This window comes from Dromiciops gliroides, chromosome 1 (assembly GCF_019393635.1).
Source record: "Dromiciops gliroides isolate mDroGli1 chromosome 1, mDroGli1.pri, whole genome shotgun sequence".
Classification (NCBI taxonomy): Eukaryota; Metazoa; Chordata; class Mammalia; order Microbiotheria; family Microbiotheriidae; genus Dromiciops; species Dromiciops gliroides.
Genome location: NC_057861.1, coordinates 240393053 through 240465141, shown reverse-complemented (window position 1 = coordinate 240465141; position 72089 = coordinate 240393053).

The window sequence follows — 72089 nt, the reverse complement described above, 5'->3', positions numbered from 1 at the left end:
CCAATGCCCCACAGCTTAGGGCTCTCATGGATCATCTTGGGAGCCTCCCAAGTAATACCACTCTCTTTGATTGCCATCACCAAGAGTTTCTTTAGGAACTGGAAAAGTTCCTGAAGAAAGCTGTTGCCTAGATTTAGAGAGATGTGAACAAAATACCCTTCCAGAGCTGGTAACAAGCCGTCAAGGTGGCTATACATTTAATTATAAATCAAGCTTAAATTCTAATTAACGGGGGCAACTAGGTGGCACAGTGGATAAAGCCACGACCCTGGATTCAGGAGGACCTGAGTTCAATCTGACCTCAGACACTTGATACTTACTAGCTGTGTGACCCTCATTGCCCTGCCAAAAAACAAAAACAAAATTTTAATTAAAGCCAAATAAATAATTTGCTGCATTTTGAGCATGACATGTATGTATGTACACACATATGTATACATATATGTTTATACACATATATACACACAGAATTGTTAGCTATTTATTTCTTAAACAATTGCTGCTTTTCAAATCACAAGCACAGAATTACTAGATTCTTGCTTTCAACTAGCATCCTAAAATCTTCCATACTCAACCCCACCATGGATTTGAAATCCCCTCAGAAGGAAATGAATTTGGGGTTGCTAGACAAATAATATCTTTTTTTTTTTTTGGTAAGGCAATTGGGGTTAAGTGACTTGCCCAAGGTCACACAGCCAGTAAGTGCTAAGTGTCTGAGGCTGGATTTGAACTCAGGTACTCCTGAATCCAGGGCCGGTGCTTTATCCACTGTGCCACCTAGCTGCCCCCAACAAATAATATCTTGACATTATTATGAAGCCCTCTTTTATAACATAGATATCCATACAGAAATCTAGACTTTTGTTACTCTTGAGGGCTCATGCTATTCTGGAAACAATACACTCTTGGGGATGCTCAACAGGCAACTCTTTTTCTCATCAGATGAATATAGAAAAATCTTACAATTGGGGGCAGCTAGGTGGTATAGTGGACACTTGACACCTTACTAGCTGTGTGACCCTGGGCAAGTCACTTAACCCTCATTGCCCAGCAGAAAAAAAAAGAAAGAAAGAAAGAAAAAGAAAAATCTTACAATAATAGCAAAGGACAAGGTCCAGATATCTTGCTTCCTCTTGTGATTATAGGTTCTTGTTGCTGCTTACCTCAGGACCAGGTGCCATATACAAGGTCTTCTTTCTCCCAGAGGCACACTTCTCAGGACATTCTCTTTCTCTGAATAGAAGGTTGTATTCTTGAAATCCAGTACTTGAAGTTACTTGAAATGTAACCCCAAAAGATGATGCTGCCCAAGAAACATCTCCTTTCCCCCCTTTCTCTAGCTGGAAGGCTAGATTCTGTAGGCTCTCTTGAATTTTCTGGATGGGGATCTCTCTAAGTCAGAAGCCATCATTTTACATCAAAATAATTGTACATCAAAATGAGTACATAACCATATTGTTTAGTTATAAACATTTTCCATGTGCTCTCATGACTTTAGTAAGCATATTTCAAGTACTTAATATGTGCAAAGAACTGTCCTAGACTCTGGGGATATGAACACAAAAATGAAACAGTCCCTGCCCTCAGAATACTTCCATTCTAAGCAAAGTCTCATAAATCATCTGCCACCCTATGTATACTAGATTTAGGAATAATTTTCCCCTTTCTTTTCCCAGATTTTGAGGAGCAAGAGATCACTGCCACCAAATACATACATACATACATATATATATGTATATATATATATGTACACTTAATAATTATACCATTTATACTTATATGTAAATTAGCAGTAAGGTTTCAGACTATTTCTCTGACCTCAGTAGAACATAGTACCTTAACAGCTCTCCTCAAGGGGAATTGTATGCCTGAAAGTAAATGTATAAATTTGATACATTTTCTAGAAATAGAATTCTACAATCATAATCCATTCAATTCAAAAAACTTCTGAACTGAACTTTCATCTATTTGAGCCATACGAATGAACCTAAACGTCCAGGCAGACATTTGGCCAAAGGGAATCCCATATCGAGGAGACCACCTGGATTCTACAGAGATGGCTCAGAAATTCTTCCTTTCTCAAAAGAAGACAGAACACTACTTCTTTGCCCACAGGCCAATCCTACCTCTCTAGGTATAACTGCTCTTCATGTGGGGATCTTATCTAGAAAAACACATTTTCGTAAGAATTAAAAACTTAACCTTGTCCTTTATTACTTTTTACTTCTTAGAAACAGAGCAATGACAGCTTTGGACAAATGAGGAAATGAGGTAAAAAGTGAAAAAAAATAGAACAATAGAGAATGAAAAATAGATTTTTAAAAATAGCCTTAATGATAGATTCAGAAGACAGGATAAGAGGTTGGAAAATAGTCAGCCAACTTAGCTTTATTTTGGCATCTCCATGGATGACATTGGTCCTGTGGACATCCCAATTAGGATTCTATATGGGCAAAAACCAATGTGACCTTATGGTTTTGTTTTAGCAGGAAAGTTCACTGTTGCAGAATATCAGTCTTAAAAATAGATTCAGCTTCACATGAATTTCTGCAATAAGGATTCTAAGTCACATATAATTGAAGAATTATGTTTTTAGTGAATCTGACCATTGAAGCCTTCAGTCTTGTAGATCAATGCCAAAATATCCAATATTTACAAAGGAGATGATTTGGATGTAGGGAAATACTGATATCTGGTGGAACTAGATGTTATATGGGGTTCTAGTCTGCCAGTCAGAGAGTGAAATAGAGCCAGCCTTTTGGGTAGAACATAATTTTACATTATGATTTAAATGCTCTTATATAGGGCTCTTTCTTGTAGAATATCTCATCCACATTACCTGAAAATTTTGAGACCAGGTTGCCAAGTTTTCTAAAGCTTTTTGCCACTTAGACACAAATGTGAAATAATAAGCAAATGTCTCCAGGAACCCTAGTAGATTATAAACACCTTGAGGCCAGAGGCTGTGTCTTATTGATATTTGTATCTCTGGCATCTAGCACAACATCATACATATATTAGGAGCTCAACAAATGCCCATTCAAAAAATTTCAACTTCATTTTTACTTGTCAGTTTTGGGGGTGCCCAGAGGCTGCAACTATTACCATGTCAACTCTCATTTTGGATGGGAAGTAGCAAAAAAAATGGCAGGTGTTAGCTGACTATCAGCCCACAGACCCACTGTATACAGATATTACTGTTTTGCCACTACTCTGCTCTCACACAACAAGCTTTTGGATTTGCCTCATTGGCACATCTTTGGCTTCTTCACTGCTACTATCTCTCATCTCTGTGCTGGGCTGCTGCCATTGGACTTGGCCTACAGGAGAACATAGTACTTTTCCTTTCCCACTTGTTCTCTTCCCTGAAAATAGAACACTTTCTTCCTTTAGGTGTTCTTAAGGGTTTGATAATAAACATTATAGTGAGGTAAAATAACAAACAAGGTCAAACTTTCAACTTTATAGAAGCTTTGTGACTTAATTGTGCTATTATATGCCAACTACTGTGAAGCAGTCCTACTCTGTGTGATCATGGGCAAGTCAGTTAACCACTGTCTTCCCAGTTTTTTTCTTTTTCTTTTCTTTTCTTTTCTTTTTTTTTTTTTGTGGGGCAATAAGGGTTCAGTGACTTGCCTAAGGTCACACAGTTAGTAAGTGTCAAGTGTCTGAGGTCGAATTTGAACTCAGGTCCTCCTGAATTCAGGACAGGTGCTTTATCCTCCTCAATGTTTTCATATGTAAAATGGGGATAATGAAATCATTTACCTCTCAGTGTTGTACAGATAAAATGAGATAGTCTCTGAAAAAGGCTTTATGAACCTTAAAGTGCTATATAAATGCTATTGTTCCTCCTCCTCTTCTTCTTCCTTCCTCCTCTTCCTCATACTCCTCTTTTTCAAGCTCCTGAAAGAGTTTTTTAAAAAGAGCTTTTTAAACTTCTGAAAGAATTCAGAAAGGTGAAAGGTGCTAAAAAAAAAGTCTTGTTTAAACCATCTATGAATGAATGCTACCTTAACTAAAAGTATATCAAATTCTTGTCTAATGAACAATGACTCAAAAATCTACTGGAAGATCTGATTCATATCAATATTGATACTCTTGCTATAAACAAAACAAAGATATTAAAAAAATGGAAGCGTGGTGTTCTAGATTTGAGGTACTAAATCCAAAGGCTGGAAAGGTGATCACTCTCGCTTGTTCCTCAATATTTAGCATTAATGTTTTATAAAAGGATAGTTATATGGAAAACATTACCATTATACCACAAAAAAATTGAAAAAAATCTAATGCCCATTTCATATATTCCGGTGAGGTTTACTGGAAGATATGACATAGCTGGTCAGGTGTTAGAAAGACAGTGGAAGGTACAAACAGAAATGTTGCTAGGGGATCTTCAAGGGCATCCAGGTAAAGGGAACAGTCATCAAGAAAAAAAAGGGGAAGGGAAAAAGCATTTATATAGTACTATTTGTGTTTCACAAATATTATCTCATTTGATCCTCACAACAAACTTGCGAGGTAAGTACTGTTAGCATCTCCATCTTATAGTTAAGGAAACTGAGGCAAACAAAAGTTAAGTAACTTGCCCATATTCACAAAGTCAGACAGGTTCACAAAGAGTGACATGGTCAGACCTGCACTTTAGCATGACCATTTTGGCAGCTATATGGGAGGATAAATTAGAAAGTAAAGATACTGGAATCAGGCAGAACAATTAGAAGGTTATTATAATTGGAAGTCATGTGCAAAGGGTTAATAACTGAACCCATTGGAGCAGAAGGGATCACTCAAAGGAGAGAGTGCACAATGGAAATAGAAGTGGACCCATGCTACTCATGCTAAAGGTTCAGGAGATAGATGTTGATCTAGCAATGAAAATGCAAATGTCCTCTTCTGAAAATTGGTTGTCGTGCAACTGAAATTTTAAATATATGTAATTTTTACACTGGTTCTCTATGTTAGGATACCATGACAAGACAGGTCATCTTAACATACCCAAGAGAATAGTCTCAGAAGGTGTTGTTAAGGAAAATTCCTGACTGAGACACAGTTATCTTCATTTAACTCTAGGATATTTTTGGTGGCCAAGAGCTCAGGCAATTGATAGCACAGTACAATATAGCACATGAGACTACTCCATGGATACACACAACATGGAGTTAACATGGACAAATAGGAAAGTTGTCCAGAAACCATACAATATTGTTGCACTCTTCTGCCACAAAGATATTTCAACTGGTCCTTGTGCCTTCCTTTGATCCACACACATTGTTCTTCAACTATAGTATCAGGAAACAAATTATATACTTATATATTGGACTAGAGGACCAGGTTACTTTTGCTTTTACTTACAGAAAGCCTCAGAGTGAAAGAGTTCTGTCTGTGTTAGGGTTATTGGTTCCAATTCTTGCCTTCATATTCCTTGGATTAACTATTTTATCTCCCTTATTGTGGCAACACTTGTAATGTTTTTTTAGGCATGAGAAACTTTTCTCCCCTTCTTTGGTATTTGGAATGCAATTAAGATAAGTTCTTCCCAGGTGGGTGGTACCTTGACTATGACTTCTGGGTTTCAGTTTACCTTAATTATAGCCTAAGGAAAAGAAATGAAGAGGAAATAACCTTATAAAGCAATGGCTTGAAATAGTTCCTTGTTCAATCAAGACATTATATTGTGATGTTATGAGCTAATGTTAATTCAGTCCATTGAACTGCCCCTTTTTTTTTTCTGGGAATGATTGGTAATTTGTCATTCATGTTAATTTCTTTTCTCTTCCTGGAGTGACCATTGTCTACCATCTCAAGATTTTTCAATATCTCTGTTCTTCCTGAGGTTGAAGGAGAGGGAAAGGAAAAGAAATGACACTGAACCAATATCAGGTTTTCTTTTTTTTGTTTGTTTTTTTGTTTTTTTTAGTGAGGCAATTGGGGTTAAGTGACTTGCCCAGGGTCACACAGCTAGTAAGTGTTAAGTGTCTGAGGCCGGATTTGAACTCAGGTACTCCTGAATCCAGGGCCGGTGCTCTATCCACTGCGCCATCTAGCTGCCCCAGGTTTTCTTAATAGATCCAGTGAAAAAGAGGTTGAAACTATTAGTTTAGATCAGGTTTTGGAATTATTTGTGTATTTCAATTATCCATGTTCTCTCCATTCCCTATTATCTCAGTCAAGTGCTGCCTATTTTACATTACATTATTGACATATCCTCCCAGCTAACATATGGCTCCCTGTTTGGTGCAAAGCAGCCAATTCTTGGTTATTCAGACAACTGAATAACCAGAAATCATCTTTCAATTATTCAAGGGTTTCTTATCTAACTTGGGGATTATATAGACCCTTTCCTGCTCTTTTTTACTTTTCTGTGTGTGTGTGTGTGTGTGTGTGTGTGTGTGTGTTTTCTTCTGTCCTTTTGTGGGCCTTCTGATATTTTCATTGCTTATTAGCACCTCCATCAAAGAGTAGAAGGGTAAAATAAAATTCAAACCAGGCCATTTTTCTCCCTGCTAGTAGTTTTGTTAAATAACTTGGTAGCAGGTAAGGGATTAGAAGTATTGAATCAATTTAGTATTTTATATGACTTGGTGAATGTAATTTTCCCAACTTGTCCTTCATCCCTATTTACACCAATAACTGACTATGGAAAAATGACACTGGTTTAGAGGCATTTACCTAGTGTCACATTTGAACTTCCAGGTAGTTGCATATATCAATATAAATTATTTGAAAAATGGTTGAATGTACATTTTACTGATCTACCAAGAGTCTCCCTCCAAAAAATATTCCAATAATGTGTCTGAGCAATTTTGTATGTTGTGAAAGTCAAGAATTAACACTTAACTAGATGAATTTAAGTTTCATATTCTTCCTTTTCCTTAGCTCATCTTCTTCTTAAGGTACTAAAAAATGCATAGTAATAGAGATCACAAGGAAAATCTTATGATTATCCATTAAACCAAATAATCAAGAATCATATTTTTCCTTCCTTATTCTTCAGGCCACTGGGAGAATCATGATTTTTTTTTCTTCTTGTTAGCTCAGGAAGGAAATGATTCTTTTAAATCATTACTTTAAAACCTTGCAGATATGGTGAGGGTACCTTTCTAAGACAAGTGTACTTACTCCAGTGTCATACAAAATTAGATGCTTCAGTGCTTTTTAAGGATGATGATATAAAGAAAAATAACAAGAAAAGGAAAAAAAAACTTCTTGTGTTCTTTTTAATTACAACTTAGCAAAGGGATTTTATGTATCTGCTTATATTGCCATTTACATCTTTTAGAATGTAAGGCCAGAAACCATGTTGTTTTTTCTTTCCCTAAAAGTTATTAAAGTGACTTAATGATTTCATCTATATAGGTTGTTCAAAGGTGAATACTGTAAACCTATCAATGGCTTGGTATGCTATGGAACAATTATCCATGTTATTTAACAATTTCTCTGGGGGCAACTAGGTGGTGCAGTGGATAAAGCACCAGCCCTGGATTCAGGAGGACCCGAGTTCAAATCCAGCCTCAGACACTTGACACTTACTAGCTGTGTGACCCTGGGCAAGTCACTTAACCCTCATTGCCCTGCCCCCCCCCCAAATAATTCTCCAAAGAGGAACTACCTCACTCCCCAAAGGAAGGAGGTTTTCCTTTTGTCCTTCCTGGGGCAGGGGTCTTTTAATATTTTATGGATACCAATGTGGCATTTGGATTGTCCATCTGTTATTCTTTATTCTCCCTACACAATTACCCCACTTTCATTTCCTTTCACAAATGATGCTTTTTATTCCATTTTTTTTTGCATGCAAGTTACTGTTGGCAATGTGCTATAGTCTATTTATAGACACCATTTTCCCATTATATTGAGGTCATCTGCAATTTCAATTCTTTGTAGTTTGTGGTGCTTCATGATTCACAATCATATAATATCACTGGGGGAGTACTGATATTCAAAGGTTGGGCATTTTTATCAGGGAATAGCTTAGGGTCATTGATAGTACTCTAAGAAATTTCCCAAATACAGTCCCATCTACATTTCACTTTGGACACTTGAAATGTACATATGCTTTTAAAAACATATTTTCTTTCTCCTGAAATTCAATGCCCAACTCATTGACCATCTATGGTGCCTGTATGATATGTAGAATGATAAGCTAATGCAATGGGCTGCCCATTTAACTGCATGTGTGTCTGACCATTACTTAAATTTCCATTTTTCTTATGATGCAGGGGTTTCTAAAGATTTTTATCTTTAAAGAGTATTATCTTCTGTCACTACTCTTCTCTTTCCTATTATCTTCTAAGTAGAGATCCCCAAACTTCCAAGATTCACTGTGCTCTTCCTGACTCAGTGATTTTTTTTTAACAATGCCCCTAGTCCAAAAAGAAATACCTAACAGTTTTGTTTAAAAATTAGACAGGTCGGGGCAGCTAGGTGGCGCAGTGGATAGAGCACTGGCCCTGGAATCAGGAGCACCTGAGTTCAAATCTGGCATCAGACACTTAATACTTACTAGCTGTGTGACCCTGGGCAAGTCACTTAACCCCAATTGCCTCACTAAAAAAAAAAAAAAGCAGTTAAGTCCAAACAAATTAATAAATATTTAAGCTCTAACAACTTAGTAGCCAATTGAAAAGTAAAATTAATATTAAGTGAAAGAAAAAATAATATTTGTATTTCATACTTACATAACTAAATTACTTAATAATGGGATGCATGCTTGCCTATTGGACATTGCACAGATTATTCAACTTTAGAATCTGATTGGATACAGATACTCTTATTTCCTGTTCCACATCAATTTTCATGTGGTACTTGCTTTTTTTTTTTTTTTTTTGCAGGGCTATGGAGGTTAAGTGACTTGCCCAGGGTTACACAGTTAGTAAGTGTCAAGTGTCTGAGACTGGATTTGAACTCAGGTCCTCCTGAATCCAGGGCTGGTGCTTTATCCACTACGCCACCTAGCTGCCCTGTGGTACTTGGTTTTTATTTCAGTCACTGCTGAAAACCCAGTTTTGAAAAGGTATGACTTTAGATACCAATAAGCATATATATATATATATATATATATATAAAATTATCCTATACATACCTCTATGAATCAGTTCTTTCTCTGAATACAGATAGCATCTCTCTTCATATGTCTTTTATAATTAATTTGGGTATTTATGATAATAAAAATTAGTAATAAAAATAATTTATTTGCATTTCATAGGGGAAGGGGAGAAAAAGGGGAAAATAAATCCACATGATAATTTTGTTATATGTTTGAAAGGAATAGCAAGTTGTGCAAAGTAGATTTGCGATTTCATGCACAATCATCTTTTTTTGTATTATGCTATGGAAATGCTTGTGTTATTCCATAAATTAAAAGAAAATAAATTTTTAAAAAGTAAAAAATAGTCCATAAATTAAAAATAAAATAAATTTTATAAAAAATTAAAAAAGAGAAAATGTACGACTTTGCAAATGAGAATGTTTAAGAAGTTACTGGTGCAGCCAAATGTAAACAGAAACACATCTCCAACATTTGAAAACATAGAAAGGAATGTAGTGTGATCCAATGTTGAAACCCTGAACTACCTCAATTTAGTGAGGTGTCTGACAGATGCTGAATATTGATTTCTGTTTCCCTCAAAAATTTAAAATATCCCATGGTGCCCCCTGTGAGTTCCTTGCTGTGACCCAGGATGCCCTGGGGTACAATTTGGAGACTAAGTCTCTAAAGTAATTCAATGCTGTCTAGAGATCCCAAGAGCTATATAAGGTCTGAATATGCTCCAACAGTTTCCAAATCACCTCTTCTTATTTAGCTGGACTTATGGGTTAGCACTAATCATTGGACTCAAGCAGGATGACAATAACATATACCTCTAGCTCCTTTGAGGGAATTTGTCTATATACTTTAAAACATATTAAAATACTTAAATGGATCTATAATGACATTGACATGGATCCAGACTGCTATCCACCTATGCCATCATATATGCTCCTTCTCCATATCCTCCCAGAAGTTCACCATGGGTGTGTGTGGGTCAACCAATGTTCAGGGGGCCATCTGTGATTTTCCCTGACAACAATGCATATTTCCGTTTTATCTGCCTTATTACTGATTCTTTCAGTAAAATATATCAACACTTCGTTGAGATTTCATTAATCTAGGACAAAATGGACTAAGTCAATAACATGAAAAAAATATTTGAAGATGCCATAGAAAAAAATGCTGTGATAAATGACATCAATGAGCACTGGCTGATTTTCAAAGAAACATATTATAATAATGACAAACACCTCCTGGAGTGGACTATTTTCTAATGAGAGATTTTTATTCACATTTAATAAAACCAAAAAGCCCTGGTAATAATAGTAACATTTCATGCTTCTGTTGGAAGGCACTTAAGTAAACAGATTGCATTGTAAGGGTACTTATAATTTTTACACACTTAAAATGAGTCCTACCTTTATTTGGGGTTTTCTAAACTCATGCCTATCTTTATGCTCCCCAATTATTATGTCCAAAAAATGAAAAATCAGTATTTCCTCATGAGCTGCAATTACAAAGGAGTTTAGGTTTATACTTGATTAGAAGAAAGATGCATTTCCAAAAGAAAACAACATTTGCATATTTAAGCCTCTAAGGAGGGGGCATTTCTGGTGACTTGGAGAAAAGACTGGAAGTCAGGCATCAACATTTTAACTACTTTTGCCTCCTTTTATTTGTCTTTAAAATGGGAGCAATAATTGCTGAGGTATTGTGAAATCCATAGATAATAATGCAAAGTTTTATAATACTATAGGCTCCATTTCCCATGAGTAACTTGTGAGTTAATAATAATCACAACATATAGACTCATGTAAGAAAAACAGTATCGTTTGGACTTTGCACTATATGTTTTATTAAAACCGGACTTCATATCTCTATGGCAAGTGGATCCCTAAAGCCCATCCAGTCATAACATTAGTGGTTCTTTTGGAAAAAAAAATGAAGCTTAAAAGAAATCTAAAACACATGCCTCTTTAATCCAATGCCACTGTTGTGCAGGAGAATTTAGCTCTAAAAAGGAATGATGGGGGAGGGGGGTATACATAAAGACTTTTTTTAAAAAAAGAGAGATCCTATCCATCTTCCTCGGACTCAGAAATTACATCCTAAATAATTAAAATAACAATGCACCTGCATTTGAGACTCAAGCTGACCCGCTTAGGTAATGTGAATCTGGACAGCCCACAGGAGGGGTGGGGCCCTCAGGGAAACAAAGAAAGAATTAACCTTCCAAACTAAATAGTACAGAGTAGTATAGAATCATTTTAATTCTCTTTATTGCTATTGCTATTGCTATTGCTAATGCTACTTTTCTCCCTCTCCCTATTCCTCTCCCTCTTCCCTCCCCCTAAAAAGCCCCACCCAACAATTCATCTTGACACCATCTGGGATAAGATAAGACCCTGGTATGGTTGCTTGACCTCTGCAGTGTTAACTTGTCACAGAGTTAAAATTCAGTTCTTGTAACAGGAATTCTAATTTACTCCCCACATCACAGATGCAAATGTGTCAGATATTAAACCAGAGAGGATCACTCTGATGCCCTGCATTGCAGGCTTCCTTTGATGACTCCAGGGGATATAAAGGCATTTTGCTGTTTCCTTTTCTTCCTCTCTAGAGGCATCTGGCTTAGTCAGGTGGTTCACGTCCCACATGCTCCCATTTATTGTATGTTTTCTTTCTGCATTGTCTTTTTTTTCTTTCTTTCTATCTTTCTTGGCCTTCTCTAAGAATCTCTATCCAGAACTGAAATATTTATTTGTTCCTGGAATTTCCATCTGGTCTAAAGAGGATGAGAAGCAGTCTCATGTCAGTGACACTCTCTGATAATCATAAAGCCTTTTACTGCACACACCCACACGAGCACAAGCACATGCACACACACATACACACACATGTCTAGTACTATATCTCCCTTCATATACTGTGCGCTGTGGGAACCTCTCCCCACATGCTTCTTCCTGATGAATCTATCACTGATTAAAAAAAAAATCCTATTGCTATAGGAGTGGGATTTATTTAGCCATTTCCCAGTTATATATAGCTCACATTTACTTTTTTTTTTTCAGAAGACAGTATCCTTGCCTTTCAAAGGTGTTATGTGCACAGAAACACGGTCTGGCAAAGAAAGAAAGATACAAAGAAGGAAGGAAAGAAAGAAAGAAAGAAAGAAAGAAAGAAAGAAAGGAAGGAAGGAAGGAAGGAAGGAAGGAAGGAAGGAAGGAAGGAAGAAAGAAAGAAAGAAAGAAAGAAAGAAAGAAAGAAAGAAAGAAAGAAAGAAAGAAAGAAAGAAAGAAAGAAAGAAAGAAAGAAAGAAAGAAAGAAAGAAAGAAAAGAAAGAAAAAGAAAAGAAAAATACCTTTTCTTTTCATGAGTCTGCCAGTATAGCCTAATCCATAAGTGTTAAGCAAAGCAGAATTACAGGTGAGTCTAGGCAAGTTCTCACTAAAAAATCCTATTTTCCCCATCCTTCTTTAAGGATTGTCTGCTGAACTATTTGAAGAGTACATAATAAACACATTCTCTCTGTTGGTTGTAAAACACAATTAGACTGATAGAGGCAAGGTCATGCAGCCAGGTGTAGAGAGCCCTGCCTGGATAGAATTGTCTTGATACACATCTGTAGGCTTTCTATTCACTTTTGCAATTTGCATTCTAATTAACATCATCTCCACATTTACCATGCATCTGTGGGCTTTCTATCTGTCTCTGCATCTGTAACCCATGGTGACCAGGAGCAATATGGGAAGGGAGAACATGGCTAATCTCTAAAGAGGCTAGCAGCCGCTCCATTACTTGCATATGGAAGCAATAAGAAGTAGGAGGGAGACAGCAGGGTTACTAAGGAGGTCTTTTTTTCTCTCTCTCTCTCTCTCTCTTTCTAACCTTATTTCAACTATTCTTAAACTTCTAGAGCAGAGGTTCCCAATCTCTTTCAGTCTCTGTCCCCTTCAACTTTGAGGAAAACTTCCCATGCCTCTTCTTTAATCTAAAAGAAAATAAATTCCAGTGTTTACAATGCATATGTGCACAAGGAATATATAAAATGAAAGTTAATTCATTCTTCACAAAGAAAACTTTATTTGCCACGTAATAATTTTTAGTATTGTAAACTTGTTAAGTGTTTATCAGAACCTTGACTTGTAAGCAAGGTTCTCTTTGGAAACCTTTTTTCTGGAGCAGGGGTTCTCACCGTTTTTTGTGTCATGGACCCCGCCTTGGCTGTCTGGTAAAACCCAAATACCCCTTTTCAGAATAATGCTTTAAAATAAAGAAGAAAGTTTCAGTTAGAGTTTAGTGAAAAAAAAGATGCATTTTTTTCTCATCTAAGTTCATTGAGCTCCACAAATATATCTGTTGACTCCTTTGGATTTCCACGAACCCTAGGTGAAGAACCCTCGTTCTAGACGATATGGGTCAGAGCTCAATAGTTCTCTTAGTACCTGATCTAGTGCCCTGCAAAATTAGATACTTGAGTGTTTTTTTACGGATGATGCTATTAGGAAAGATAAGAAAAATATAAAATTTCTTGTGTGTTTTTGATTGCCACATAAGAAAAGAACTTTTTCTTTATCTACAACACTTGACATTAATAATTTTAGACTGTAAGGCCATAAACTGTGGAGGTTTCTTAAGCTGAGCCAAATATGTTGATCCCAATGGTCCCAATTCTTTGCTCACTCAAGGCTATATAAGGGTGTATTCATATATCTTTAGGAATTAAAAAAAATCTTTTCTTATTCATTTCAAGGTTAAAGAAGACTGTCAGGAGCATAGATGTGATGATTCTCCTATGTGATACTTGGTACATTCGCTAAGGAGAAAGTTAAAGAGTACTTTTCCCTCTATCAGAAACCAGTCAGAATACAGTCTATGGCCTCCTTGTACAACTAGACTATAAGTTCCTTGAGGATAGGGACCATGTCCAGTTTACCTTTGTATGTTCCCTGGTACAAAGAAGTATATCCCATAGGACACATGAGCTACTTCCCTTCTGTTCATTGACAGGCACGCTGGTGCCATGGAAAGCACTGATTCTCCTTCCTATCCAAGTATAAGGGGAAAAAAAGATTGATAAGGGAGAAATGCTGAGCGTTCTGAATCTCTTGGCCCTGTTACATACCTTGATAGTTAGTGAAAAGATGGGCCCAAGAAACATTTCTGAGGACTATGATTCAAGCTTGTGTATGAAAAAGGATTGAACCACTCAGGTGAAAGTGCTTACTCCTGTCCTCAAATATTCTGAAAGTAACTTTTCTTTCCCTACCCCCAACCCAATACAATGTAAGCTCTCTGAAAGTAAGGAGCTTTATCATTTTTATCTTTATATTGGGAATTTGACATTGTAAAATGCCTAGCAGAATGCCTTTACATACATATACTTCTGTCTGTCTATTTATCCATCCTATCACACAAACACAAAGACAGACAGACACACCTACACACATTTTAGAAGCTCCTGGATCTGTTTGTTATTCCATTGGCATGGTGGTGAGGAAACTCCCTCTAGCATCTTCTCTGACATGTTAGAGAGCTGCTTAGGGCAACTGAGACTTAAAGGGACTTTCCCAGGGTCACATACCCAGCATAGGTCAGAAAAGGGATTTGAACTCGGGTCTCCTTTCTCTGAGGCCCACTCACTCTTTTGTTTTGTTTTGTTTTTGAGGGGCAATGGGGGTTAAGTGATTTGCCCAGGGTCACACAGCTAGTAAGTGTCAAGTGTCTGAGGCCGGATTTGAACTCAGGTACTCCTGAATCCAGGGCTGGTGCTTTATCCACTGTGCCACCTAGCTGCCCCAGGAACTCATTTTTTGTTTTTGTTTTTGTTTTTGTTGTTTTGTTTTGCAGGCAATGGGGGTTAAGTGACTTGCCCAGGGTCACACAGCTAGTAAGTGTCAAGTGTCTGAGGCCGGATTTGAACTCAGGTACTCCTGAATCCAGGGCCGGTGCTTTATCCACTGCGCCACCTAGCCCCCCCCGGCCCACTCACTCTTATGCCTCACTGCCTCTCCTTTGCCTTTACATAGTATGTATTTAATAAATGCTTTAAGAATTCTCAATGAAATAATCTCATAAGAATAATTCTGCCTTACAGACGCACATACACAATGTGTTTAACCATTGGTACTTAACCATGTAGAAAAACTCGGGTGACAAGTATGGCTCCAAGCAAATATATCACAGAGGACCAATTACTCTTGATGAAAATGCAAGTTTAATACGTCTTCAGTCTCTCATTAATGTATTGACCACTTTTTTCCTCTCTGAAGTCTATGGACACTTGACTGGGCAAGATAGTTTTAAGTCAAGAGCAAATTTCAAATTGAGAGAGTACATATTAGAAGCAAAAATAGGCATATATATATATATATATATATATATATATGCACACATACTCCTATACATACATATATACATGTGTGTGTATATATATATATATATATATATATGGAGAGAGAGAGAGAGAGGAGAGAGGAGAGAGAGAGGAGAGAGGAGAGAGAGAGAGAGAGAGAGAGAGAGAGAGAGAGAGAGAGAGAGAGAGAGAGAGAGGAGAGAGGAGAGAGAGAGAGAGCATATAAAGGCAATGGCTTAAGGTACTTTGGAGGCAGATGTTGGAGCCAGCTTGTTCCTGTTAAATTTAAAATGTGAACACTTGCACCTCAGAAATCTGCAAATGTTACAAACCAGTTACTGATTAATTGTTTTATTATCTAAACTTAAGAAATTGATAGAAAAAAGTTAATTATGCAAATTAAACATAAGTGAATTCTGCATAAATCTCCTCCTCCCAGAGCCTATTGTTAAATATTTACTAGCATGCCCCTGTTTGGAGGTCTTATAATATGGATAGAGATGAACCCATGATTTCACTGGTATAGAGAAATCCTACCTGAGGAAAATATCAGTGCACATCTGTACTTGCTCTGCAATTTATAGTCTTAGAGAGATGCCCAGGGCACTAAGAGATGCCTAGACTCACTCAGTTAGTTTATATCAGAGGCCAGAACTGAGCCTCCAAAGCCAGCTCTCATACTGTCTTTTCTGTAAAAATCCCTTTGTTAAAAGACCCCAAGGGCAGCTTCTAGTTAGTTAGCTGTGTGGCCTTGAGCAATTCAATTCAACAAACATGTATTCAGTGACTCTTGAAAACACAGTCAAGAATTTGGCCTTTGAGACAGTTTTTTTTTTAAAGTGATACAGTTACTGTCCTCAAAGATCTTATATTCTGTAAGGGAGGATATGATAGGTACAAAAAAGTTTTATATATGTACAAATATAATTATGGCATACTGAGAAATATGAAGATCTAGCACAGAATCTAAGAATTTTAGGGTTGGAAGGCCCTTCAGTGGCCATTCAATTCAACACAGACCTCTTAGCATTTGTTAAGAACCTACTATGTGCCAGGCACTTTACTAATTGGGGGGCGGGGTGGCATAAAGAAACCCACACTCTATAGGACAAGTGGTTTTCTAGCCTTTGCTTGAAGACTTCTAGTGAAGGGAAACTCATGGCCACTCAAGGGAGTCTTTGGGAGAACTCTAATTTCTAGATTGTTAAGACTACATTTCTTTTTCCTCCATCTTGGAGCCGGGGAGGCCTCCTGGAAACAGGACTTCTAGAACAGCAAAATGTCTGGAAAACTGTGGTCCAAGGCCATTTTTGCTGGCTACAAGCGAGGCCTGAGAAACCAGAGGGAATATACAGCTCTTTTGAAAATTGAAGGAGTCTATGCTCAGGATGAAACTGAATTCTATTGGGGCAAGAGGTGTGCTTATGTATACATCGCAAAAAACAACACAGTGACTCTTGGTGGGAAACCCAACAGAACAAGAGTGATCTGGGGGAAAGTTACTTGGGCTGTTGGTAATAGTGGAATGGTTTGGGCAAAGTTCAGAAGCAATCTTCCTGCCAAGGCCATCAGACATAGGATCTGAGTGATGCTGTATCCCTCAAGGATCTAGAATATGAAAACTGATTGAATAAAATTATACATTTTTTTGCAAATGAAAAAAAAAAACCTACATTTGCCCTTGCATCTCTACCCCAACTGCTCCTACTTCTGTTCTCTGAGGCCAAATACAACAGAGAAATTCATTAGGAAAACCTGAGCAAAAAGGGAACACTGGGGAGTGTGTGTGTGGGGGGAGACAGATAGACACAGACACAGAGATATAAACACAGAGACACAGAGAGAGAAACAAAGAGAACCAGAGAGAGAGACAAAGACAGAGACAGAGAGAGAGACAAAGAGACAGACAGACAGACAGATATAGAGAGGCAGAGGCAGAGACAAAGAGACAGAGACAGAAACAGAGAGACACAGAGACAGAGACACAGAGAGAAATAAAGAGAAACAGAGAGAGACATAGACAAAGACAGAGAGATAGACAGAGAGAGACATAGAGGGAGACAAAGACAGAGAGAGACAGAGACAGAGGAGAGAGACAGACAAAGAGACAGAGATAGAGAGATACAAAGAGAAAGACAGAAAGACAGAGAAAGAGAGACAGAGTCAGACAGAGACAAAGAGAGACAGTAAGGCAGAGTCAGATAGACAAAGACAGAGAGAGACAAAAACAGAGAGAGAGAAAGAGAGAGCGCATTGAGTGGGAAAGAGGTGGGTCTTCAAGGAAGAGGTCAAATGTGAACTGAACCTTGAGACAAGAGAGGGGAGAAAGATACCTGTATGAATGTTCAGACTGAGCAATGGCATGTCAGGTTCAAAGAACAATTAGCATCAGTTCAGCTTAACCAGAAAACAGAGTATAGAAAGTCAATAAACATTAAGAAAGCACCAACTACATGCTTGGTACAAAGCTAAGCCCTAGGAAAACAAAGAAAGGCAAAAACCAGCTCCCAGTCTTAAGGAGATCACAGTTTAATGGGGGAGACAACATGGAAACAATTATATATAAACCCAATATACACTGGCTAAATTGTAGTCTTAGAGGAAAGGACTGAGGAATGCTTAGCTATATAGCTACTTTGGAGAAGTAGCATGGTGTTTTGGAAGAGGCAACATACTTGGAGTTGGGTTCAAATTCTATTTCTAACACTAGTTGTGTGACTATTGGGCAAATCATTCAACCTTTCTGAACCTGTTTCCTCATTTTCAAAATGAGGATAATACCTGTAATATATACTTCTCTGGGTTGTTGGGAGGCTTTTCAAACCTTAAAGTGCTTTATACATGTCAATTTTTATTAAATATGGATAATCACAATAGAATAAAAAGAATCTTAGCATTTCGGAGCTGGAAGAATACTTAAGTGATCATCTAGTTTGAACCTCTCATTTTTTCTGATAAGAAAGCTGGTACTTAGAGAGGTTAGATGACTCACCACTGGCCTGTTCTCTTGAATCCTGCTGGAGTGTTCTTTCTCCTACTTCAATATGTATTTTTTATATTAAATATACCATACCATATACCCCTTTCCCACTTTGGGCTATCCAATTGTTTGGATTTTCATTTTTTAAAAACAATTTGTTGTTTTAAAAAATTTTAAATTATAGTTGTTTAATTAAAAAAAATTTTTTTAAAGAATTTTAAACAAACAGTGATGTTCTTGGAAGGCCATGTGACTCAGTTCTCACTGCTGAATTGTTTTACAATCCAAGTGCCAGGGCTCTTCTGCTGACCTCTTATTTACCCCCTTTCTCTCTTTTTACAGCTCCCACCTCACATGTCTGTGCCTTCCTCCTTGCTTCAGAAATCCAATATACCACCCTTTATTTTCTAACTAGAAACTGTAGTGAAAATCATGTTTTCTCAAGTGAAATGAAGCAGCTGGCACCTTTAGGGCTCCCATATTATCATTATTATCATTTAACATTTATAAGCACTCACAGTATGCTAGAAACTATAACATACAGTATTAAGGAACTTGCCATCTAAATTAGACACAGATAGATACACATAAAAGAGAAAGTGGAGGCAGGGGGTGGGTGGAAAGAGGATGAAGAGAGAGGGGAGTCAGGGTTACTGCCACCACACTTCAAGCTCTTGCTGAGCCTGTGGTTGTCTAAAGACTCAGGAACATGTCCAATTTTTAACAAAACTATCTGAAATGGCCCCTGAAGGGATAGTCTGAATTAGCAGGTTTTAAATTTCCAGCCCAAGAATTCAGGAAAAAAAGACTATTTTGTGATCAGAACTGTTCTGACTTCTCTCCGTCCAGGATGTCATGATAGTCTGTCTCTTCCAGCCCTCCCACCTTGGGCTGTCATATTGAACTCAATGACTTCAAGCCCAGCAGTGGAGATGGGGGATAAAACTGTAGGGAAGCTAGCACACTATTACCTTGTAGATATGAGCTAGAATCATGAAACTGCTTCCTTAATAATTTTTTCTCTCTGGATTCATCTCATGACTATCTCCCATACCCCTTAAGTTCACATCACCATAGAGTTTCAGCATTAGAAGGGACCTCAGTGAACATCTGGTCTAATCCATACCTGAAAAATCAACACTTCTATACACAGAAGGTATCATTGTTCAGTGGAAAAGTCATTAGGTTTGGAGTCAGGGAACCTGGGTTCAAATCCATGCTTTGCTACATGCCAGCACTGTGCACTTAGGCAAGACAAAATCTCTCTAGATCTCAGCACATTTAAAAAAAAATGAAGGCATTAGATTGTACTAGGTGATCTCAAAGGTCCCTTCTAACTTTAAATCTATGAGCCTGTGGATCAACCAGCCTTTGTAGGAAGATCTCCATTGAGGGTGGGTGGGGAACCTACTTTTGGAACATTCTAATTGTTAGGAAATTTTCCCTTGAATCAAATCTAAATATATCTCTTTGCAACATCCACCTGTTATTCTCAATCTGCCTTCTAAAGTCAAGCAGAAGAAGTTTAATTGCTTTTACTTTAAAAAAAAATCCTCCATTTAAAAAACACACCATAATAGACAGCCTATTGAATACTTGATAATAACTGTCTCCCCAAGTCCTCTCTTCTTTAAGTTAAAACATCCCCAGTTCTTTCAGCCAATCCTCAGAAGACATACTTGTGAGGCCTTTCACCATCATTCTTGTTTTCTGCATAGTCTCCAGGATATCTATGTCTTTCTTAAACTTGGGCATCCAGAACTGAGCACATTGCAGGTGTGATCTGACCAGGACACAGTACAGATGGACTATCCTATCTAATCCTCCTCATTCCTGGATACTATGCCTCTCAATGTAATTTAAGATTACATTGTCTTTTATGGCTACCATTTCCCAAAACAGACTCACTCCAAATCTGATATCTTCTAAAAACATCAGATCATTTTCAAGTGACCTGCTCTCTAGCCATTTCTATCCTCCTTGGGCTTGTGAAGTGGATTTCAAAGCCTGATTTTAAGACTTTGCCCATCTCTACTAAATTTTATTTCATTAGACTTAGGCCAATACTCCAGCCTATCTAGATCTTTTTGGATCCTCCTATTCTGTCAGATATCCCTCCCACTTTTATGTCATTTGCAATTTTGATAAGCATATCATTTATCCTTTTATCTAAATCATTGATTTTGTTGTTGCTGTTGTTCAGTCGTTTCAGTCATGTCTGCCCCTTCCTGACCCCGTTTGGAGTTTTCTTGGCAAAGACACTGGCGCAGTCTGCCATTTCTTTCTGTAGATTATTTTATAGACAAGGAAACTGACAAACAGAGTTAAAGTGACTTGCCCAGAGTCAGAGACCTAATTGGAACTCAGGTCTTTCTGACTCCAAGTCCGGCACTCCCTCCACTGTGTACCAAGCTGTCCCTAAATCACTAATAAAAAGTTTAAAAATCCCAGGAGGGTCAAGTTCAGACTCCTGGGTAATTCCATTGAAGAATTCATTTCTGGTCGACATCAAGACATTACTGTCTACCTTGGGGTTTAGTCATACAACCATGAAAGGCTGTCTAATTGAACAATAATCTATATGACAGCCCCCTACTTTTCCATAACTAGAGCGCGAGATAACTGTAGACCAATGTGTTAAAGTAGAAATAAACACAGTACCTATAACATTCTCCTGATCTTTCAACTTAATAAGCCTGTTGAGATTAATTTGGTCTGATCTGTTCTGTCAACATTTTGTGATTGCCATTTCCTTTACTGGATATTCATTAGCCATCCTTTTAAGGCTGTATTCTAGATCATTGCCTGGAGTTGACATCAAGTTTACTTTCCTTTATTTGGTCAACTTTGTTCTCTTCCTTTTTTGTGAAAACTGAGATTGACACTTAACCTTTTCTAGTCTTATGCCCTCACCATCCTACAGTTTTCAGACTTCACTCTCTCCCCTTCTTTCAAAATTAGCATGACATTTACCCTATTTTAATCCTATGTTGCCTCAGACATTCTCCATAACCTTTGACAGTGGCTCAGTAATCACATCTACTAGTCCTTTTTCAGCACCCAAGGATATAGTATTTGGATCAAGTGACATGAACTCATCAAGGTCAGCTGTTGTATGAACTCTTTTGTTATCTCTTTAGTTACTTTGGCTTTCAACTTTCTATTCATCATTTTTTGTTATGTCCTTTCTAGTTCAAGGATCACTCTCCTTGTTGGAGAGAAGTCTAGTAAAAATTGAGTAGATTTCCTTTCTCTATCATCATCCCATGTACCCCAAGTAGGGTCCTATCCCTTCTTTAATCATCTCCTTTTCCCCAGAAGAGTTAAAAAAAATCCCTTTTGGTTGTCCTTAACTTCTTGACACTTCCTATTTCAGAGATACCCTATGAATGAATTTTTAAAAGCATTTATTAATTGTTTTGTACCTCCTCTTTAATTGTCTGAATCCTACCATAAGGCCTTATCCTCATAATAACCCTGGGAGGTAGGCATTATTATTATCCCCATTTTAAAGATGAGGAAACTGAGGCAGAAAGAGATTAAGTGACATGCCCAGGGTCATACAGATTCAAATTCGGGTATTCTTGCTTCCATACCCAGCTCTCTAGCCCTTGTATCAACTAGCACTGAATCCAACTATGATTCTCTCATTCAATAACCCCTTATTTTATAGGTTTGGAAACTGAAGCCCTAGTTTCTTCCTCTTTTCAGTGTTTTAGCTTTTTCATTCTTGCATCAAAATCTGAAATATTGTTAGAATGTTACTGACTTCAATTCAATTTAATTCAGTTCAGTTTAATTCGATTGAATCCAAACAACACTTGTTGAACATTGGCTCTTTGCAAGGCCTGTGCTAGGCACTGAAGCTTTAAGCTCTCCTAACTATCTGAACTGTGGGGGTCATCTTGCAGCTGAGTAGAATGTTGTGGTTAGCTCTCAGAAGCAGCTCCACAATAGCTCTCTGATAACTGCTGTATTCCTTCCCTGACTTAGCTGTAAAGACATGACTCATGGCCACTTACTGTGTGGAGGATATAAAACAACAATAATAACCCAGTGAATCTTCTGAAGGCGTTTTTGAAGCAGAGCCACCAGGCATATCCCACCAGGCAGAATAGGGTATAGGGAGAGCACTAGACAGTGAATCCAAAGAGCAGGACTAGTCAGGAAGACCAATTAGGAAGCTATTGGAATGGTTCTTGGCCCCTGATCTATATCCACTGTGATGATTGTGAGCAAATGAAGTCTTTTCCTCTGTAAAATAATGGGAACAGATTAGGTGACCTCTAAGGCTCCTCCTGGCTATGCAATTCTATGATTGTGGGCAACATTCTTCAGTTCAAGAGTTAAAGGCAGACTCAAATTGCAGGCATCAGGATTTCACTAAGAAGTTATGAAAACAGTACTGAAAACCAGGTCTGCTTAATTACAAAAGACGGCATCATGCAATCTGAATACTGATCTATAGCTCTGATACTACAAGGCTTTCTCCAGAAAAGCCTGAAGGGACACTGTCAAGTTTGACAGGCCCCAAATGCAACACCCACACACACCCCTACATAAAATATTACATTTGCTATTTTAAAATAGCCTCTTGATAGGTTTTTCTACTATCAGTCTTCTGAAATGATCTCAAGTGCTGAAAAACAGAAATCTTTTCAATTTCAGTCCCCTGCTAGCTTGTAAGAATGGATTTGGCAGACGGAATGGCAACGACCATGCTAACCAATACAGTGCCTCCCTGGTTGTTTTATTATCTCAGCCAGCTAAGGACTTAGGGATTTTTAAAAAAACATCATTATAGCCCTCATTTTAGAGGGCAACTAGTTTTTTGGGTTGTTTGGGGTTTTTTTTAATTATCAAGGGGACTTCTCAAATAACAACAACAAAAGTAATTTTGAGAGAAGGGCATGTTTTGGCCTGTCATCTTATAACTCTATCATTTAAGAAAAATGTTAATTTCTTAATGCATCAATCACAATGGTAAGCAAACTTTTCCTCAAAGACCACTATTGACTGCATCCTGGGTTATGTCCAAAATGGAAAATTTAGAAGAGGCTTTACCACATTAACAACTCACATTTTTGGTGACATTTTCTTAAATATTGAGAAAGCAGAAGTCTTAGTAAATCTGATGGCCTTCCTTTCATGTGGTAACCTGAGCTTTTGTCTTCAGATTTTTCCATTCTGTTTCTTTGGGTCTAATCCAAATTAATCTTCCTAAAACATTACTATAAAAGTATCTCACCCTAACTTTCATCCTGTTGCCCTTGCTAAAAAACAAACAAACAAACAAACACTTTTAATATCTCCTCATTGCCTACTGGATATAATCTAATTTCTTTGGCCCAAAATTCATCTGTTCATGAACAAGTCACAATGTTTCTTTTCAACCAAATGTCACAAAATCACTGCATCTACAAGTACTCAACCTGTAGCTGAACACTCTACTTCTCTTCAATATTCTAGACAAGTACACAGCCTTTGCTTCTCTAGGGAAAGGAAGCCCATTACCTCTCAAGGTGAGACATTCCACTTTTAAATAGCTCTAGTTATTTGGGAGGTTTTCTTTACATTGAGCCTAGATATCTTTCTCTATGCAACTTCTATTTATTGGTCTTAGTTCTTTCTTTTAGTATCAAAGAGAATATATTTAATCTCTTTTCCATATGATTGTTTAAATATAGGTATTTCATGCCCCCAGCCTGTTTTTTTCCAAGATAAGCATTCCATATTACTTGAGTTGATCTTCATGTTTCATGGTCTCCAATCTTATTATCATATAGGTCATCCTCCTCTACACATTCTCTAGCTTTTCAAAGTTTTTCCTAAAATATGACACTGAGAACTAAGCAAAATCCTGTGTAACCTTTCTTCTGGGCACAAATACACTGATTTTAATATGTTTGCTATTTTGACTACCATGTTGCACTGTTGATTCTAATTTAGCTTGAAATCCACTAAACTCCTTTATCCTTTGCATACTCTTATCTAACTATTCATTCCCACCCCCATCTCCAACCCTTATTATATACCTGTTGAGCCTAAATCTATCTTACTGTGTTTGGTCCAGCATGCTATCTTGTCAAGACCCTTTTTAAAAAAAATTTTTTTTTCAAATTTTATTTAAAATAATTTTTTTTCCAATTACATGTAAAGATGTTTTTTCAATTCTTAATTTTTCTCCCTCCTCCCTTCCTCCCCCCTCCTGGATCCAGTAAACAATCTGTTACCGATTACACATTATAATCATGTTAAACATATTTTCACATTAGTCATGTTGTAAGAGAAGAATCAGAACGAAAGGGAAGAAATGCAGGAAAGAATAAACAACAACAAAAATGAAAATAATATGCTTCAATCTGCATTCAGACTCCATAGTTCTTTTTATGAATGTGGAGAGCATTTTCTACCATGAATCTTTTGGCATTGTCTTGGATCATTGTATTGTTGAGAAGAGTTAAGTCTATCACAGTTGATTATCACACAATGTTGCTGTTACTGTATACAATGTTTTCTTGATTCTGCTCATTTCACTTGGCATTAATTCATATAAATCTTTCCAGGTTTTTCTGAAATCCATCTGCTTATCATTTCTTATAGCACAATAGTATTATATTACATTCGTATACCACAACTTGTTTAGTCATTCCCCAATTAATAGGCATCCCTACAGTTTCTAATTCTTTGTCATCACAATAAAGCAGCTGTATATATTTTTGTACATATGTATCCTTTCCCTTTGTTATGATCACTTTGGGATACAGACCTACTATAGGTTTTGCTGGGTGTAAGGGTTGTCAAGACCTTTTGGGTCCAATGTGGTGCAGTCCTTCCAAGCTCTGTGACATCTGCAGATTTCATAGATGAGTCATCTATACCTTTATCCAAGTTGTTCACAGTAATATTGAATTGCATAGGATAACAGACCTGGGCCACTCAATCAGTTTTCCCACTAAGTTGATATTACTGAATAAATGACTACTCTTTGGGTCATTTATCTACTTCTGGATCTCTCTAATGTTGGATTTGTGTAATAGAAAGTTCTGTACTAGGAAGTTCAAAATTGATTCAAAAAGTTAACGATTGTTTCTCACTAGCCAGTTGGACCTTGCTCTGGTACACCCCTGAATGTACTCCTTATATTCAACACTTTAGTTCTCAAGCCCCACTGACAACAATTCTACTTATACAAGCAGTCACTCACTTTTAGATCTTAGGCATACGATCTAAGAAGATGCTATTTTCAACGTGAGACACTATTATAAATTGGAGATATGAAAAACATCAACAACTTATTTATTTTGAGAAGTCAAATCAACAAGCATTTATTAAGCACCTTCTATGTGTCAAGTACTGTGCTAAGCACTGGAACCAAGTCCAGCTGGGCAGTGGAACAGATTGGAGACTGACAATAGAAGTTGCTAGGGAAAACAATTAGTTTTGGTGAGTTGTGAATCAAGGTGTTTGTTAGTCAAGCACAGGCATTTCAACTTAGCTTAATGTGAAAGCATATAATCGACATAGAACATAAAGACATCAAGAAAACTTTATGGAAAATTCCTGAGACAGAAAGAGGACAGTGAAGTTTATAGTTCCAGATTTGTGAGTTACATGAATTTTCCTAATTGATGTGCCTCTTTGGCAGGTTTCTGTAATTTTGTTTGTGCTCTGTCTCCCTTATAGATGATGAATGCATTGGTGGAAGATTGTGACCCAGACTGTGGGACCACAATCCACCCATTGGTGGAGGATTTTGAGGTATTTATTTATTTTTTATTGAGGCAATTGGGGTTAAGTGACTTGCCCAGGGTCACACAGCTAGTAAGTATTAAGTGTCTGAGGCCAGATTTGAACTCAGGTACTCCTGACTCCAAGACTGGTGCTCTATCCACTGTGCCACCTGGCTGCCCCTGAGGTATTTATTATTTATGAATTTTCTTTAATATATGAGTACTTGTGATATTCTTATTTCTTTTGCCTCTTTGTTAAGGTTATATCTAAGATTCAAAAGTGTCATGATTGTGAATGGCTACTTGTATAAATAGAAATGTTTTTAGTGGGGGCTCAAGAACTATAGTATTAATTACAGCAAGAGTATTCAGGGGTGTACCAGACCAGCTCCAACTGTCTAGTGAGAGCCAATTGTCAAGTTGTCAAATCAATCAATAAACATTTATTATGTGCCTACTATGTGCCAGGCACTGTGTTTAATTTGTTGTTTGCCTAGAGTTAAGAAAATGTTAAAAGCAAATTAAACTTAAACATGCATAGCTTGTATTTTTCCCCCTATAAAGTCCAGGCTTTAGACATTTACCACCATACCCCTAAGTGTATTTCCTCTCAACAAAATTTCCCTTAGTATTGTAGAAGAAATAGAATATAACAGTGTGCTCTGTCTTTGGGAACATAGATCTGCTAGTGTTAAAGTAACCTGTAGGCTTTTGGTTTTTAATGGAATGGGGGAGGGGGTGGTCAGAGATAGGGCAGAGTTAAGTTTTGGGTGGGTTTATGCAACCCTGCCAGAGCATGCTGACCTGTGAGAGAGAGGATATCGAGTGAGGGTTGCAAGGGTTAGAAATTAGCCTTTTCTGCTGTTAATTCATCATATTGTTACCTCATTCTGTTTCTTGGTGTCTTATACCATGGAGACAGCTGAAATAGCTTTATATTTTGTGATTAACTCCAGTTTTGCCAAGGTTTGAGAGTTTGTGAGGATCAGGAAAAATGTCTAGTACTCCATCTTCTTACCTTTTGTTTTAAGTATTTAGATACTATGCCACAGGGGCACATATATTAAGTATTGATATTGAATCAATATTCATGGTTTCTTTGGGTATAATATAATTTCTGTTCTCATTGTTAAAAATCTTATCCAAAATCAGGATTGCCACTCTTGCTTTTTTGAGTTCAGCTGAAACAGAAGGTTTTAACAGCCTCTCATTTTAACTCAGCATGAATTTTTGTTTCAAGTGTTTTTCTTGTTAACAACATTTTGCTGAATTTTACTTTCTAATCCATTCTGCTATCCTCTTCTATTTATGGGTGAATTCATTCCCTTTACTTCCACAATTATGATTATTAATTTTGTATTTTCCTCTACCCTGTCCTCTTGTGCCAATTCATTTCTAAAGTCTTTACAAATAAGGTCAGAAAAGAAAGGGAATTTGCCCAACACTTGAAATTGCATAAGTGAAATATCCCATTTCCTCCCTGTTGTAGTTCTTCTCTTTATGTCATCCTTTACCCCATATTTTTACTCTTATTTCCTTTGCTTTCAATACTCCCTGCACATTCCTCCTTCCAACATTCCACTTTGTTTTCCTCATGACTATTCCCTTACCTATCCTTCCCTGCCTCTTAGAAGCATCTCTACCCTTCCCTTGTCATTGTCCCTTCCCATTACCTTTTTTGAAATAGAACTATATTTTCAAAAATATATGTAAAAACAAAATTTTAACATCAATTTTTTTTAAAACTTTGTGTTCCAATTTCTCTTCCCCCCTTCATTCCCACCCCCACCCCCAAGAATTCAAGCAATTCAAAATAAGTTATACATGAGTAGCCATGGAAAAATTCCCTTTGCCTTTATGTGTATGTGTGTTTGGGGGTTGGTGTGGTGTAATTGTGTTTGATTTTCTTTTATCTGATTAAAATGAAACTGGTTCATGAGATACCCATTCCCCCATTTCCTTCTGTAATGTTCAGGAATAGTATTAGAAATTGCTCAATTTTTATCTTGTCTGCCTCATCCTCTTTCTGTAACTAGCTAAAATTCCTATTTTTTCATAGGGCCCTAACATCTCAATTACCTTAACTCAAATGATATAATATACACAACTGTTGTTTTTTTCTTGATGAGGCAATTGGGGTTAAGGACAAGGTCACACAGCTAGTAAGTGTCAAGTGTCTGAGGCTGGATTTGAACTCAGGTCCTCCTGACTCCAGGGCTGGTGCTCTATCTAGTACACAATTGGTTTTTTTAAAATAGATTTTGGTATCTTTGTTTGTACATTGCTAATTTCCCCTTGTATTGCTTCCTCTACCCCTTCCAGGGAACTGTTCCTTATAATAAATATTTTTTTAATTAATCATGACATGAAGCAGGGTATTTACAAGAAGAATAGAAAAGAGAAGATAAACATAGATGATCTTGGTGAGAGAGAACCTAAAGGACAGGGCAATTAATGAGATATAGAGGGATGAGGGAGAGGGAAGAATTAAAGATGGCTACAATCCTGAGTCTGAGTGACTGGAGAAAAGGTAGTAACAACAATAGAAAGAGATAAATTTTGAGAGAAGCAAGTTAAAAAGGAAGAGAACTGGGTTATGGACAAGTTGAAATGCAGGTGCTGTTGAAGCCAAGATGTCCCTCTGACAGATGGAGATAAAGTTCTGGAGTTTGGGAGAAAGGATAGGACTGGAAATACATATCTTAGAATAATCTGCACAGAAATGATATTTGAAACTGAGAGTGGATGAAATCGCCAAGTGAAAGAGAGAAGAGGATCCAACATGAAGCTTTGGAGACATTTCTTAGGTTATAGGATAGGGCATGATTATTATAGGTTCCTTTAGTGAAGCATGACTGAAAAGAACCATGGTCAATCAAACTTTATTTATGGTCCCAAACCACAATTTATGATCCAGTCATTCATCTATATTTATGTAAATATGGACTCATCACAAAATGAACTTAAATGACCATAGAGCTCCTACATAAAGAAAGGTTATTCCAAATTAAATTCATTAATCAATAGTGCAAAGAATTAATAAAAGCTGAATTCCTGAAACAGTCCATTTCTTATTGTTGTTATTCAGTTGTTTCACATTCTTCTGACCCTGTTTGGGATTTTCTTTGCAAAGACACCAGAGTGGTTAGCCATTTCCTTCTCCAGTTCATTTTACAGATGAGGAAACTGAGGCAAATAAACTAAAGGGACTTGCCCAGGGTCACAAGCTAGTACATGTTTGAGGTCCTATTTGAACTCATGAGGATGAGTCTTCCTGATTTCAGGCCTTGTGCTTTATCCACTTTGCAACCTAACTTCTAGACCATGCCAAAAGTAGTAACTCAAGGCAGATAGCATGAGACTTCTCTGTTACCAGACTCCTCTGGTCCCACAACTTCTACTTGTCCAAATCTTGAGCTAGGGAATCTGCCATATTTTCTTTTGTGCCATACATATTACTAACTGACATATACATAGTGTCTCTTTTGCCATAGGCTGCTAAAAAAATAAAGGTAAAGTTATTTTAGACAGCTGAAGACAAGATAGCAACATGTTGTTCCGATGATTCCTTCCATGAAATTTCCTTTAATGTGTTACATATTTTCAAGCTCAGAATCTTGCTCTAAGTGTTTTAATATATTCTGAATATCATACTGTGCCTGCTCTGCACTCTCTGAGTCTAGTGGTGGCTTGGTGGTCCCTTTCTGTCTTACAATTCTGGGATTATTTAATAGTTTTAAGTGTTTTGATGTCAGTGTCACTGGAGGGGAAGAAGTTAGCAATGCTCTTTATTAGCCCACTTAGAGTTAAGCTAGAATTAATGTGTCAACCACTCAATTCAATATTTCAAGAATCTGATTTTATCGCTGTAGGCACTCCTTTCAGAAAAAGAAATCAAAACTCACTACACACCTTAGCTGATGGTTTTGTGAATAGCTGTAAAGTGAATTTATTACATGATGACCAAATCTTGGGTGATGACCCTTTCCATACTTTGTTAGGTTGGTCTTTTTAGGAAAATCATATAATTGGTTGCCAAGCTTATGCTTATTTTTTCTTTTAGCTTAGAAACCAGCAGAGTTTCCATTTCAATAATGTTTTTGTCCTTCATTCTCAAAAAAGACCATGATGTTGGGAGGTGATGTTATGACTTGCAGTGAATTGGATTTAAGTGAGGCAGGGCTGTGCAAAGTCATTAGTCTCATTCACTCTGTTCTCCAGAGTCATCTGGGTACAGTGGCAAGATAGAGATCAGGACAACTGGAGATGGTCCCAGATGCAGTGGGAGACCTTAGCCTTTTTAAGTTAAGGTCTTTCCCAAGTCTCAGTTTGTCTGAGGCAATGATTCAGGTTAGGTAAGAAATGAGGCAAAGAATGGCTTCTTTTACATAGTCCAAAAAGATCAGTCTTGGAGAAGAACACCCTCAGAGTTTCTGGCCAAAATAGAAACACTTGTTATTTACACTCACTCTGAAACATCAAAAGCAAGCTATCTTGCTCTTTTTAAGGATCATGCCTTAAACCCAAATTGCTCTACTTCTCATTGATTGGCTAATTGGTCTCAGCCCAAGCTTCATTTCAGTAATAGTACATAAGGCTACCTCTATGCCATGATAAGGCGCCAGTATGTGGCTTTAAGGGAAAGCATCCTCCAAACAGTATATCAAAATCATTAAAATCAATTCTTGCCTCATTTGCTCATATGCAATGTTCATTGACTTGAGCTAGAGGTTTGTAGTAGTTCCTAAGAACAGAACTCTGCTTGTAGAAAGATGTGTGACATATTTTAATATTTAAAATACATTATTAACATTTTCTTTACCACTTCCTTAGGCCTAGAAATCAACAGAACAGTAAGACAATTTGTAGCATTTGATTTCTGAGGTACATGTTCACATTGAGAATTAAACAATTAGCTCTCATGAGTGGGTTTGAACTGGCTCCAGCACATTCTGAGAATCTATAATGCTAGTGTTCTCTATATTACACAATGCAATCTCCATATACATATACACATACACATACATATACATATACATATACATATACATATACATATACATATACATATACATATACATATACATATACATATACATATACATATACACATACACATACAAATACACATACACATACATATACATAATGATATACCACTTGAATAGTTGTAATTCTCTTGAAAATAGTAATTTAACATCAAATTAATATAAGATGTACTATGCCCTTTCTTCTCCACTTTAGAGGGTTTGCTGGGCCCTTTTAAGGGCTGCTTATCCACCTTTGGTGTCCACCTTCACCAAATTCTCACCTGTGGCTCCAAGAAGTTCTAGAATGGGCAGTGGCCACATCCTGGTAAACTATCTTGGCAGATAGGATAAACCAATTTGAAGGCAACTGATGGGCCACATATCTGTCACTGGGTTAGGGGGTATCTACCCCAAACATGTGAAAATTTCTTTCAGTAGAATGGGCAAATGAGAGCAAATTATTTCAGTGTCCATGAAGGTGGCTTAAAGCAGACACTGCAAAAGGATTATTTAGAGCTTGGTCAGACATCACCAGTTGTCCTGACTTTTGTCTTGCCACTGGATTTCTATGACTGGAAGAGAGTGCGGCTGATTACTTTGTGCAACTTTGCCTCACTTGAATACAATTTATGCACAAGTCAAGACATCACATGTTATGTCATTGGTCTTCTTTGAAAACAAAGGATAAACAGCAATGTAAACCTATACGTTGATAGAATGGCAAAACTGGAAGGAAGCTTAGAAGTCATCTGATCCAATTCCCTTATTTTACAGATGAGGAAAGTGACCCAAACAAAAGTGTGGAAACTTGTGTAAAGGTCACAAACACAAATATAGCTAATACAGGAAAATTTTGAGATAAATATTTTGACATCTGAAATTCAAAAAGCATAGTCCTCCAATTTCCCAGGATGAATGACTAAAATTAGTGGAATTTTTAGAGCAGCAATGCAACTTAATGTAATACATTTAAAAGATCCAGGTTAAATTAGAGAAGCCATTTGATCACAGAGAGAATCCATTACAAGTTCATTCCTTTGTAGAAGAATAAGAAATATTAAGTAAGAAGAGGGAAAATTGGCTTCTTTTGTGAAAAGAGACAAGAGATGAAATGAAAAGAAGTTGTATATCTAATTTTTACCTGCAGCAGGTTTAGACTGAAAGTTCCCTCCAAAATGCCAAGCACCAATGTGAGTAGATTTAGCACATATAATTCCCCCTGCTCCGCTGGTAAAAGAAACTTTATGGAGGATTCTAGGACTTTTATAATGATGGAATACAACCTTAGGCAATATAAATTTATAATCTCTCATGACAAATGGCCTTTTAAAATGCAGTAGAGTACTTGATTCACAATTGAAATCAGTGTGATTTTCTGTCATATGATATATGCCAGGCATTGTATGAAAACTCATACAATGTTATGTTAACATGTTAGCATGATCTTAGTCAATTTAGGATTTATTCAGATTTTAGTAGAGTTCATAGAAGCAATGAATACATGAATGACTTCTGTCTACAAGGTATGTTCTATGCTTAAAATGATATAAGGATTAGGTGATATGTACTTACTGGGAGACTGTTAGAAGGTTCCTAAATATGATATTCTATTTATATTAAATGCAAAATGAACTTGTCACTAACCAAAACCCTATAAAAACCCAATTGCTTGAAATACCCTTAGGTTGAAATAGTTAGTGGCAAAATTATCTTAACCTATTTAAGAGTCTGTATATGAGTAAAAGTGAAATGAGTACATTGAGAAGTTGAGAGGATAATTGATGCTTCCACTCCATCTCCCCCACCCCCATTCCAGTTGGGCAGTTGGCAAACATAAGAACATGATGAAAAGTCACATGCTTCCCTGAGATCTAGGCAGAATTATTCTTCTTCCCTGAAGTTGACTGTTCTATCCATGACAACTTTCAGAGGGGATATATCCTCCCATTTGTGACCTTTTAGCAGAATGTAAGTGCCTGAGGCTCTTGGTAGCCAGCACCTAGTACTTATTTTTTCCATTCTGCCCAGCACATAGAAAGTGTTTAATAAATATTCCCTGAGTTGAATTGAATTTTGTTATCACTGGAGTTGTAAGAACCTACCATACTTCCCAGAAGACAGTTTCTTTGAGTTGTTCTTGAAGAGGTGAAATTGCTTAGTCAGCAGCTGTGAGGCTTACTCTCAGAGAGGATTCTCTCTAGAATGCTTTCAATATCCCTACATTCAAAAAGTAACAAGTTCAATTTGTCATTTTAGATCTTGTAGTTTGATAAAAATATGAATAAATAACTAAAAGAATCACTGTAGTTCATTTTCATACACTCATGGAATCTTAGACCTTTCAAGTTGGAAGGATTCTTAGAAGTTGTTATGAAGTCCAAACAATAGCTGAGCAGGAATCCCCCATAATGCCCCTGACAGATGTTCTACCAGCTTCTGCCTGAACATTTCCAGTGCTACAGTTCAACATTTTGCAAAATGGATAATTCTGTTGTTGCTCAGCTCTAATTGTTACAGGGTTCTTCCTTACAATATTGAACTGAAATGTGCTTCCCCATGGCTTTCATTGTTCATAGAGTATTATCTAAAGTCCCCTTTTCACATGACAAACATTCAAGTATTTCATGGTCCTCCTTATCCTTGGTATATTGTGTCCCCCTTAAGTCTTATATCCTCTAGACTAGGTGCTCCCATTTCCATCTACTTTTCTTCTGTGATATGTTTTTTAATACCCTTTACAATTCTAGGCATCTTCTTCTACATACTCATTACCTTTATCCATCTCCTTCTGTAACAGTGGTGCCAAGAATTGAACACAATATTCTAGATATAGATCAGACTAGGAAAGAGAACAATGTTGTCATGGCTTTCCTGATCTTATCTCATAATTTAACCAATAGAGTGAAATTACATTAAATACTTATAAAACTTGTGGTCATCTCAAAACCCCAACTTTTTCTCCCATGAATTAGTATCAAAGTGAGTTTCCTCATTATGCATTTATGCAAATTTTAAAGATATAATGGACTACACACACAATCATGCACTCAAACACATACTATACCAAAAGTTTTAGTGTAGTTTTAAGCTATTAAACCTTGTGTATGCATATATATATATGTATATATACATGTATGTATAAATATGTATACACATATGAGCTTTAATAGCTTAAAATTCTCAGCTTAGCTATATTTATACATGTAAATATATGCATATTTACATATCTATGCATATATGTATATGTTAAATTTTATTCTTTTGATTATCTATTGTTCCAACTTACTAAAATAATTTTGAATACTAATTTTATTACAGTGATAAGGGCTAGGCTTTGACTAAACAAAACTCTTTAGCTAAAAACCCAATTAGTTTGTGAATAAAGTAGCCTAAAGTTTAAATAGTGAAAGACAAAATTATATTGACCTTTTTAAGAGGCTGTATAAGTCAAAAAATGGGTTTAAATACTAGATCTTCCACTGACTAGCTGGGTCACCTTACCTAAGTCACTCATGCTCTTTGAACTTCAGTTTCGGGGCAGCTCAATGGCGCAGTGGATAGAGCACCGGCCCTGGAGTCGGGAAGACCTGAGTTCAAATCCAGCCTCAGACACTTAACACTGGCTGTGTGACCCTGGGCAAGTCACTTAACCCCAATTGCCTCACAAAAAAAAAAGAACTTCAGTTTCCTCATCATAAAATGGGTATATAATACTTGCCCTACTTATTCCCAGGGATATTGAAAGGATCCAACAAAAATATATGCACAAAACTTTGTATCCACAAAGTGTCATATAAATGCAATAGATGATCATGCTGTTGATGATGATGATGATGCCACTGCTGCTCATGATATTGTCAAAATATCTTAGCCACTCCTCCCAGGTTTATAGCTTCTAAAAATCAGTTAAGGAAGCCCGCTGGTAAACTCTGAAGATGAAGTAGCTGTCAGCCTGAGTTGAAGAAGGTTTAGAACTTGTGAATTACCCTCTCCTGGACTATAAAGGAGTAGTCTGGACATTCCTCTCACAGTAGTAGCCTTGCATATAGTGGTAGGCACTTGATAAAGGTTTGTTGATTGTCCTATAGACATCTTAAACTCAATATGTCCAAAACAGAACTCAATGTAACCCTCAACCCCTCCACTTTTTTCAAAGTTCCATTTTTCCAATCTCCCACACTCATAACTTTGGTGTCATCCTTGATGCCTCACTATTTCTGAGCCTCCATATCCAATCAGTTACCAAGGCTGGTTGATTTCACCTTTGCACTATCTCTCAAACATGCCCCCTTCTCTCTTTTGATACTGCCAACACTCTTGTGTGGATTTGCTTTTCTTGCTGTATAGACTATTATAATAGTCTGCTGGTCTACCTGCCACAAGTATCTTGCCAATATGGTCCATCTTTCATTCAGCTGCCAGAGTGACTTTCCTAAAGCAAAGGTCCAATCATGTCACCCCCCTCCCCCCTGCTAAACTTTCAGTGGCTCCCCATCACCTCGAGGATGAAGTATAAAATCCTCTGTTCAGTACTCAGAAATCCTCATAACACCCCGTCTCTTTTCCATTCTTCTTTTGCCCTGCACCATCCACCTCCCATGTATGATTTGACCCCGTGACATTGGCCTTCTTGTTGTTCCTTAAAAAAAATATTCTTATATCTTGACTGTGGCCATTTTCTCTGGTTGTGCCCCATACAGAGAAATTTTCTCTGGTTATCTCTTCCTCTTCATTTCTTCCTCTCGGCTCCCTTAGTTTCCTTCAAGTCCCAACTAAAATCCCACCTTTTGCAGGAATCTTTTCTTAATCTCTCTTAATTCTAATGTCTTCCATGTACTTGATTATTTCCTATTTATCCTCTATATAGATTGTTTATACATAGCTGTTTGCATGTTTTCTACCTCACTGGACTGTGAGTTCTTCAAGGACAGAAATTGGCTTTGCCTTTCATTGACTCCCTAGAGTTTAGCAAAGTGCCTGGCATATACTAGGTGCTTAATAAGTGAATATTGCCTGAGTAGTAAGTCAAAGAATAGATGTAGTTTACAAAATTGCTACTGGAGATATAGAATAAGTAAACAGAGAACAAACTAGATGGGAGTTAGTATGGAGTTTGGAATGATTAATGTTGTCAGTCAAAGAGAGCAATTCACATCTATGGGAAGTCCAAGGAAGAATAAGCCCAAGTGTGTTGCAAATGGTTAGTATGTTTAGCTATGGCTCCTCAGGAATTTAAAGCTCATATTTGATATGGATCCCCAACAGCTTGTGGATGGCCCTACATGCCAATCAATAGGGGTGGGTTAACCCCCTAGGTTGAACCTTGATGAAGGGAACATGGTGGGGAGCTAGGCATTCTTAACCTGTGGCTACAGCTAGCATGATTGAATGTGCACTGATTCTCTTGCCTCCTCACAAAGTGATTTCCTACAGAGCATTTACAGTGATAACAAACCTTGAGTTTCTATGGCAAAGTGTCTCAGTTCTGAATCTCTTTGTATTGAAAAGAGAACATCTGAGAGGGGTACAAGTAGACCCAGAACCAGAGCCTCTGGGTGCAAGTGTGAAGTTTAATTGAAAGTGTGCCATCTTCTAGATGACTGATATCAATATTGGACCAAGGATTCTTCTACTGTGGTGGTTTTTGTCCCCTCAAATTTGACTGTAAGTCTCTTTTGATAAATTTTCCAAGTCTTCTGCCAGACACTTCCAGTGCTTCTAGATCCATATGAGACATGAAATATTAATTTCATTTAACTCATCCTTCTTGTAGCATGAATGATGGCCCCCCCAAAACCAAGTCTTCTTCACCATCATTTTTGTTTCTTCTTTTCCAAAGACACAAGCTTGTTCTAAAAGAAGAGATGGATGGGGCAGCTAGGTGGCACAGTGAATAGACCACCAGCCCTGGATTCAGGAGGACCTGAGTTCGAATCCGGCCTCAGACACTTAACACTTACTAGCTGTGTGACCCTGGGCAAGTTACTTAACCCCAATTGCCTCACCAAAAAAGAAGAAGAAGAAGAAGATATGGAAATGAGGTACATGCTCCTAAATCCTTCAAATTTCTATTTGTAATATCAAAAGAACTATAAATACATCACTTTTCTTCCTGACCATATAATTTATTCACTGTGAATCAACAGAAGTAGGTACTGGTCATTGGGTTTAATGGATCCCTTAAGGCTCTCTCATATCTTGGATACATGCTGCAGGAGAAGAGAATACCTTCTAATTAGTCATGTTAGGTGTATGTGTGGTTACCTTTGCATACTGTGGTAGGCAATACCCAACCACCATATCCCATATTTTCCTCCTAGACATGGTAACAGGTTCCTTCATTTGTTCTATTTTAGCATTTTATTTAGTATAAATTGCTGCCGTTTCTTTAGAAAATTCCAACTCACCTGTACTGGGTCAGCTCCATACTCATTATATAGTGTATAACCTTTTATGATGGCATGATTTTTTCCTTCACTATCTTCTCTGTATTTGTACAGTTTTGATTATCCTCTCTCTGTGTTGAATCTTTTGCTTTTGCCTCCTACCTCATTATATTTTTTCCATTCTGTTTATGAATTGTTCATCATGTCTAGTAATCTGAAAGACACAGAAATGCTTCTCAAGTTTTTTAACCTCTTTGTGCAATAAAAAGATTCACTTGTCTTCACAATATGCACTAGTAATCACTTCTGTAAGGAACCAATATACAACAGATACTCTTCAAATGAATAGAAAAGACCTCTTGGCAGTCATACTCAGAAAACAGAGTTAGAAATATTCTTAGAAATCAACTAATTCAACCATCTCATTTTCCAAATGAGGAAATGGGGTGTTCAGAGATGGAGGCTTTCCCAAATTCTTACCCAAACTTGAGACTAGAACTATACCCAAAGTGCAATGGGTTGCCTTAGGAGGAAAAGCTCACCCTTACTGGGGTTCTTTCAGCTACAATTTGATTACCACCTGTCAGTAACTCAGAGGAACATTATACCATTAATGAGATGGGGTAATATCAGTGCCACTGAGAAGACCCTGCTAATACCCTAAATTCTCTTTCACTTTATATAGGATACCTAGATTTCTTCCATTAATCCATTTAGCTCAAGGCTTTGTTTCCTATAAAGTAATCATAATAATTGTAATAATAATAATTAATAATAATAATAATAGCAGTCACTTACATAAAAACCTTACAGTTTGCAAAGCTCTTTGTGTACATTTTCTCTTGTTGCAAATACCCTTGGATGAGTAACACTTTCCCTGGGGAATCCTTTGTGGCTCCTCCAGGAAATTCCCCTTGTAAATTGCTTTTATATTTACTTAGCTCTACCCTCTCCTGCCAACCTGCCAAATGGCGTGGAGTGTTAGTAATTAATAAGTTGTCAACCACTTCTATAAAGTAGCACACACACACACTCACGGCACCCAACAGCAGCTCCCAGCAGACTTTCCCAGCCTCTCCCAGGCACCCAATCCACATGGGAAAGCAGAATACCTTTCTCACCCATTTTAGTGCTACTCCACTCCTAAGTTTGATCTGCTTGCTTTTACTCTTGAATTATTTAAGCAGATTATGCAGTGCACATTTTACATGGGCAGAAATGAAAGGTACCATGCCTAAGAATTCAAAGGCTAGTTGCTGGTCTTGTGTGGTTTTAAATGATTGAAATAAATAATTTGGTGAGGACTAACCTTTTTGAGAGAGTTAGTAGCCCCAGGCTAAACTGTGAAGGCCAATGGAAGTTTTGTCTTTGGGTAGGTACTTGTCTCTGAGTCCTATTCCCTACCTTAAGCATGTAGAGCTGCTACCTACTCTACTGTACTAAGGAGACTCATCCAGCTACTTCACATGGCTGAGAATTAAATATATTACCCTTTAAGTCACTTTGGTTCAACAAATATTTATTAAAGCCCCAACTCATCTGCATTTGGGGTCACTGTCTACACAATGCTTATGCTCTAGCCAGAAGTTATGACATGCTCGATGAACTGAAATAAAAGACAATACATGGAAAGTTCCCAACAAAGGCATTAATTAAATGGACCAAGAAAAGGAGGTCTTTACTGAGCAGGGGCATCAGGGAAAATTCTTAGAGGAAGTGACATTTGAGTTGGACTTTAAGGGATAAGTAGAAATTCAACAGATTTCATGTGGGTGGGGTAGAAAGCAAAGGGTACTTCAGGCATAGAAGCCAACTTGAACAAAAGCGTTGGGATGTTCAGTAATTATGTTTGTATAGTATGAGATAAGGCTGGAAAAGATGGATGGCATGAGAGAATGTGAACTTTGCTTGGTAGACAGATGTTGTTTGTCCTTTATTTTTGAAGAGGACTGATGACATCACAGGGAAGGGAATTGGACCAGATGACCTCTAAGTTCTTTTCCAGTTTTAACATTCTATTAATGTATAAATTTATGTTGTTGTTTGTTCTTCCTTTTCAAAGAGGACCAATGATATAACGTGTCATGTCTTGACTTGTGCAAGAATTGGATTTAAGTGAGGCAGAGTTGCACAAAGTCATCAGCCTTAATCTCTCTTCTAGAGTTACCAAGTCCAGGAGCAAGACTAAAGTCAGGGTGACTGGTGATAGCCCAGGATGCAGTGGACAACCTTGGCTTATTCAATGCCTGACCAAGTTCTAAGTGCTCCACACTGCCTACTTCAGTCACCTTCATGGAAGTTGGAACAAATTGTTCTCATCTACCTATTCCACCAGGAATAGACATCTTGGAGTAGACATTTCCCAAACTCAGCAATGGGTATGAACCCTGGCAGTTCTCCTCAACCTGGTTTAGCCCATCTGTTGAGATTATTTAACAGGATGTGACCACTGTGCACCCTACAGCTTCTTAGAACTACAAATAAGAGTTAGGTAAAGGTAGACACTGAAGGCAGATGAACAAGCCCTAAAAGGGTTCAGCAAGCCCAGAGATGCTCATCTTCCTGTATGCACCCTGTATGCAGTGGGCATCTTTTGAATGATGTTGCCCTTACAATTACATTTATGCATAAGGAAAATATGTGCGAAAGAAATGTAAAGGATATAGAGGCAAGAGACAGCGGAAATCACAAAAGTTATGTTAGGAGGGGATAGTCCAGGTCAGCTGTAATAAAGATCTATACAAAGGTAGAGGCAATGGGAATAGAGGGGAAGGGAGAGATGCAGGAAATATCTTAAATTCTATTCAACAAGTAGTTATTAAGTGCTTGTCATATGTTAGGCACTGTACTACCAGATGGGGATGCAAAGACAAAAACGTTATAGTTCCTGACTTCGGTGAGTTCATCTTCTATTGGAGGAAACATCATGTACACAAGTAAAGTAAGTATATAATATATGTGAAGATTTGAGGTCAAATATGGCCTTGGGTCTCCCTGACTCCAGGCCCAGCATTCTCCTCCCTATGTTACCTTTCTGCCTCCAGGTGCTCAATGCAATCTGCTACATGCAAAGATAAAATTGTAAGACTCTCTGCCTTCCAGAAACTCACATTCCATTGTACACAATCAAAACACCTAATATTTGGTAGGGTATTCTCTTATATGATTTATAGCAGCAACATCTAATAATATCATGTGAATACTTGATGAGCAACAGCCTTGACGAGTGTTTCAGATGTCTCTTTCTTTAAGGTTACAACCTTTCCACAATTTCCATGTTTCCTCATGGGACTGGTCGTCCCATTGTTTTTCAATGAGTTGCTATACAATGACTAGAATTCTAAAAGCCCCACAAAACAAAAGCCTGTGCCCTCATAGCAGAAGGGGTGCTCATACCGGAATAAATCCCCACCTTCCTTAGAGCTTCTTTTACACCATAACATATCTGTGTGAGATTTCTCCACCTACAGTTGTTTTGGATTCATGACAATGGGGGGATGGCACATGTATGTTAGATTTTAGCAGCCTTTGATTTTGATTTTGATTTTTTGCCTTTTAGCAAAGACAGAAAAGGAAAGGAAGAATATATCCTGTCCCCCAATAGTTTTGCCCTGGTTTGAAAGGGTTGAAAAAAATCTACAAATATACTATGTGATTTTTATGGCTGCACAGTGTGTCTGTCAGGAGGTTGATAATTTTTAAGGTATCTTGATAGATACCTTACAATTCAATTCAAGGTAATAATTAATTCCCCAGGGAGAGCACTCATTAAAAAGAAAAAAAACTATTTTAGCAAAGAGAAAAGAAATACTAAAAAGGTAGGAAATCACCAGATGAGTGAGCTGCCAGGGAAATCTCTGTAGGTCAAGTACAGAGAGAATGAGAGGCCTCATTGTAGGGTCTTGACTAGGATTTACCCTTCTCAACAATACTTGGACTGTAAAGTTTCACTTAAGAGAGACAAATTTGTACAATGAAAAGACTGTTAGGTTTGCAGTCAACAGACCTGGGTTCAAATTCTGTTTCTGTCACTTAAACTTTCTCTCTGAGTCTCCGTTTCATTATCTGTAAAATGAGGGGGTGGATTAGTTAAAGTCCTATGGTCCTTAGGGTGCAGCAGCCAAGAAGATGTTGATACCTCTTCTAATTTAATTTCCTCTAATAAAATCATATCTGTTTCAAATATTGAGTTATTTGACAATGCCAAGTAATTTGCTAGCAAGAGTTTTCTTTTCTGGGTCTTTAGTAGCTGTGACTGTAGTACCTTCAGGAGCAGGTACCAGGCTGTAGTTTCACAGGGATGTTTCAGGGTTCTGTGCTGGAAGCATTGTCATTCCCAAGGCTCTTCAGTTCGAGGTCTTGGGCTCTTTCCATCAGGAGCTATGGGGAGATGGTAGTCAAGATGGCGGTGGTTGTCTGGCTTGCCTGTTTTATTATCTACTGTTTCTGCCCCAGGGTGTTTTGCTGCTTTTAACTAGGCTGGCTTGCCTGCCCTGTGTGTGGCAGCTGGTTAGCAGTTTGTGAAGATGACTGGCTCCTTCTCCATAGTAACTTCTTCCCCAGATGAAAGCTGTGTAAAATGGCAACAATAGTACCTACCTCCCAGGGTTGTTGTGAAACTAAAAGGAGACAATATTCATAAAGCACTTTGGAAATGTTAAAGTGCTATAAAATGCTAATAATTACTACTGTGATGATGATGAGGGTTCTGACACAAATCTTTGCATCATTACCAAGCACTGAATGACCTTGGCTTTGAGAAGCTCTCTTTTACTCCCCTTTGCCACTCATGGCCCCAGTCACCAGTGCTGTTTAATGAGCTTTTCAACATAGGATATAAGGCAACCATTTCTCTCACCCCAGTATCTTGTCCTCATTTCCTTTCAATACTCTTTCCCCATCCCTGAAAACTAGTAACAGATTCAATCATATGAGAGCATTTGTTTCGAGTCTAATTTCATAACGATTGTGCTGTCCATGTTTGGGGCAATTGCTTTGGAAAAGCGAATGAAGCCTATGCTAGTACTGTCCCCCTGCCCCCTTCATAGGTGTTATACTTCCCCACTAGAATGTAAACTTGGGGAGGGCAGAGAAGGATAAGATATTGGAATAAAAGAACATCCCTGCTCTCAAGGAGCTCATAGGCCAGTGAGAGAGACAACACATATGGAAGATTTCAGCTATAAGATAGAAGGAAAGATTCCATGGTCCACTCATAAATCAATCTCCATTCATAAAAGACACCAATTTCTGATGTTGAACCATTTAACAATGCCAAGAACTTTGGCATCTTATTTTTCGTATTACTTTCTCATTCTTATTTTTTGTATGCTTAGCACATCACCCTTGCATATACCGGGTACTTGAAATTACTTTTCTCATGAATTCATTGTATTTTATCTTCTTTGAGACATTGATGTTTCTATTACCCCCTCCATGTATTTTCTCTTTCCACCCAAGAGACTTGCAGCTGATCTACACCTTCTAACCCTTTGTGATTCTTATCTATGTCCTTCTGTAAATCCTCAACAGAAGATTAAAATATAGAATCCTAAATCTAGAGCTGGAGGGGAAATCAGAAATCATTCAGTCTTATTCCCTCACTTTACACATAAGGAAACAGAGAGTAAGTGCCCAAGGTCACACAGGTAGCCCTGTTATTTAAACTCAGAATTCCATGAGTTCAGTCCTCTTTCTATAGAAAATTGAAGCTTTTCCCTGAATCTTTTTCCATCTTGTAGATAATCTATATACATCCTTTTCCAGTCATAGATATCCTAATGATGTCTTTCCTTATTTCTTTCATCATAATCATCACCACCACCATCATCACCACCACCATACAGATTAAGTAAAATGAGACTGAAAGAGCTTAAATGACTTGCCCAGGGTCACACAGTTAGTAAGTGCCTGAGGCTGGATTTGAACTCCAGTATTCCTGCCTCCAGGGCCAATATTCTATCCACTATGCCATCTAGCTGGAAGTCATCATTAATAATATAACTAGAGTTACACATAGAGTATGGGTGCACCCAAACATACTTACTTATGATTATGCTAACACCTACTTATAACCCCGTGGTATCTTTTTGGTCACCTATATTTTAAAATAAAATGTAATTGTTAAATCTGACAGACACCAATGTCTCACTTTTGTTGCTATTGCTCCAAACCTATGGTTCCATTTGTGAAGGGATTCTCTAGTACAGAGATTAATCTATATAATCTATATAAGACATTTCTTTGTGACTTATAGCTTTCAAGAGGAACACTCAGAAGTTAAATGACTTAACTTTGGACATAGTACCTGAACCCATATCTTCCTGATATAAAGCCAGTCCTCCATCCACTAGACTAGCAGTTTTCAACATATCCAAGGATCTCTGGGGTCTCCCCCCAGTGAGATCAAACTAATTTGATAATACTTATATTGTTATTCAGTCATTTCAGTTGTTGCAGCTGTGTCCTACTCTTTTTGACTCCATTTGGAGTTTCCTTTGCCTTGCTCTGAATATATCCCACTCTTGCCTCTTTTATTTGTGGGGTCCTGCCCAGGTACTCACCTAATGTAGCTGCTGGGGACCCACACAGAGGGAAAGAATACCATATATCCTCTGCCCTCCTGAGTTAGGCAATAAGAACAACACACAACTAAAATGATAGTTTTAGAAAGGACCTTGGGGAGATCCAGGAGTAGACCTCCTGCTCTCACACAACTTGCAAGCGGACATCCAGATAGGATAAAATCCTATTTCCGATATCCTCCAGAGATGGAGATTCTATCACCTCCCTTTATAACCAATTTGAATGTCTATTAACATTTGTAATCAGGAGTCTCTTCTAGAAGAAGTCCTGATTTTGACATGGTCATTCAAATACTAATGTCTTGGAATATTAGCATCCCTTTTGATTGAGATAGCCTGGTGCCATGGTGTTCTTTGAAGCAACAGAATCAGAAGACTAAAACGGACTACCAGCCGTCACCCTCCATCTTGCACAGAGGCCTGGAAGTAATAGGTGCTTAATACTGTTTGTTGACTTAAATCTAGCTTGTTCCCATGTCTTGGAGTTAAATTAGAGCTAAATTGTCAGAGATGATCAGGAATGTCAGAACAATGTGTTGCAGTAAACACACACACACACACACACACACATATATATATAGTGCAAGGGAGGCAGGAAACTTGGATTCCAATCACAGATATGTTACTAACAACTCCCTGATCCCAAGCAAATCACTTAATCTGTCTGGGCCTCAGTTTTCTCATCTGCAAAAAGGTAGTGGGAGGGTTAGATTAGATGATCTCTAATCTCCCTGACTCCCAGAAAGGCATCATGGTACAGTGGGAAGGAAGGGCAGTGGCTTCAAAGTCAAAGGAGCTGGCTTCAGATCTTCCCTCTGGCACTTTCTTCTTGGGTGACTGTGGGAAAGTCTTTTAGCATATGTGGATCTCTCTTTCCTTCTCCGAAAACTGAAGAGGGGTCAAATAGATCGTCTCTGAGGTCCCTTTCATCTATAGTGTTATGATTCTATTTTTCCCCTAAATCCATCCTATTATGGTAGATATTTTTGGAAGATTTCATAACCTATGCCAGTTTATAGAACAATCCTTGATGGTTCAAACCAAGCTGCCTACAACTTTACTAAAGAAAATCGCAATTCAGTTGAACACTTGGATCAGACTAAGCACACATGAAGAGAGTGACATAATTTTGAGGGCACTGAGGGATCAATTCTTAAGATATCTGAAAAAGAAGAAGATACTGACATTGGGGGAAAACATGGATGAAATTATTTTCCCCAAAAAAAGTTAATTAGGAGGATAATAGTAACAAGTATACTAACCAATATGTTCACTTTTTCTTATCTACATTATCTTTATTGGAATAATCTACATGTTTAGAAAGCATGCTTGATGAAAATATGGAAAGAACAGTCAAGCTATAGAAGGCCATGTCTCCACATAATTGACAGGGTACAAAGAGTGATTGGGTCTGCTCTACTTATTATCTTTTTTTTTTTTTTTAGTGAGGCAATTGGGGTTAAGTGACTTGCCCAGGGTCACACAGCTAGTAAGTGTTAAGTGTCTGAGGCCGGATTTGAACTCAGGTACTCCTGAATCCAGGGCCGGTGCTCTATCCACTGCGCCACCTAGCTGCCCCTACTTATTATCTTTTGATAATTTTTTAAAAAAAATCTTGTTTCCTAGAGTAAAATGACAATGCCTTAAGGCCCTTCCTTCAACAAGATGATAAGGTCATACAATATTCCTTGATACACACAACAGCAGTTACTTTGTTGAATAATGCTCAATATCAAACAGGAAGTTATATGTTCACCTAAAATGTTCGACACGGTCATGGAAGATGTCCAACACATCATCTATGTGGAAGAGGGATCTCTTAGATGGTGAAATCTGCCATATATACTTCTTTGTGGATGATGTCATGTTGACTGCATCCAGTCCCAAAATATTGCAGAGACCGCTAAATGAGATTCATCATTATAATTATCATAGACAATTGAATGATCTTAAAAAAGTTTATACCCTCCTTTGTGCTATGCAGATAGAAATCTAAAGAAAACATGATTATTGACATACATATTTGCCCAATCCTCAAACTGTCTAGATGTTGTAAATCTCTCTGTAGTCTCTATACAAGTAATGGCCATTTACTCACCTGTCTTTGGTGGGACCTGGAAGGAGAGGACATACAGTTATGAAATTCAGAGGTCTTCTTTGCACTTGACAGTGTACCATCTATTAGAAACTACTCCTGAAAACAAATTCCAAAAGGGTCTATCTTCTTTCTTCTGGTAAACCTTTTACTAAGTCAGTGGTGCTGCCATTCTTGGCAAACCAAAGAGCAAAAAATTGACTATATCTGTGATTTTCTGTAGCATTTTAAACTCTTTTTGATATTCACAATAAATATCATCACTTGTGGCTTAGCTATGGGACAGAGCAAGAAAAAGAGATTCAGGCAACTATTTTCTTGATGTTGGTAGAGCTGTATATTATAATTTTGTGCCTATTTTATATTTTAAATGTTTGGTAAGTTTCATGTTTGCATTGCTACATCCTTGGAAGTAAAGGGAAGAATTAAGCATTTTAGACTTTGTGATTGTAGTGTTGAGGTTGAGGTGCTAATGAGTCATCTAAATGGAATTGAATTGAGGCAAGCAAAATTATGGAACATGGGTGAAAAGTCATACTAGAACCCTAATGTAGAGATCATGAGCATAGATATGCTGGGGGAGCAGATAAGCAATATGAGAAATAATAGGGGGTCAAGAACTGAGTTACGTGGCATGCCCATTATGAGTGGGAACAGGTAAAAAGTACAACCCAGACAATAATGAAAAAGTAGATGTAGAAAGAGAGCCACTTGGTCAATTGGCAACCATTTACTAATGCTCACTGTTTCAGTCAAGCATGCAGTACACATTCTAGTATCAAAGAAACAAAACAAGAATGAAATTTTGAGAAGGGGCAATTAACAATATTAAGTGCTTCAAAGGGGTTAGCAAAGGGTAACCATTCAGAAAATATCATTGGATTTGGAATGAAAACAGTCACTGCTGACTTAAGTGAAAGCAGTTTCATTCTAGTGTTGGGTATGTTAGCCAGATTTCAGGGGATTAAGTAAATTTAAAAGTTGTTTTTTTTTGTACCTCAAACCTAAATCTCTTCTGCCACCATTATAAGCCCTTTTCATCTCATTTTAACTCCATGAAAAATGAGAAATCTACACCCTATGTTGCATCTCTTATTACTATTCATTTCCTATGGTTTTTTTAAGTGATATTTAGGAAGAAAAGATAATGCAAATTCCCTATGGAAGGGTAGGAGCAATCACTCAACAAACTGTAACAGTCAATCATACAAAAACATATTTAGGGATTTAAAAAATTATGGTTAATTGACCTAGTAAACCAGTAAGGTACCTTGAAAGTCATTAAAATATGTCATATAAATGGGTATTTAGTAAGATATTTGAAAGCATATCTTTCATCCCATATCTCATAAAAGCTCTGAAATATCTAGTTATCTTGAATATATACACTGACATATGGGCAATTGGGAAAAATCTTCTGAGATCTATGTGAGGCCCAAGTGCCATCACTGCTTTTCAAGAGTTGTCTGGAGCCTTACTCTACAAACCATTTAATTTCAGTTTTTACCTCTTTCTCTTCCCCAACCTTAAATTGAGAGACACCGAGGAGACATCAGCCCTACTCCTTCCTACTCTGTTGAAAGTTGGAACATAGAACTTCTAGAGAGATTATGTTGTGGCATGCCCATAAGTAGATTCTCTCAGCTCTCTCTTATAAGATCAGGGATTCACTACATCACCAGGGACTTTCTATTCGTTGTCCTTTCTTCCAAAATTGGGATTAAAGATACATGTCCAGAGCCAGAGGCAGTCACTCACACAGTGACTCGCAGACATGTGGCAGTGAATGAATGCTGCTGTTAGTCAGGAATTATTCTATTGACACTCAGGAATAGAACAAATCTGAATTCAAGAAAAGCTTTTGTTTAATGCCATATCCAAATGTAGTAGCCAATGATCATTCTTCATCTTCATTTAGTTTTGAAAAGGACTATTTATTCTCTTGGACATGTATACATGGTATAGAGTTTATTTTAATGTCAGAGGGTGAGATGGTTAATGTAATGGCATTCTCCTATTTATAAAAGTGTTTCAGAAATCATATGCATTAACTCTCCACTAATTTGAAGCTAGGGAAGTTTCACACTCATTTTTCAAAAAGTAGATTGGAGTACTGCAGAACTTCCCAGTGTTATCCTGTGAACTCCTTTCAACAACAAAAAAGTATTGTGAAACCTCAAATTAGTTTAATATATTACTTAGAGTTTTCTTTCAGACTGATTCATTGTTTACAATAACTGCAATGATAACTTTTGTCCCCCAAAGTTCCAAAATAAAATTTGCATTGAAAAAATGTAATTACAAATTATAAAATTGTATTCTGCCTATAATTATGAAAACTCTAGATATAAAATAATAAAATTCTAATTGCAATATAATTGTAAATATTTTATGTGGGAAATTCTGTAAGAATTTAAAAAAATAATTCAACAAGATCTTTTGTGCTTACTATTATCTTCAATGCTTCATATTAAAGTTCTGTATTTAAAAAACTCTATTAATATAAATGGCATAAATAAATATATTGTATGGTAGTGGAAAATATAATAAATAATGTGAATGAAATACTTAAAATTTTAAAATATAAATAAATGAAAATTTTAATGAAAATTTACTATTAGAAGATATTTAACAATATAATAGTTCTGTATAAACTTAATTTTGATGTTGGACTTTTTTATTTGAGCAAAGGTTCACAAATACTTGGCTCCACACCAGATTTATGCAGTATGCAACGTTTCCACATTTTGTTTATTTCTGTATTTTATGATATATCCTGCATTTTAAAATGATAATAAGATGACAATTCCCACTCACACAAATATATGGCAGAAAAAGGAAGGAGAATTTTACAAGTTCTCTTGATGAAATAAATTTATTAAATCCAGATCCATTCTTTCCTCTGCTAATGGGAGAGTATAGAGAACCTCACTCTCAGTAGAACATCCTTCTTTCCTTTGGATCTTAATAGAACACCTACTCTTCTCTTCATTTTATATAAAGACCTTTGCCACCTAAACAATCAGCAAAAATGAATAGTTATAATATAGCTATAGTTATAATTAATATGCATATATATTACTGACTAATAACAAGCACTATATTAAATGACAAATGCACTTAAGTCTCAGTTGCCGATATTTAAATAATGTTTATTTATAAACTAACTTTTGTAAGGAAAAAACATCTCTTTAAATATTACTCTTTTCTTCTACCTTCTACATAATCACAAAAAACGTTACTGAATAACTAGCCAATATTGCCACTAGTTCATTTGGAAATCTGCCAGACAGAAGAACAGTAAGGTAAGTGGAAAATAAGATTAAATTTGAAAACATCTTTAATACTGCATTGAGAGATAATATGTGGTTTCTTTCTGCAGAACTTTTTTGATAGTCCATTATGTTTTCAAGATGACTCATACTGTTTTTGTCCAGCAATCATGGTTCTCAAACAGCCTTACATTTGTGTTGTAAGAACTGCAAATATTTGTAATATCTTGATCACATGATTATATAGTTAATGAGGTATGGTAACAGAGTGATAGAAGGGAATGAAGGGACAACTCTGGTGCATTGTACAGAATGCAAATGAGGGTATGTATATGATTCTGGTCATCCATTGGGAATCATTTTGCACTCAAATATTGAACCAGCACAGTGCTTTGTGAACAATTTGATGACCAGTTGAGAAACTGTAAGAATGTATTGAGTTTGAGATGGTCAGAGTTTGATGTGATCACTGAATCAAAACTATTGTGCTCATGATCATGCTGGTTTTGAATCACTACAGAAACAAATCTACAATGCTTCAGACATGCACATGCTTGTTGTCACAGAGGGCAAATATTTGTAATATAGAAAATTATTTCCTGCTGTGTTATTTTAAATATTGTTGTGCTACCTATTTCTGGCTAAATTATTGGGGAACTAGGCTAGGCTTTCTAAAATATATTGCTGCTTATAAATTAATAGCTATTGTAGCAGTTTTTTTGCATTAAGCATTTATTAAATCATATTAGATGTTACTAAAGAGTTGACCATGTGGCTTTTAACTCAAGTTGAAACCCCTTCAGAACCATATTGTCTCTACATTACCTATTCTGTACTAAGAGGAAAGCGCTCACCAATGATAGCCCTCCACATCTAGTGTGGGAGCCCAGAATGGCATTCCCCTCCTGATCTCAGTCTCTTTTCCTCTCTAGATAGAGGTGGCTCTTACATACTGATCAAAGCTAATTGGCTATCATCATTCAATCCCATTGGTTGACATGAACTGATGGTGGTCCATATTAAAATGAGCTGTGCCTTGATGACATCAAGGTCTAGTGCAAAGACAGGCCCCATGAGGACAAAGGCACATTCAAATAGGTGTGGTTTCACTGGCCTAAACACAAGGGAGTCTATCTCCATTGTACCTTTGGGCTGGCTCTGAAAGAAATTAGTTAAAATTCCTGAGCTAAAGTGGGGTCCCCGGGTCCCCCCAAAACCCATTGTTAATAATTATTTTTTCATATTGCTTAAGGTGCCATTAAATAATTTTTATCATGAACCCCTTGAACCATCAGTGCAAACCCAAAGGAGTTTTGAAATTAAATGGGAACAAGAAGTATAATAAATGAGTGTTAATCCTAAAGCCAGGAAACCTGGGTTTAAGTCCTTGCCTCAGTACTTAGTTTCACAGAATCATAGACTCTCATGGTTGATGGGGACTTCAGAGATAAGCAATTCCAACCTGTAGTTGAACAGAAAGCCCAGAAAATAACACCCTCAGCTTTTGTTTCAGGGTGATTAAGATGCAATGACTGGGACTCAACTACCCCCTAGGGCAGCCCATTTTACTCTGGGGCAGTTCTGATACACCCAACTGATGAGGGACAGAATTAATTCCATGACATTATGAAATCCAGATCCATTCTTTCCTCTGCTAATAGGAGAGTATAGAAAACCTCACTCTCAGTAGAGCATCCTCCTTTCCTTTGGATCTTAAGACAAGGCATATTCTAGAACACCTATTCTTCTCTTCATCTTATATAAAGACCTTTGACAAATATATGTGTGAATACATGTCTACATATACATATATGTGTGAAAAGTCAGCTTAATAATATACATGCATGCATATAAGAATATAAACATATATATATTTATACATGTATGTGTGCATATTATATATTTTGTACATATTAAATTAAGAGTTTTGACAAATATACACACACATATATTCACACACATATGTCTTTGTGTTTATAAAAGATGAAGTAGGAAGCAACTGTCCTAGAAGATGCCCTGTGTTAAAATCCAAAGGCAAGAAGGATGTTCTACTGAGAGTGAGGTTCTTCATATACTATTTGAAGAGGAAAGAATGGATCTGGACTTTATAATATAACTGAATTCAATCTGTCCCCCATCAGATCTGTCACTCCCCTGCTTAAAAAGCACCTGTGACTGGACATTACCCCAGGATAAGATATAAAATCCTCAACTTGGCAACTAAAGCCTTTACAATATGTCTCCAATATGTCCTTTCAGGCTAATTACATACATATTACTCCCCCCCCACTATAGACTAGATACTATATTTCAGCCAAACTGGTCTACTTACTGTTCCCTCTATACCAGTAGTTGGCAAACTCAAATGGAAACAGATACTTACGCTGACTTAGAAAACCAAAAATTGACATTATCTATGTTGTGTTGTAGCTTTGTTTTTTTTTTTGTTTTTTTGTTAAACCTTTTCCAATTATATTCTAATCTAGTTCAGATGGCACTAAGGGGTTTTGCTACCCACAGCTGACACCTGTGCTGTACACAATATTTTTGCCTTCATATAGGCTATTGCTCTCTCCCTTCTTGTCTATCATCCTTTGTCAGAAATAAGAAAAAGAAGGGGAAAGGAATCAGTATTTACTAAGCACCTGCCATGTGCTAGAGCTAAGTACTTCACAAATATTTCATTTTATCATCATAACAACAGTTGAGAAAATTTGTCTGACATAGCTAGTAAGTATCTGAAGGTAGGTTTGAACTCAGGTCTTCTTGACCACAGGCCAGGGGCTGTAACCATTGCATCACCTAGCTGTCTCCTTACCTCTGCCTCTTGGAAAATCTAGCTAACTCTCTTCAAGGCTCAGCTCAAGTGTTAGTGCAGCCACAAGAGTTCTTTCTTGATTCCCCTAGTTCTTAGGTTCCTTTCACTAAAATTAATTGGAATTTGTTTTGTACATGTCTTTTTAATTTATCTGTTTGCATATTGTTTTCCCTCAGTAGAATATAAGGTTTTTGAAAGCAGAGATTGTTTTATTTTTATTTTATGACTCCCTAGTGCCTAATGGTGTGCCTGGTACACAACAGGCAATTAATAAATGCTTCATGAACTGAATTAAATTATAAATTGGTATAAAAGTATGAATTAGTATTATTATATTGTCTTTTATCTGCTGAACAACATCCCCATCTTTTCCTTTAGGAGTCTAGAACAAAGTGGCCAGGTAAACCTGAAAATCAAGACAGTGATAGACCTTTGATCTTCTGTATCCAAGGTTCTTTCTTTCAAAATATACCAGTATCATTAGCAAAAACAAAGAAATCAAGAGAGTGCAATGCTTGGAGAAGGGAGATAGATCACTTAAAGGTACTGGCAACATCTAGGTGAAATGATAAACAGTTGTAAAAAGAGAATAGGGAAAAGGGTCAAGGTTAAAGATATATGTATGTGTGTATGTATGTATGTATGTATGTATGTACATGTGTTTATTTGGAAATAATTTATATAGATGGTTGAAATCATGTTGGGGAAATAGATAAACTAAGTGGCTGAGAAAAGGAAGAGAGTCAAGGAAAGTTGGAGAATACCCACAGTTAGCATGTGGGAGGAAAAAGTAGTAATGACAAAGATAAAGAAAGAACTGTCAGAAATAAGAGGCCAGGCATTAGCATAGGGTCAAATAAATTAAGGGAAGAGAGAGTTTCAAGGAAAAAGTAACCCTCAAAACTGTTCAAAGGCTTAAGGACTTGGTGAATAAGAAGTGAGTTATTTCCAGAGGACTCAAATGAAACATACTAGCCTCTTCCAAGTAGTTAGCTGATGGAGTCAGCATACAAATTGAGACTTTTGAGGGGGTGTGATATGGACAATGTGCGAATTTGTTTTGCTTAACTACACATATTTGTAACAGAGTTTTTATTTTCTTGCTTTCTTAATTGGTGGAGATAGCTAAAAGCAGTTGAACAAGAGAAGGCAAATTTGAAAATAAAATAAAATAAAACTAGAAAAGATAAAAAGAAGTCTTTCATGACTTCAAAATGTAATGGTTTTAATAAGATGGAATGGTTGGGGGTAGCTAGGTGGCGCAGTGGATAGAGCACCAGCCCTGGAGTCAGGAGTACCTGAGTTCAAATCCGGCCTCAGACACTTGACACTTACTAGCTGTGTGACCCTGGGCAAGTCACTTAACCCTCATTGCCCAGCAAAAATAAAAAAATAAAAAAAAGATGGAATGGTTGGAAGTAAGATTAGAGGGGCTAAAGGAAAGATCAGTAAGTCGGTCAATAAATAGTTATTAAATACCTACTATGTGCCAGGCACTATGCCAAGGACTGAGAATACAAAACAGGCAAAAGACAGTCCCTGCCCCTAAGGAGTTCTGAATGGAGGAGACAACAAGTTAAAAAAATCTATGCAAACAACTATAACACAGACCACCCTACCCCTCACTGTCTGAAGGTCTGGACAGTTAGATTTACTCTTCCTCAGGGTTCTCCAGTATCCTTAAGAGTACTGGGGGAAGCAGGACAGCTAGGTGGCACAGTGGATAGAGCACCAGCCCTGGATTCAGAAGGGCCTGAGTTCAAATCTGACCTCACACACTTGACACTTACCAGCTGTGTGACCCTGGGCAAGTCACTTAACCCCAATTTCCTCACAAAAAAAAAAGACTATTGGGGGAAGGGTGTCTAGACTCACAAATGGCTCCAGCCCCAAGGATAATATTTCCCACCTCATGAAGGGGAGTTCCCCTGAACCATGGTTCCATTTAAACAGAAACAATCAGATTAGCTTTTTACAAAGGAATATTTACTTCAAAATCTATAATCATAAATATATGAGTTTATTCCTCCAGCACATACACTTATTATACCCTTTCCCTCCTCATCCATAGAGTATGAGGATATAAAAGTAGCTTATTTATTAGGTAGAAGATCACTTATTTGAGAATGTTGTCCATCAACGGAAAGAGAAAAATAAACAGTAATGACTAATTGAACTTAGCTCACTAATTCTGACCTAAACTAGACCCCATAGTTTTTGTCACCTAACATTCCACTTTCCCCCGGCTTTACTCTTCCCTGACTCTGGGACCAATCTAGCCACTTGGACCCATAGATCCATAGTTCATTTGGCCCAACATTCAGTCAACCTTGTTTCTGGTTTTAGTCTCTCTTTATACTCTAATTCTAAGAAGTGTTTTTTTTTTTTTTGTCTTGTACCTAAAGTCCATCCCCTACTTTGTATCTCAGTTCAAATAACTGGTTTTCTGTCTTCCTCAGCATGTCTAATTTATTGTTTTGATGCCCCTCCTGCTCCTCTAATTTCCCTGGGTCTGGCACCCTAATTTACTAATTCATCCCCAGAACTGAACTTTACCTTTTACTGCCAAACTTTTCTGCTACCCAATAATTGACTACCTGATTTTCCACCTACTTTTAGATTCTGTACCTACCTTCCCTTCTTGCCATGCCTCTGCCTATTATCTTCTTCAAGCCAAGCACTTGACTATTATCTTCTGCAAAACTCTTCTGATATTCCATTCATCTCTATAGACTCTCTCCCACCATTATTAGGACCTTATTTAACTGTGCTATCTTGGCAGATTTATCTAGTCCAGAGGTCTTTAATGTGAGAACTGCATATCTCAGGGACCCTGTAAGCTAATCCATTGGGAGTGTAGGAAGAAAATATTAGAACTTCTACTTATGTTTATTTTTTATCTAAATAAAGCTGCACCTTATTGACCATGTAAAAGAATGATCTCTAGTCCCATTCCTTGAGGTATGCACTAAATTGTCCTGATAATTTTGAGGGAAATGTGATCAGTTCTGAAGGATTTGTACTTTGAATGGATGAAGAAATGTTTATATTGGCTGCTGAGAAAGAACTTCTCAGTGGATCTTTAAAAAAAGGAATAACATTCCCCTGGCTCCTTTCTTCTTTTCCCACCTAAAGATTTTGTGAGAACAATTCAGACTTCTCCAACTATTCTCCAACTATTCAAACTTCTGGAGTGTTGCTGGAGGGCAGGAAGTAAGGAAGGAAATAAGTATTTTTTAAATGCGTATCCACCATGTGCCAGGCTGTCATCAGTGCTTTACAAATATCTCATTTGTCCTCACAATAATTCTAGGTGATAGATGCTTTTATTACCCCATTTTACAGTTGAGGAAACTGAGTCAGGAAGAAGTTAAATGGTTAGCTGCCAAGGGTCACACAGCTAATAAGTCTGAGGCTAAATTTTTTGTGTGTGTGTTTTTTGTTTTGTTTTTTGGGGGGAGGCAGGGCAATGAGAGTTAAGTGACTTGCCCAGGGTCACACAGCTGGTTAAGTGTCAAGTGTCTGAGGCCGGATTTGACCTCAGGGAGTCTTGAACCCAGGGCTGGTGCTTTATCCACTGTGCCACCTAGCTACCCCCTCCGAAGCTAAATTTGAACTCAGGTCTTTTGGATTCCAGGCTCAGCCCTCTTTACATCATGCCAACTAACTGCTTCTAATAATGGTTTGCTTCTGTCAACCGGGTCTCGTGTTGGCTCTGAGCATATGGCAGCTAAAGCATATATCTTATTGAAGAAAGCCTGAGATCGGATCTCAAGGCCACGGTTGCCTTTTCTGTGTTGTATTCTGTTCCTGAGCATGGGTGGTTGGACTTAAATTTCAGGACGGGCATATCCAGACAAGGATGTATCCTCACATGTTTGAGAGATTGGGAGTCTTTACTCAGTAGGGAAGCTACCCTCCACTATCATATGTCCTGCAGAAGGTGGAGGGGTACATTTTATAGGAATATTTCCTCAGTTGTTCTCTACAATTAACTACTTAAATAGTCAAAGTGTGGGGCAGCTAGGTAGCACAGTGGATAGAGCAGTGGCCCTGGATTCAGGAGGATCTGAATTCAAATCTGGCCTCGGACACTTGATACTTACTAGCAGTGTGACCATGGGCAAGTCACTTAACCCTCATTGCACCACAGAAGAAAATAAAAAGACTAATTTTGGGGGCAGCTAGGTCACACAGTGGGTAAAGCAGAGGCCCTGGATTCAGGAGGACCTGAGTTCAAATTTGATCTCAGACACTTGACACTTATTAGCTGTGTGATCCTGGGCAAGTCACTTCACCCTCATTGCCAGCTCCCCCCCCCCGACCCCCCCCCCCCAAAATAGTCAAGGTGTGAAGTCCAGCCACAGCCCTTTGTTTTTCAATCAGTAACAGTAACTACAATTCTCTGTATGACTTCTATACTCAAGTTGTCCCAGCCAACAACACATTCTTTACATTTATATGTAATTTTGTGCAACACTATAAAGGGGGTGGGGGAGTTTTTTAGCTATCTTGCCAGGTCTTACTTATGACTGAAATGGCTTTTTCTTTACAATAGAAAATTTCAAGGGATTATATATATATATATATATATATATATATATATATATATATATATTCATTCATATTAGAATTTGTTATTATTATTTTATGTACTAGATTTGAATTTAGATCTTTTTTATGCCAGAACCAGGACTCCATCAACTGTACCACCTCTCTCTCTCTCTCTCTCTCTCTCTCTCTCTCTCTCTCTCTCTTTCTCATGTGTATACACAATTTGAGGGGCTTCAACTTGTTTTTATTGATAAGTTGGTACAACCAACAATATTTGGATACAACTGGTCTAGTTTCTAGTCCTTTTTACCTTCAGTCTCTTTTGTTCTACCACCAGCCACCATACTGACAGTAGCTAAAGAGGGAAGTAATGTTGCATTTTAGATAACCTTTCAATTAGAGGACATGTGTATTCTTGAAGGTTAAGGGGATTGAGTAAAAAGAGTGAGAAATTAAATTTGCTAATAAGAGAGGGTGTAACTAAAGCAAAATCCCAGAGGAAGAAGATAGAAAGAAAATTAAATGTATAAAAGTTGAAAAGGTTAAGAATGTATTTTCCTCTGATAAGAAAGAAAAGGGAATAAAGGAAGGAAGGAAGAAAGGGAGGGAGGGAAGAAGGGAGGGAGGAAGGAAGGAAGGAGAATTTATTACATATTTCTTATATATTAATTGCTGTATGAAAGCATTATACAATATAAAATAATAATATAAAAACCAAGAACAGTTTCTGTCCTCAAGGATCTTATATTCCAATACTGAGATATAATGCATAGGGGGAAATATTGATTAGGAAGATTTATATTGGCTTGGAGTGTGGTAGGAATGGTGAATGGATAGGTAGAGAGACAGATATTTAGAGGTATAGGAGAGTGATGATGGCCCAAATTTGAATTTAATGACCTCAGCCTTCTAGTAGGAGGAGGAAAGAGATGAGGGAATAGAACTAGGAGTTTAAGGAAACTGGAAAATGTTCATAATATTGATGACTTTGGGGACGATATGAGGGAATCAACAAAAGGAGAATTAAAGGATTGCTGAGTAGTAGTGAGGACCCAGTCAAATTTTAAAGCATAATTTTGCCAGTCTCCTCTCCTTTGTGGGATTATGGAAGTCAATTGTACAACCTATCACTGGAAAATCAGGTGCATTATTAATTGTTGAGTAATAATATGGAAAATAAAATTTGCTGATGCTGATTTTAAATATTTGCTTGGCCATTTCTTTTCACTCATCCATTAAAAATAAGGACAGTGAATATCAATTGCAAATGAAGTTAAGTCACACTAACCTATAAGACATGAGAATAAGAGAAACTATAAAATGATAACAAAACAGGTACATATTATCATCTAAAATAGGTAGCATAATTCTTATACCCGATTCTCTCTCTTGCTATGAGAACACTTTGGGGACCTCTCATATTTCTTGCTTGCTGCTTCTATCTCAGTGGTACATGGGAATTTAGGTATCTGCAATAACCCCAGGGGTTGCCACAAAGCTAGAACACAAAACACATGCTCTCTGCCTCATTGTGTTTTTGCAAACAATTTTCCTCTATTTACTGCCACCCTCCATCACTCTGCTTCTCCATCACCCCTGGGACATTGTAATCAGCCTAGTCTCTTGGGGAACATTTGCTATGACTCACTGGTACTTGTGAAGAATTGCCACTACCCATAGGCATATTGGTCAGTGTTCTCAGTTGTGACCATATGAGTGATCTTGGAACGTTGAGGGTATCTCCTTTCCATTCCTTAAGCCTAGTTCTCCTCAAAGCCTTTTCTAATTCTCCCTAGATGGTCATGACCTTCCCCTTGTATAAAAGTTGAAAAGGTTAAGAATGTATTTTCCAATTATAGGTTGTACAATTGACTTCCATAATCCCACAAAGGAGAGGAGACTGGCAAAATTATGCTTTAAACATAATACTTTATTTTATAATTCTCCAAGGCACTAACTATATATTATGAGATATTTTCGTTATTTGTGTCTATGTGTAATGGCCCTACTAGAGGACAAGTAACATGAGGGCAGAGATCCTGTCTTATCTAAACGTTGTATCTTAGCACAGGACCTAGTATTGTGCTTTATACATAGTAGATGTATTTATTGATGGATTGAATGAATGAATGTCTAGGCTACTCTGAGCTAGGAAGTTACTAACATTTCCCTGGAGATTCAAATCAGATGTCATTTGACCAATGGTGATTTCTCCCTCTAGATACTAATACATGGAACTGAAGAAGAGCTTTTCTTTTCAAATATGGTGATAGTGGCTTAGTACAGACAGACATGAGGATACAATGACCCAAGAAGTCTATAAAGGTAGTTAAGTCCTGCTAGCCTGTGAAAAGGTATGGTGTTCAACAATACACAACTTCTGTGTTTTGGATGTTTACTATTTGTGGGACTAAAAATTACATTTGACAACCACAAAATTTCATAACTGATCAAACAAAACACATTTATACAACATTTGCATAGGTTTACACATATGAATTAACAGTATATTCTATAGGAGTATATTTTCATCTATTCTCTACAAATAACCACAATATCTTAGATAGGCAGTGTAAAGTCCAGCTATGGTCCTGTGTATTTTAATCAGAAACAGGGACTGCAGATTCTCTGTATGACTTCTACCTTCAAGTTGTCACAGCCAGAAACATATTCTTTACATTTATATGTCATTTAATGTAACACTACAGAGGATGGAGGAATTTCTTGGAATCTTGCTGGGTCTTCTTTATGATTGGAATGACTTTTTCTTCTCATTAGAAAATTTCAAGAGATTTTTATTAATATCCATTATGATTGAATTAATATTATTATTATTATTATTATTATTTGCCCAATTGACACACCTGCAAATAATTCAGGGAACTGGAATTTTTTTATCACAAGGCAGCTAGGTGGTACTGTGAATAGAGTGCTGGATCTGGAGTCAAGAAGACCTGAGTTCAAATCTAGCCCCAGACACTGACTAAGTCTGTGACCCTGGGAAAGTCACTTAACCTCTATTTGCCTCAGATTTCTCAACTATAAAATAAGGATAACCACAGCACCTAGCTCTCAGGGTTGTTTTGAGGATCAAATTAGATCATATTTATAAAGCACTTAGTACAGTGCCTGGCACATAGTAGGTTCATGTTCCCTTTCTAGTTCCTTCCCCCACAAAATAGCCTTTTTTTTCTTTCAGTATATTTCATTTTTGTATTATTATTAACTATTGTTTTTAACATTTTAATAGTATTTTATTTTTTCCAGTTACATGTAAAGATAGTCTTCAACATTCATTTTTATAAGATTTTGAGTTCCAAATTCTTCTCCCTACCTTCCCTGCCCTCCTCCACAAGGTAGCAACCAATCTAATATAGGTTATACAATCACATTAAACATATTTCCACATTAGTCATGTTGTAAGAGAAGAATCAGAAGAAATGGGGAAAACCCTAAGAAAGAAAGAAAGAAAAAAACAAACAAAAAAGGAAAACTAGTATGTTTCAATCTGCATTCAGATTCTACAATTCTTTTTCTGGATGTGGAGAGCATTGTCCATCTTGAATCCTTTGGAATTCTTTTCAATTACTATCATTGTATTGCTGAGAAAAGCCAAATCTCTCACATCTGATCATCACATAATGTTGCTTTTACTGTGAACAATGTTCTCATGGTTCTGCTTACTTCATTCAGCATCAGTCCACTAAAGTCTTTGCAGGTATTTCTGAAATCTGCCTGCTCATCATATCTTATAGCACAATATTATTCCATTGCATTCATATACCACGACCTGTTCAGCCATTCCCCAATTGATAGGCATCCCCTCAATTTCCAACTCTTTGCCACCACAAAAAGAGCTGCTATAAATATTTTTGTACATGTGAGTCTTTTTCCCTTTTTTATGAAGATAGCTTTTTAATAAATAGGTTGGAAGTTAGAAGGACTACATGTCTCCATGAGTTAAGATATGCATGTTCCATCACTCGAGCTGTTATACACTTTCCTCTACCTACTACTTCCTTTTAGGAGCAAGAAGGTTCCAATAAGCCATCATTTTGAGATCAATGTATGATATACAATAAAGTGTACTGTCATTTACATTTAGTTTGAGTTTTATGTTTTGTCTGACTGCCTAATTAATAACCATGACCTTCAAAATAATACTTTTTCATGGCTTTTTTCAGGTCCTAAGATAAATTAAAATAAATGATTTTGATCCTTAGACAATATAAAATAGGTATACCTCATAACCTTTCCATCTCCTATAGAATCTAGAAATTCTACAGTAGATGGCATTGACAGTTCTATTGAAATTATATTGGGAGTGAAGCAAGCTTTTGCCCGATAAGATGAAACTAGAAGACTTCCTGATTGTATCTTTCAGGATATGCCACACTGCTTCAAGGATGTGTCAAGAAGTGCCACAGTACCTCAGGGTCTGGAATAATTTGACATTCCTTAATACCTTTCTGCCATTTCAGCAGGAAGCTGCCATATATATTATTTCAAACCCTTTGATATGCTGTTCTGCTCCAATGCCAAAGCCGACTTCTGTTTTCATTTGCAGATGGGGGGATATTTTTTTAAAAAGAATTTTACCATTAATCATATATTTCAAATAATAACTCATCCTAATATCTTAGTTTCTCTTTTATGATAAGAACTTCAGAGTACAAGCAGAAAGAACTCCCTGAAAATTTTAGAATTATTGATCACATTCAAAAAACGATTGTTTATGAGCTTCAATTCTTCAATAACTTTTGTTGTTTAAATGTGGTTCCTGGATAGCAATTGTAGTTTGTCTTATAGCTTTAAAAAATTAATACGGAATTTTGTTTATGATAATTAATGCTTCTGTAAGCAATGCAAAAATAAAATGTATGAGCATTTCTTTCTCGTATTAGACCAAGATGCACACAAATAGCATATAACATTTCCCTCATACTGCTTATTACTGTATTTTCACTTCTGTCTAAGGTGTAACTAATGAGTTTAACAAATTTCTGAAAACCGAGCTTTAAACCAATCAGTGAAACTCTACAATGCCAGTTACACACTGACAGTTCATCAGAACATGCCCACGTTCTGTTTTCTGCTTGGATGTCATCATTCTGTGGCTACAAAGGCATAAAACTGTAGAATGTTCCAGCAGGTCATTGTCACTACAACTTGTCCCAACAAAAATAAAATAGCTTTTCATGCCTATTGATCTTGAATTTGTTACCATTTAAATGCTTTGTTGACCTGCAGCTGAGTAAGGATGTATTTTGTAAAAAGACTGAAGTTTTCTTTTTCAGTAGATTACACATTTTCACATTTGGACTGCATATAAACACACACGCACACAGCTTTTTAATTTTTTTTCAAATGCAGTCTCTCTCAGTGACTTTAAAAGAATAGCTGATCTTTAAGTAACACATGTGATATTAGTTTTTCCATTTTAAAATAATCACATTATTGCAGACATTTTAATAGCTGTAGAGGTTGCTATGTATTAACATGATTCATGGTCCTTGACAGCACTGTCTCTGAAAATCCCCTAGGAATGCAAAATACAAAACTCCACACACGTTCAAATTTTACTGCCTGCAGCTAAAAGAAGGGAAAAAACTTAAAACTGTTGAAACCCTTCAACTTTAAAAGCATTAATAGATGATCCCACGGGATTAAATCTAAATCTTAATGTGTAAAAATCAAGTTAATAACCAGAGAGATTAATATGGCTGCATTTGATTATTGTGATAATGCAAACAATTAGTACTGCTAAAGTGAGATATATTAGCCTCCTACTTGCCCCTCACATCTGCAAAGCACTGAAAATAATAAATGGAAATAAAACATTTTACTCTGAGGGCTTTTTGCCTTACTTCACTTTCACCATAGCTGACTCATTTTTGAAATTATAATTTTCAATGTCGAATCTTCAAGTCTTTTCTTTTTAAAACTACAATTTTTATAAAGCCAATTGCTATAATCGAACATCATCAGCTTTATAATTCAACAAATTGTTATTATACGCCTTTATGTTATCAGTTAATGCATAAATCTTCATGAAAAATGACAACAGGTTTTTTTACTTGAGTATTTTGGAGGGAGGGAAGGCTAATGAGGAGATAAAGACAGTATGCAAAATGGATCCCATTATCCTGAAAAAAAGAATTTTATTCACAATTTTTCAAGCATTTTCATGAGCTGGTGATCTTTATTATTTGAGTTGTTTTAGATCTACAGTACCTAAAACACTGGAAAATAGCTTAATATATATTTTTAATGGTGGGTCTTGGGATTGTGGAAGATCAGAAAGGAACCCTATAGTATGGTATTTCTTCTTTGAAGACTTTCTATATTTTTATATTTTTCTCAATCTTAGAAAAATGGAGAAACAAAAAAAAAGTGACAAGGGATAGGGCTAACAATGAGTTTTAACTAGAATTGTTTATAAGAAAAAGTCTAGCCATAGTAGTGAAGGGGGAAAATTTTTGGCTAACAATCATATGAATGATATTAAAACGCACATCCTCCAAATAGAAATTGACAGAAAAGAAGCACTGGCCTTATACAAAGCAGTCAGTCATAAATATCTGATGAAGTCCCCCTCCCCCACCCCAAACAAGAGAACATATGAGTCTTTTGATGTCTTGATGCCTTTTTAAAAATTTTTTCTGGATTTCAAAGTTGTTACTGTGTTAGAAAAAGATACATAGATGTGTAATTAATTAGAATGAAGATTCAATAGACTATTTTGAAACAGCAGAAAATGGAAGGATCCAGAAGAGGGACAAGAATTCTAGTGAATCATTTTGGGGGGGGGGAGAAGGACTGACAAGTGAAGGCTTGAAGCCTCTATTTTTTCTTCACACTTCAGACCTATGCTGTGTATCAGATGAGTGTCCTCGTTTGTGATTTTGGTTTGAACAATGCCCGTAGGGAATTTCAGAGGTGATTTCACAAATGGCAGCAACAATAGAATATTTGTTCGCCATTTCTCAGCTAAGTATCTAAGAAGACCTGCATTCTGAGGCAGGGAGTGGGGTAGCTGTCAGGAGATCCTCCTCCTTGAGCCTGACAGCCTCTTGTCAGTTACCAATATCAGCAGATTTAATGTGTTTAGTCTAGTTGTAAGGTTTGTGATGTGTTTTTGATTTCCAACTTCCCAAATGCAGTTTGGCTAGAAAACAAGCAGAGCATACAATTCTTTTCCTTATTATACAACTGTGGGGAAGTTGTTACCTGCATACCCAATGTGCAGCACAGAACAGGTTACTTACATCCAGGGAAATGCCTTACTTAGGGATCATTCAGCATGTGCATGTGTTACTGTACATGTGAACATCAGTAAAACAAAACAAAACCAACCGGTCATTATTTCTGAGGTAGATGACATCAGCAGAGTCCTGTCCAATAATGAACACTTTCTTATTCTTTCTCCTTGAGGCTTCAGTTTACCTTTATTTTCTATCATTTGTATGATCATCAGCTCATTTTCTCTTAAAATCTTTAAAGTTCATTTTCTTGTTATAAAACTACTTTTGAAAAGAATACACAAGCCCCAAGTCTAAGTTACCTGGAGTGCTCGCCTTGGATTTATGCTAGGAGGAGCTTTTCATCCTATCTTGTCTTACAAGCTCCTAAAATTATTTGAACCCTCTTTTTTTGGCATCAATTTGAAGACACCACCACAGAGGGGAAAATTCAATGATATATACAAGTATGTGTCAGCACCCATACATTTCTAGTCTGTTAGTGATCATTCTTACTTTGTGATGCTCTTCAGTTCAATGCTTTGTAAAAAGTATTGCCTTAAATTGTCATGTCTTACTGAGTTAGTTTTCTTAATTTAAATTTTTAGTACTTTTAACATTTCTATTTTCACTTGTGAGAAGAAATTTTAAGGAATGAAGATAGTTGTATGTGTTCCAGAAATTAGATTTAAACTAAATATTGTTTAAGACCACATATTTATGTATGCAATTGCTTTTAGTTTAGTGAAAAAGACTGAAAATGGGGGGAAGTCTTTTTTTTTTTTTTGGTAATTAGCTTTTCCTCAGGCACACTTCATGTTTATTTTGATGAATTGCATTTTAATGCCTTTAAACTTTTTAATGATTTAATTAATTTATTATTGGAATAATTTAGTCCACCTCAATGCTCTTAATGCCCCCAAATATAAATTACTTGGAAATCCAAGTGTGCATGTCAAAAAGGTGGCCTCTGTAAGTTAATCAAGTACCTTATCTGGAAGAAATTCTTCAAATTTTTTTAAGGTGACATTTAGTCCATTTTTGATAAAAGAGACTTATAGAAATGAAATGTTACTGAAAAAAAGTGAAAAAAATCACGCATCCTAAAACAAAGGAAAGCAGCAATAAGATAAGATTTTAAATCCATGTTAACATATGATTGTATTTCAGTTCACAAAGGAGACCTTGTGGCTTGAAAATGAAGCCTGCCTGAAGGGGAATTTTGTGAGCACAGTTGCGTCTGCTATATAGTTGGCAGGTCAGTGGGCCCCGGTGTGGGCGGCACCCATCTTTCCAGGAGCAGTAGGATTTCCTGCTGTTTTTTTCAGTAGTGACCTAGAAGGAGGTTAATGATTCCAAAGAATGACTTTTCCCTTAGGGAAAATTTAATCTTCTGACCTTTTTCTCTATCTGTCCATTCCTTTTAAGTCACAGACCCCCTTCATTTAGCTTGTATCAAGCTGTTTTATTTTCTTCAAAAACATGGTTGAAGTGATTGCTTTTGCTCTCATTTAACCCTTGAACTGGTTACATTTCAAAATGAAATCATGGCAAAGAGCATGGGATTGCTTACAAGCAATGCTTTTAAATCTCTATATTTGTCTCCAAAATGATTGCCAACCCTTGAAGCCACTTTGACAACTAACTTCAAAAGTGAAGCTGTTAGCATATTCTCATAATCGTCTCATAGATTTGCTTTTAAAAAATGACAGGAATAAATCAGCTATTGCAGTTTCGAAGATTTATCAGTCTGCTTTTAGTGCAAAGGCATAAGAAAAGGAAATTTTATTTAGAAATATGTAAATGATGACCAGGAGATTCTTTTCAGTTTAAACCTGAGATAGTGAGAAAAAAAAAACACCACACAGAATTACACAGTCAAACAGTTCCAGCTTTTTTTATGCCTGAAATATGCAGATGTTATTGGATCAAATTTGGTGTCAGAATACAGTAAAATAAAAGTATAATTACTGTATTATTCTCATGGGTACAGACTCATGGGTGCAACCAGTTCTTGCAGGTAAATGAAAACAGAAATTGCCTTCTGCTCCAAGCTATTAAGATTTTTAAAAAATAGCAATTTTTATTTGCTAGCAGACCCATGACTTTTAAAATATGATTGTTACCCCATATTATTGCTAAAATAATGATAAATGAATATTCCTTCAGTTTAGCATTATAATACTTGATATTTATGAAATTATTTAGGTCTAAAGTTACAAGCCATATCTGCTATATTAAGCTACATTTACCAGTTAACACCTAATATCTTAGTGAGTGATACTCTAATGTTGACCTATGCTTTCTTTAACTTTCAAAAGTATGCTCTAGACTCCCATAAAATTTATGTTTGTTCCTTGAAAGACTTTTCTTTCCCCTAAAGGCATGTCTTCCTAGGCAAACCAAAGGAGAATGAACTGTCAAAAAAATCAAAGGTGTTGGATTAATTAAATTCCATAGACTAAATCAACAATCAGCAAACAAGTATTTATCCATCCCTGACTCTGGGCCTACCCTTATGAAAATTGTTATGGGAGAAAAAAACAACAAAACAGCAACAACAATAACAAAGCATAGTCCCTACCCTCAAGGAACTTAGAGTCTATCTAGGGAGATGGGACTTTTGTGCACCAATCTAGAGTTAGAAGACTCCTCAAACTTATGGTGGAAAATACTCTCTACGTTCAGAAAAAAAAAAACACTATGGAGGCTGAATGCAGACTGAAGCATACTATTTTCACTTTTGTTGCTACTTTTTTGTTATTGTTCTTATTTATTTTTTCTTGCACTTTTTCTTTCCTTCTGATTAAAGTGGAAATTTGTTTAACATGGTTGTAATGTATAACCTATATCAAATTGAGGTTAAGCGACTTGCCCAGGGTCACACAGCCAGTAAGTGTCATGTGTCTGAGACTGGATCTGAGCTCAGGTTCTCCTGAATCCAGGGCTGGTGCCCAATGCACTGCTCCACCTAGCTGCCCCAAACACCACTTATGTAGTATTATTTCTTCCTACCCCTCAAAACAAAATACAAATTTCAATTAGACAAACCTACTCCCTGGATTCTTCATACTCACGGTTTACCACCTCTGTGCCCTTGATCAAAAATGTTCTCTGCCCCCACATCTAGAATACCTTTTCTCTTCTTTTATTTTTATTTAAGTCTTACTCATAGTCTGAATGTAAATTGAAGCATACTATTTTCCCTTTGGCTTTTTATTTTGGTCTGTTTTTATATAACTCAACTAATACAAAAACATGATTGCACATATATAACCCATATCAAAAAGCTTAATGGTTTAGGGAGAGAGGAACAGCAACAATTTGGAAAGCATGACACACCATTCAAATCTCTATATTCCTTTGTGTGAGCCTTAATATCAGTTTTGCTAAGGTTATAGTATTCTTTGGTTCACAACCTTACAATATTATGATAATATGGATGTTAAAAAGATGGAACTTTAAATCAAGAAGAAGTTCGGAGGGGCAGCTAGGTGGTGCAGAGGATAGAGCTCTGGCCCTGTATTCAGGAGGACCTGAATTCAAATCCGGCCTCAGATATTTGACACTTACTAGCTGTGTGACCCTGGGCAAGTCACTTAACCCCAATTGCTTCACCAAAAAGAAGAAGAAGAAGAGGAGGAGGAAGAAGAGGAAGAAGAGGAAGAAGAAGAAGAAGAAGAAGAAGAAGAAGAAGAAGAAGAAGAAGTTTGGAGTCACTAAAATAATTGCAATTTTCTATTGTTAATCCATCCTGTTCTCTTCCTGTTCAATTCTAGGTCTAACTCATGGCCCATTTGTATGGGTGTCTAAGATACATTATAAATAATAATAATTGAGTTTTATCGGTTGTTCATCCAAGTACATATTATAATCAAAACCATAGGCAGTCTTCATCCAAATGGCTTTACCTATCTGGATACTTTGACCAAACTTCTGTGAGTAACTATGGATCTTATGCAGGACAATCCACAATTTTCTAGGAACTTGATGCTACCAACACTACTTCATCTTAAAACAGGAACGTCTAGAGAGTCTCAGTGTCCAAAGTATATCCTTTTTTTACTTTGGTTATGAATTATTCATAATGGCAAACAACATTGATAAGCATGCATCTCCATTTTATGCCTTGTGTAATAATGATCAGAGTATCTTCAGACATGTTTACTTTTACTATTACATCTTTCAAGGAATCTTAGATAATTCTGGCATATTTGTGAGAGATACCTTATTGGAAAAGAAATGTTAAGGCAGCATTTTGCTCTATTAAATCAAATGTTTAATTTAATTTTGTTTTTAATAGTTAACAAACTATAGGCATGATTAGATCTTGTATGTTCTATGTCTTTCAGCTAATTGTATGATGGTAAAGATGGAATATGACTTGTGAGAGTCTGCCTGTTCTTTTTGAATATTTTTATCAAGGGTGCCCTACATAACTATGTATTATTTTCATAACATTGTGTTTATATATGGTATATAAAAGCATATATACTCATAAAATTACATATATTGTACAAAAATAAATTCTATACAAATATATGGCATATATGATACAAATCATATAGACAATTTTAGGACTACATATATTTTCATAAAATGGTATATCCATACAAATAACTATGTCTAACTGTCATATATGTGTATATACTATATATATACATATACATGTGTATATATATGTGTGTGTATATGTCGGCATATAGATGGTTTGTTAATGGTCTTTTGATTACTTTTTTTTGGTAGGGTGGTAATTGTAAGGTCCAACTTTTTGCAAAACCTCTGATAGTTTCTCTTTCAGATACCTTAAGAAAGATCTCTCAGTTTCTTCAAAATTATTTCACCTTTTCTCTCCAGCTTTGATCTCCTTGAACCATTTCCCCCATCTTTGTTTTCTTCATTGACATGTTCACTTCTTTAAGAAGTACAACTAGCACTGTAATTCTAGACTCCAGATGTAGTGATCCCTCTATCTTTTATAATGAAAATGTTTTTTTCACAAAAAGCTTTACCAATTTTTCCTGGTTTTCACCTGCTTATTGCCCTCCTTCTAGTATCAAGATCTAATGCCTTCAAAAGGACTTAGCTTAGTTGAATATTTTATCTACTTACTTAAAAGTTATTCTCCCCCATTGTTCTCACTGTTTTATGAAGCAATATTCTTCATAATTGACTGTCTGTCCAAACAGGAAAGAACAAATGAATAAATAACATCTATTGCCCAGATTTTACCATGTATTTGGATAGATACCTTATAGAGCTTCCAATATATATACATTCAGGACAGAGAATACAAATGGGGGGCAGCTAGGTGGCGCAGTGGATAGAGCACCAGCCCTGGAGTCAGGAGTACCTGAGTTCGAATCTGGCCTCAGAGACTTGACACTTGCTGGCTGTGTCACCCTGGGCAAGTCACTTAACCCCAATTGCCTCACTAAAAAAAAAAAAGAGAATACAAATGGAAAAGGAATTGGGCCCAGAGTTAACAGGAATAGGAGTGCAAGTTGTCTTGCATTGGGGAAATTGTAAAGCAATTTTAATAACCTCAAACATCTCATGAAATTCCATAATTTCAATATTAATATTTTACTAATATTGCCAAATGGCAACAAGCATGAAACACCATTGCCTCTGAACAATTAAAAATGAGTATCATACTGAGAGAAATGGGGAGGTGCAAGGTGAGTATAGGTACCTGTGTCACATAACAAACAACTCTAAATAACAAAAGTGAAAAATGTCATTGACAAATTGTATGATTGAACAGAAGATGTGCAGGTCACATGGCAAGACTGAAGGATGACAGATGGATCTATAAAGTTCTCCAATGATACCCTCAGGATGGCATAAAGTGAAAAAATCCTCAAGCATGTTGGGAGGACTACTTTGGGGAAGTCATGATGAGCAAGAGCTACATAGGATGGGCTAGACTGATTGAGTTTCAGCCTGAATCATTGAAAATAATTTCTCAATCCATACATTTGAGTATGGCTCTTAAACTGCCTTCATTTACTTTTAGTTGTCCTAAATAAACTATCTCTTTTAAACATTAATATGCCATTCCTCATTCCAATATTTTAGGAGGTAGTGATCAAGTATTTGTTTATTTTAAATATATTCTTTAAGATTTTATAAATTCTGAACACACCCATTCTCCCAGCCTTAGATGTATCTCATTGTTTTCTATAGAGTTTTAATTTTTTTTTCAGGGGGGAGGGGGTCTCCTCTTACAAGAGCCTATTGTGTGTTTTTTTAAATTATAGCTACTACTTATTTTATGAATTAACTGCTATCACTGTGTTTTATAATTAAATTGCCATTGCACCAGTTTTGGTAGTAAGCATATTATTATTTTATTAATATAATACATCAGTAAAGGATTGACCATGTGTCTCCCTAACTTCTCATGGTCTCACGTCATCAGATATATGCTGTCTTAAGAAGGAGGGTGGGGGCAGCCAGGTGGCGCAGTGGATAGAGCACTGGCCCTGGAGTCGGGAGGACCTGAGTTCAAATCCGGCCTCAGAAACTTGACACTTACTAGCTATGTGACCCTGAGCAAGTCACTTAACCCCAATTGCCTCACCCCACCCCCCTCCCCCCACCAAAAAAAGAGGGAGGGCCAAGCCAAGAGTGGGCACCAAGCACCAGCCAAGACCGTGAGCCGAGACAATGGTGAAGAGAGAGACCCTAGTGTGGTCAAGGGTTTTATCTTTTGATACAGGCAGGTCAAAGCTAATTGGTTAGCATCATTCCATTCCATTGGTTGACATGACTTGAGGGTGGTTTAAATTAAAATAAACTCTACAGATGACATCAGGGAAAGAATGTAAAAGACACTCGCTGAATGGCAAAGGCAGGTCCAGTATCCAGATGTGGTTTGTCCCATCAGTCCTTCACATAGCTAGACAAAAGGGTCTATTTCCATTTCTTTTTTTCCCTTGGGTTTGTCCCAAATAAGATCTGCTGAAATTTCTCAAGAACTGGACTTTCAGGAGTGGGGGGGAGGGGGGAAGAGAAAGGACTGAAATTGATCTCTGAGTCTTCCCAAGATATCCATTATTAATCATTATTTTCTCATGGTATCCATAATCTTTATCAATTTAGTTGATCCTTTCCTCCTCTATTATGTTTTTCTTTCAGTAGGTTAAATAAAAACAAACTCATTCAACGACCCTTTGAATATTATAATCAAGGGATATACAAACAAGAAGACATGTCCTCACCGAAGGTGTGTGCCATTGTCATGGAGGAGGTCCAGCTCAGAGAAGCTTCTGTGCCTTCTCTCATTCTTTTTTCCTATCCCTGGAATGCATTCTCCCCTTCTATTTCTAGTTCTAAGTTGTTTCCACAACTTGAAAGCAGCCACTTCCTTAACAAAACTTCTTATGATTTCTCTTACCCAAAGTTGGCAATGATCTTTCCCCTTTTATATATTTTTGCAACTTTCTTGTGTACTCATTGTATATTATTATGTATTTTAGCTATTTGTTCATTTGGCTGCCCTCTGAACTATAAGCTCTATGAGGGTAGGGACCTTATCTCATCTTTCCATCTCTCAGTATCTAGCACAATGTTCAGTACAAAGTAGATATTTATAAATATTTTCTGAGTTTATTATAAATGTAATCTCATTGTTGGCACTTGCCAAATTTTTTGAGTCATCTAGATTTTGAATTTTTTTGGTGATTTATCATGTTCACTTCAGAAACTATATTGTTCTCTTTTTCTCTTGGATAACTTTTCTTTTCACTTTTGATACATAAAGTGAATAATTAGATCTAGTTTTTCTTCTTCCCTGTACTTGTCTCCTTCCTATAAATGCACTTTTATTACATTTCTATGCTCACCAAGAATTTCTTACCACCAGATTTTTTTCATACCTTATACCCTGACTATTCTCTGACTATCCCAGGCTTTATGTGTCAGTCACTTGGATTTCTATTAAGAGAGAACTTTCCCATGTTCACAGGTTCCTATAATGACATTACTATTGTTTTTCCTCTATGA